This window comes from Lampetra planeri, chromosome 1 (assembly GCF_965212315.1).
Source record: "Lampetra planeri chromosome 1, kcLamPlan1.2.h2, whole genome shotgun sequence".
In the NCBI taxonomy this organism is placed as follows: Eukaryota; Metazoa; Chordata; class Hyperoartia; order Petromyzontiformes; family Petromyzontidae; genus Lampetra; species Lampetra planeri.
Window position 1 is genome coordinate 29,998,222 of NC_136107.1, and position 70,899 is coordinate 30,069,120.

General features: G+C 51.4%; 9 non-coding genes and 3 pseudogenes across 9 annotated transcripts; all 12 read left to right on the top strand.

Moving 5' to 3' along the window:
• The first annotated feature begins 1,739 nt into the window (after nucleotides 1–1,739).
• LOC144723908 (U5 spliceosomal RNA) lies at nucleotides 1,740–1,854 on the top strand. Its single transcript, XR_013586415.1, has one exon. It is a non-coding gene; the product is annotated as a U5 spliceosomal RNA (small nuclear RNA).
• Nucleotides 1,855–8,569: 6,715 nt separating this feature from the next.
• Nucleotides 8,570–8,722, top strand: LOC144723692 (U1 spliceosomal RNA; annotated as a pseudogene).
• Nucleotides 8,723–18,370: 9,648 nt separating this feature from the next.
• On the top strand, nucleotides 18,371–18,484 carry LOC144723899 (U5 spliceosomal RNA). Its single transcript, XR_013586414.1, has one exon. It is a non-coding gene; the product is annotated as a U5 spliceosomal RNA (small nuclear RNA).
• Nucleotides 18,485–19,595: 1,111 nt separating this feature from the next.
• On the top strand, nucleotides 19,596–19,759 carry LOC144723673 (U1 spliceosomal RNA). The gene has a single exon (XR_013586257.1). It is a non-coding gene; the product is annotated as a U1 spliceosomal RNA (small nuclear RNA).
• An 864-nt stretch (nucleotides 19,760–20,623) lies between these two features.
• LOC144723877 (U5 spliceosomal RNA) lies at nucleotides 20,624–20,737 on the top strand. Its single transcript, XR_013586398.1, has one exon. It is a non-coding gene; the product is annotated as a U5 spliceosomal RNA (small nuclear RNA).
• Nucleotides 20,738–24,443: 3,706 nt separating this feature from the next.
• On the top strand, nucleotides 24,444–24,601 carry LOC144723699 (U1 spliceosomal RNA). The gene has a single exon (XR_013586264.1). It is a non-coding gene; the product is annotated as a U1 spliceosomal RNA (small nuclear RNA).
• Nucleotides 24,602–29,766: 5,165 nt separating this feature from the next.
• Nucleotides 29,767–29,880, top strand: LOC144723888 (U5 spliceosomal RNA). The gene has a single exon (XR_013586409.1). It is a non-coding gene; the product is annotated as a U5 spliceosomal RNA (small nuclear RNA).
• A 1,135-nt stretch (nucleotides 29,881–31,015) lies between these two features.
• Nucleotides 31,016–31,179, top strand: LOC144723581 (U1 spliceosomal RNA). Its single transcript, XR_013586228.1, has one exon. It is a non-coding gene; the product is annotated as a U1 spliceosomal RNA (small nuclear RNA).
• An 873-nt stretch (nucleotides 31,180–32,052) lies between these two features.
• Nucleotides 32,053–32,106, top strand: LOC144723916 (U5 spliceosomal RNA; annotated as a pseudogene).
• A 17,811-nt stretch (nucleotides 32,107–49,917) lies between these two features.
• LOC144723923 (U5 spliceosomal RNA) lies at nucleotides 49,918–49,971 on the top strand (annotated as a pseudogene).
• Nucleotides 49,972–58,108: 8,137 nt separating this feature from the next.
• LOC144723681 (U1 spliceosomal RNA) lies at nucleotides 58,109–58,272 on the top strand. Its single transcript, XR_013586260.1, has one exon. It is a non-coding gene; the product is annotated as a U1 spliceosomal RNA (small nuclear RNA).
• A 6,932-nt stretch (nucleotides 58,273–65,204) lies between these two features.
• Nucleotides 65,205–65,368, top strand: LOC144723688 (U1 spliceosomal RNA). Its single transcript, XR_013586261.1, has one exon. It is a non-coding gene; the product is annotated as a U1 spliceosomal RNA (small nuclear RNA).
• Nucleotides 65,369–70,899: the final 5,531 nt, after the last annotated feature.

Consider the following 70,899-nt stretch of genomic DNA (forward strand, 5'->3'; position numbering starts at 1 on the left):
GCCTGAAACAATAGCATTATGTGGGGTTCCCCAGGGCTCTGTACTAGGTCCCCTGCTCTTCACAGCCTACACTTCCCCGATCGGCCGGCTCATCGCAAGCTTCGGTGTTAAGCATCACTCATACACGGATGACACGATTCTATTCACCACCATCGATTCTAGCAATGCATCTGGATTCGAGAGGCTCTCGGAATGTACCACCGTCGTGCAACAATGGTTCACTGCACACAACCTAGCCCTTAATCCGAAAAAGTCAGTGGCCATCATGTTAGGTACCAAGCAACGTCTCAACTCATTAGCACTCCCAACACACATACACATCTTCGGTCACAGCATCAAGTTCACCGACCACTTCAGCTACCTCGGTGTCATCCTAGATTAAACTTTATCTTTCGACCGTCAAACCAACCAAATCATCAGCTCATGTAACTTTCACCTGAAGGCTCTCAGACACATACGTCCACTCATCACTACTGAAATTGCCAACACATTGGCATGTTGCATAGTTGGGTCTCGCCTTGACTATTGCAACTCCGTCCTAGTCCAGACCTCCGCTGGCAACCTAAAGAAACTTCAAAGACTACAAAATAACCTAGCACGCGTCGTCATTGCCCACACTCATCCCTGTCTCAACTCACTAGCTTGTCTCCGTGCTCTCAACTGGCTACCCATCGCCAGTAGGGTCACATACAAGACCGCCTGCCTCTGCCACGATGCATTCATATCTGCCTGCCCGCCGTGCCTTTCTTCATTATTGACAATTTGCAGTTCAGCACACGGCAGATGCCTGCGCAGCGCGACTCACGACCTCCTTTTGTTACCAAGATCCAGGATGGTCATGTCTATGCGCCGCTTCTTGGTGGCAGGCCCAACAGTCTGGAACGATATCTCTCTGCACATTCGCAGGATCACCTCAATCGCCTCCTTCAAGAGAGACTTAAAAACTCACCTCTACAATCATGCTTTCGAGCGACTCTGAGCTTGGCTCCGCGCCTCTGAGTTGCGGCCACTACGTCTGCAAATTTGCGCGCGTTACAAATTGAACTATTATTATTAAGGCGCAGCTTCGGCTGGAGCATGCATACCACACACATGTTGGTGATGTACACGTCTTCTTTGAACGCTGGGGATCCAGAAAAGCCCTCTGTACCGGCGTGGACGGCAACCTCATGTTCACCTTCTGAAGCGCTCGCTCGTTACCAGGGCGTGCACGATGACACCACAACCACCTGACTTTTCTTTGGTATTGTGAGCGGTGCTTTTAGCGCCACAGCGCGTCGATTTGTAGCGTTTATTTTCATTTGTTTGCTGGTGACTGTATTTCATATTGAAATCGCTTCCAGTGCTTTTGCTGCTGGCGGCAATAAAAGTCGTTTAAAGTCTCCATCGCCTTGCATGACCTCCGGCTTTCTCACACATTGTGCGGGCTACACATCCTGGGTGCAGGGTAGCTGGGGGAGGGAGATGTGACATCAGCCCGCACAAACACGGTTCAAGCGCCAGCCAGTCAGACAGGAATCCAGCCAGGAATCCACTTAGAATACAGTTTTAGATATATAATGTTAGTATGATTTAAATTACTAACTAAATACACAAATTCAACTAAATGTCCACCAACTTATGAATACATATTTTCATACATTAATTTATTTTCATTTGTGTGAGAAAATGGAAGGACCCCAGAGCCTAGAGAGAGGTTTCTGTCGGCTAATAGGTTGAGCAGTCAAAGGGGTGAGAGTAATCTCTGGTTTCTCTTCAAAGCGAATAAATATTTCGCCTTTTACTAAAGATTTCCGTGGAGAGGAGCAACGTAATGAGTGTAAACTTTTTTTGTTGTCCTTCACTGCAACGGTTCCCCATTTTAATAAAAACAAAATCTGTAATGTGCAAGTGCCCTGTTGACAATTTCACATTACTCAATTGATCGTATCTTCGTTAATGAACTACAGCATTGGACAATCTCCATGAAGTGTCAGCACTATATAAAGATCATGGGACCTCCTTTGCCAGTACCAACATATTATAGGTTTTCCCCTTTCTATGTAAACATGTTTGATTTTATCCCCAGTGTGAATTATGAAGATCTTTTTATTAGCATTTCAATCTATTTGTTATTTTATTTATTGGAAAAAATAACAACCATACTCTTTGGTTCTTTCGGTAAAGTCACGTAGGTATAAAATAAAATAAATCACGACGTTTCGATGGCAACACAAGCGGTCGTCCTCAGGTGGAAAAAATATAATCCAGCAGTGGACCTGCTGAAATAACGAGAGAGCAGCGACAACAAGGCTAGATATGTGGCAATGGGCAAACAAGCAGGGTCTGAGCTGGAAAGGAATTCCACCCCCGGATGCAAGCACCTCAGTTGTGTAAATGGGGGATTCAGGAGAGAGAGAGATTAGGGAGAGAGGGATTAGGGAGGGTGATTAGCATGAATGAGCTTCCATTGCCGCATAAGAGTATCATGCCCGCATATGCGCACAACAGCAGTGTTCATGAGAGATTAGCCCCATGAGAATGCAATCCAAATAGAGAGACACAGAGAGTCGGAATAACAACCATGTTTGGAGCTCCAGCGATGCTCTGTTCTCACACCGGGGTTAGAGTGTATGCCACTGATGGTGGAAGATCCTGCACAAAAGCAAGTGTTAGATTTTAAAACGAAACCTGCAATCGGGCAACTTTTTCACCAGGTGTCCCGAGCTTCTATTACCCAGAAAACCTTAGTTTTACACGTATTACATCAACACTTCAGCTCAGTGTTGTTGTTACACGTGACAACTTTGCTTATCAAATTGTATTTTGAAACGAGAGTGCCTAATCCAGTATCACTGTCTTGGTGAAAATATGATTCACATCAATCCGATTATGAGCAAAGAGAACAGAGCTCTTGAGACCCCATAGAGTAGAGGAATAGGGATCGGGCAACTATCCAGATAGAGGGGGCACCTCAATTCATACTTACCTGACAGGGGAGGAACCATGATCACTTAGGTGGTCTGTCCCGTCCGTTCTGACCTGAAGCTGCCTTCGACACGTCGATCTCTCGCGAGGCTTAAACACCAGCTCTGAGGTCGGCGTGGGCCCTTGGCCGTGGGGCCGGGGGTGGCCTCGTTACCAAGAGGCTGGGACTACCAGGGTGTCTAAATGGAGGTCGCAGCGGACGAGGAGGGGACATGGCGAGTGCCGAGGGCCACGGGTGCCACCCGAGTTGCCAAGGGAGACCGGAGCGACCGGGTTGGCCAGATGGCGGTTGCAGGATACGGGACGGAGACGTGGCGAGTGCCGAGGGCCACCGACACCACCCGCGGGGCCGAGAGGGACTGGAGTGTCCAGGTTGACCTGCCGGCGGCGGGGGAAGGTGAGGGGTTGAGAGGAGGGTGGCGGAAGCACGGCGAGTAGCAGAAGTGGAGGGGAAAGTGGGAGCTGATGGGGTGGACGAGGGGGACCGAGGAGGAAGAGGTATGGTGCCGGGGGGGCGGGGGGGTGAGCAAACCCGAACAGAGGGTGGGGGACGAGGCCAGGGAGGTGCCAGCGGGACGGGGGTTGCGGGAGGCCCAGGGGGTGAAGACGGCAGTGGACGCTGGACCGGTGGGTGCTGGGAGGCCACCGGAACGAGCAGGGAGGTGGCGCGGTGGGGCAGGGGCGAGCCTAACACCAACTCACGTCAGACGGCATAATTCTGTCAGGGTGGCGTTGAAGGACGATGTGGCGGAGGAGGTGACAATCGACCAGGCGACCTTTGTACGGTCGGTAGTGATGGGGCTGTTAGAAATAGAGCCAACGGACCTGTACTGCTTGATAGCTTTGCGGGGAGGGAGGGCCTTTGATGTTAGTTTCAACTCAAGCCTCCTGCTGCAGAGCTTCTTGACCCGCTTCGAGGAGAAGGCGGAGGAGAAGCCTCTGGCATCGATGAAGTTGCAGCTGCTATCGGAGCTGGATACAAAGGTGGTAACCATCTTCCTATATAATGAGGCTTTACACGACCATGACGTGGAGGTCTGGTTGAGGCAGCATTGCTTGATATTGTCGGGCTGTAAAAAGGTACAGGATTCGGTAGGGATATGGACAGGGGCTAGGCAATGGAGGGTGCGTCTGAAGACAGAGGGGGGGGGGGGGGGGTCCTGAGACACATCCCGACCGCCCTGAATATTGGGGGTAGCCGGGGATACGTAGTATATGCTGGACAACCCAAGCTGTGTAGGAGGCGTGGGGTACGCGGACACCTGGCGGCAGCATGCGAGGCGAGGGTTTGCTATAGGTGTAAGGCACTGGACCACGTGGTGGAGGAGTGCAGTGTTCCGGCCCAATGTAACCTCTGCGGTAGCAGAGAGCATTTATACAGAAGCTGTCCGGAATCATATGCCAACAGGGTTAGGGCTTATAGGGGTGGAGAGGCGAGGGATGAGGAGGGGGGTATGACCAGACAGGGGCCGGACAAGGAATTCGTGAGGGAGGAGTGAGGTGAGGTGACCGAGCAGCGGCCACCGGCGACTGGCGGAGCGGGAGAGGGGTCCGCGGAAAGAAAGGAATCAACATCGAGCAAGCAGGAGGGAGGGCAGGCAGGAGAGGGGAGTGACGGCATGGGCAGCGTCTCCGAGACGACCGTGGCAGACTGGGCGGAGGCGGTGGAGGAGGAGGAGGAGGGAAAAGGGGAACGACAGGAGGAGGAAGGCGGCGGCGAGGCATGGGAGGGACCAACCAGAAGGAAGAGGAAGTTACAGAGAGCCCCAAAGAGAGTCGCCCCTTCATGCGGCACTGAACCCTCGGACTCTTCGCTAGACACGGAGGCCTCGAGGGAGGGGATGGAGGAAGTGGTGGGGAGCCGGCGCAGGGGGAAACCCTTGAGGACAAGGGGCAGGATGAAGCTGCGGGAACTGGCGGACGAAAGCTGCTACAGAGTGCGAGTGGGGAGGTCGGAGTCGGACTGAGACACATTCTGGCATGGACCTTACTGTAGCGTCCGTGAATGTGAGAAGTTTGAAGGGCAAGGGGAGGAGAGGAGCGATAATGCAGCTTTTGCAGGCCACCAAGAGGGATGTGGTCTTCCTCCAGGAATGTCACTTGCCGTACACCCTGGGTCGGGAGAAACTGTTTGAGGACTGGGACGGCTGCTACTTTTGGTCGGGGAGCAATGAAAACCGATGCACGGGGGTGGTTACCCTCCTGGGTTGGAGGGGTATACAGATAGTGGGGTCCCAAGAGGTGATCCCGGGCCGTCTCTATTATGTGGACGTGTCTTATGGGGATGCAGAACTGAGACTGATAAATGTGTACGCCCCCACGACGTGCGCAGAAAGAGTGGACCTGTGGAATAACGTGGTGACCCTGCTGGTGACGAGGCAGCAGGTCATAATGGGGGGTGATTTTAATTGCCCGTTGTGCCTTGTAGACCTGCTATCGGTGGCTGGGAGGAGGAAGCTTGACCCTTCCTCTCGGAAATTGAAGGAGCTGATGGAGGACTTTGAAATGACTGATGCCTTCAGAAAGGTGCACCCGATGAGACCAGGATATACGTGGTCGGATAAGGGCGGTGGAACGCAATCGCGAATAGACTTCCTTTTTGTGTCTGCCAATGTGAGGGTGGATAGGGTAGATTTGGAACCTTTCCCCTTTTCAGACCACAATTTGGTAAAGACAAAGCTCGGTATTCCAGGTGGCCTGAAAATAGGGAAGGGGACCTGGAAGATGAATGTGAGCCTGTTGGCAGACGGAAAGGTGGTGGAGGACTTCGTAAGGTGGTACGAAGACTAGACGACCCTGCAGGAATGCTTCGCCACGAGGGTGGAGTGGTGGAATATGGTGAAGGGACGGATAAAGGCTCTCTTCCAGACATATAGCAGGGAGAGGAGCGTGAAGAGGAAGCTGCAGCTGTGGAATGCCAGGATCGAGAAGAGGTACAGGTTACTTGAGCTGGGATTCCCGGTGGGCGAGGACATAGAGAGGTTGAAGGGGAGGTTATCCTCGGTATTGGAGAGGAGAGCCAAGCAGCTGGTATACAGGGCAAGGGTCAGAGCAACAGAACAGGGGGAGAAGTGTACGAGATTCATATTTAAGAAATGCAGGGCAGGAGATAACACAGTTAGGGAATTGGTGAGTCCGACTAGAGGCAGGCAGGCAGGCAACGACTGAGGGCATGATAGAGATAGCGAGGGATTACTATGGGGAGTTGTATGGGAGGAAGGGAACGGATAAGGGGATGCGGGATGCACTGCTGGGGGAGCTGAGACATGAGGTTAGGAACCCAGAGGTACTGGGAGAGAGGATCCAGTTGGGGGAAGTGGAGGAGGCGGTGAGGAGGCAAAACAGGAATAGGACGCCGGGACTGGATGGAATTCAGGCGGAATTCTACATCACATTCTGGGATTTGTTGAAGGGGGATATGCTGCAGATGTGCAGGGAGACACTGGAGGGCGGCCTGGTGCCAGAAGCAATGTGTGAGGGGCTCATCACACTGATGTATAAGGGGAAGGGGGACCGGAGAGATTTGGGAAACTGGCGTCCAGTTATGCTCCTGAACTCGGACTACGAGATTATGGCGAAGATAGTCGCGACGCATTTGGGGAAGGTGGTGGAGGGGGTGGTCGAGCCCGACCAGACGTGCGCGGTGCCAGCAAGGAGGATTTCGGACTCCCTGATTTTATTAAGGGAGGCGATAGAGGTGGAAGGAGAGAGGGGGTGACCCCTGGGACTCCTTAGCCTGGACCTTGAGAAGGCTTTTGACCACCTCTCGCACGAGTATATGTTCGCGGTGCTGGAAAGAATGGGAGTGAGTGGGCCCTTGGTCCACTGGGTGAGGCGTCTTTACCAAGGGCTCAGGACCAGACTACTGCTAAATGGGGAGCTCTCAGGGACAATCCCAGTAGAGTCAGGGGTGAGGCAGGGGTGCCCGATGTCCGCGGTTCTATTTGTAATGTGTATGGAACCCCTTGCACAGGCAATGAGAAACAGCCAGGGGATTAGGGGAGTGACCATCCCTGGGAATAAGGAACAGGGGAAGGTGGCGTTGTATATGGATGACGTAGTCATGCTCTGTAGGGACGTGGCATCAGTGTGGGGGGCCATGAAGGAGACAAACCGCTTCGGCCTGGCCTCCGGCTTGAAGGTAAACGCGAGGAAGAGCGGACTGATGGTCTTCGGGGACCCGAGATTGTTCGAGGGCCGGCCGCCTGAGTTGGGGATACAGACGGAGGAGGTCAGGGTCTTAGGGGTTGCTTTTTGCCGAGAGAGGTCGGCGGAACAAAACTGGGACGGGAGGATAGGGCAGGTGAGGGGACAGTTAGGTAGGTGGGCCGGGAGACGGCTTACGATGGAAGGGAGGATTCTGGTGGTGAGGGTGGAGGTTTTACCAACACTTATCTACCTCGCATATGTGTACCCGCCAGGTAGGAGGGAGGTAAGGATCTTGGAATCGGTGTTGTTTAGGTTCATTTGGGGGGAGGGATGGATAGAGTGAAGAGGGAGGTGATGTGTAAACGCGTCGAGAACGGGGGGAGGGGTGCCCCAAATGTTGCGCGTGCTCTGTCTTCAATTTTTGTGTGCAACACTCTGAGGTTGTTTTTTTTCCGAAGGGCCCCGGGGGAAGGCCGCTTGTTATTTGAGGTATCGCCTGACATGGCTCTTGAGGGGGCTTGGGATGACCCAATTGGCCTGGCCACAGGGTTGGCTGAACGCGGTGGTGGGTGACTATATCAAAGAGTACGGTTTGAGTCGGAGAGGGGGACCGTGGAACCCCAGGGAGGTGTTGGCCGAAGTAAACGAAGGGGAGGCCTGCGAGGGGGTGATGGGCGCGAAGAGGGCTGTGCACCGTCAAGTGTGGAGGAACACTTCATCAACGGCGCTCACAAAGAAACAGAGGGATCTGTCCTGGTTGGCGGTGTTTTCCCGCCGAATGGCACGTTTTCCCAAATGCCCGAGGGGATGCAGCGCAGATGAGGACGCGGTGCACGTCATGGTGAAGTGTCCCTTCGCACAGGAGGTGTGGAGACGGAGCGGTCCGCTGTTGTCCCGGTTTTACCCGGCGCAGGTGTTAATGCGGGACATTATGTGGGGAGTCTTAAGGGGGGTGAGGGAGGGTGACAAAGAGCGGGCGTGGGCCATAATAGGTGCGGCGAAGGAGGCCTTGTGGGGGGTGCGCAGAAAGGAGCTGGATGGGTCCCCTATGTCACCTTTGGGGGTGTGTTACTGGGCGAGGAGGTTGCTAGAAAGGGTGATGGAAGTGGATCGGGTTGGGCGGTGGGGTAGGGAGGGGTCCGGGGGTATGGGGAAGGGATGGTGAGGGACGGCCATGCGCATTTTGCCGGCCTGCTGAGTTGTGCGGGCGAGGAATGTCCGTGTTCGGTCGGGGGAAGGCGATGTGGTGGAGCGTTGCGCGGGTGAATGGTGGTGGTGACGGTGGTGGTGACGGTGGTTAAGGGGGCGCGGGGCGGTGGGCGTTGCGGTAGCTGGCTTTTGTTGTATTGTATGTGGGTGGTGCCCGCGGATGTGACGGAGATTGGAAGGGGCCTATCGTGGCGCCAGGGATGGAGTGTTGTTTCCAGTGCTTTCTTTGGTTTTCTTTGTGTTCGCTGAGAAGGTAATAAAAACCTTAAAATCGGTCCTCCCAGGGTGAGGCTTATCCATTGCACTGCGGGTGGGTTGACCCCTGCGATTTCCCCAAATGCGGGAAACTCGACTGTATAATTTGTGGTACTGGGGGACTGCGTTCGCGCTATCCCCCATTTTTAAAGAAAAAAGAGGGTGCTTTGTTCAAGCAACTGAAACAGCCGGACCGAGTTCCTGTGATGGATATTATTTCAGGATTGTTGAAAGATAACTGGTAAGCATTTTCATAATTAAAAGCAATCTGCACGTTCTCTCCCTGCCAGCCAGCAAAACTTTGAATCGTATATATAGTGCCCTGTCTTTCTAAGCCATGTTCTTCCTTTCTCTGTTCTGTATATCCCAATTTCTCTCAATTTCTTGCTTTCTCTCTGTGTCTCTATTTCTCTGTTCCAACTTCTACCTATATCTCTATTACACTCCCCCTCCATTGAATTTCACCCACTTCCCTATCTCTCCCTGTTTATCTCTCACCCATGTTCTCCACATTCCCACCTCTCCCATTCCCATCTCATTCTCCCTTGCCTCTCTGTAATCCCCCTTCCTGATGTTTGTAACTTTTAATTGCCTCTCTTATTCCCATTTGGCTCTCTTTTTCCTCTGTTTCACAACCTTCCGCTCTCTCCATCGCCTTGCATGACCTCCTGCTTTCTCACACATTGTGCGGGATACACATCCAGGGTACAGGGTGGCTGGGGGAGGGTGATGTGACATCAGCCCACACAAACACGGCTCAAGAGCCAGCCAGACAGACAGGAATCCAGCCAGGAATCCACTTTGAATACAGTTTTAGATATATAATGTTCATCTTCTTGGTTCTTTCGGTAAAGTCACGTAGAAGGGAAGTAATAAAATAATAAAAATAAAACATAATAAAATTATTCTCACGACGTTTCGGCCACAACGCAAGCAGCCGTCCTCAGGTGAAGAACAGGTCTGTCGAGAAGACAGAGTCTGAATGACAACCCCAGGGTTGGAGCGTCTTTTTAAGCTGGGTTGGAGGGGGGGCAGAGCGCCTTGACAAAACAATTTGCATATCAAGATGATTTTAGCATATATATAACCTGGGTTGGAGGTGGAAGAAGAGCGCCTTGACACAATAATTTGCATATCAAGAGGAATTTAGCATATTTATGGGAAATGCGTAGGAGGTGGGCTGGGGGATTTCAAAGTCATATTATTTCTGCTTCAACTGCATTAATTGATCAGACCAAAGAGTTATCATTGAAACCTTCTGCAGCCAGGCCACCAAGATTATACGGCTTGCCAAAGATATGTAATAACAGCCATAGAGGGTTCACGTGGGGATTGGCTTGCCGGTCCTGCTTGTAGCCAATAAGGGTTGAGATAAGGACCATGGCCCACGCGTGATCACGACAGGTCATCAGGAGTGATTGGCCTAGCCATTCGGGGCCCCAGCTAATGGGGAGCCAGATGAGGGGTGTGGTCCTGGGATTGACAGGGAACCATCGAGAACGGTCGAAGCTGTCCATGAACGATTGGCTGGGGGAACCACGTGACGAAGGCATTAAGAGCGAGTGAGAGAGAACGATCGGGAGCAGACTGAAACTGACAAGAGCAGGGTCACGCGCGCGTGGGGGCTCGGGGTGCCACGTGCGCGGTGGGGACTTAGTGCGTAGTCTGTCCTCTCTCCGTTGTCTGCCAGCAACGGAGAGTGAGTGAGCAAAGTGTATTGTGGAGTGGAAATAAAAGGACTGATTCCGAAGCCGTCTCCCGAAGGATTATTACACTGGTGTCAGAAGTAATTCTGCGACTGTTTGGACGATCGTCAAGATGTCTAAGCACCTCAGAAAAAAGAACCTGCCCGTGCCTCTATCGGAGGAAGAAGTCGAGACGGATAAAGATGAGCTGTTGGGAGCTACAGCCCTGGTGCCGCCGGCTGATGACGCTCGCCTCGACGCCTCTCAGCGTCGACCGGGGGAGGATGCGACCACCGCAGGACTGAGAGACGAATGGTGGCTGATGGCGGAGCAGATTGAGTCATTGTGCGCAATTCTGCTAAGCCTGGTGACCGCGGTGGCGTCCTCACCAGCCGTGGGTCGCCAGATCGCCGATCAGCTGGACGCCGCGGGAAGGAGTCCTGCTATGGAAGCGGGACCCGCCATTGCTCCTGCCACGCGGGAGGACGCCGTCGTCTTGGGTGGGGCGGCTGCGCCGGAGTCGTCGGCCGCCATTTTGGGCGCGCCTACCACCACGCGGCCGCCGGACGCCATTTTGTCTGCACCGAGCAGAGAGCGGGAACGGCAGCCGGAGACGCCCGCGGCACGCGCCTGCCACCGCGGACATCGCCTTCCACAAATAAAAGAATTTATCGCCGGGGGCGATTGGAGTGCTTTTACGTGGCGCTTCGAGTCAGCTTTTAGATCTGTCAACTGGACGGAGGAAGAAGCGCTGGGAGCGCTACCTACGCTGCTCGATGATGTGTCTCTGGGAGTCTTCCGCTCCATCCCGGCGTCCAAGAAGAAGACACTGCGGGATGCGTTCACAGAGATGGCGGAATTTTACGACCCGCCGACATCGGCCACCAGAAAATTTATGTCGCGTCGCCGGGCACCGGAGGAATCGCCGTTGGCCTATCCGGGGGCGTTGATGGCGATGGCCATGGCCGCCTACCCCGACGCAACGGCCGAGCATTTGGATCCACTCATCCTTTCCCGCATGCTGGAGTTGTCTCAGGAGCTCAACATCTCTCTACCAGTGTGCGGCCACGAACCGCTTTCATCGCGGTGGGTGGCGCGCTGCCTGGACGCTAAGTTTAATATCAAGCGGTGGGACCAGATGGCGGCGTGGACGGGGAAACCCGAGATCGACGGGCCGCCTCTGGGGTGGTCTAAGCGACTGGTTGTCCACTGCTCTGATGACTCGGGCGACAACGACATGCTGGCTGCTGCTGTCCCGCATAGGATTCCGGGACGGCGGCTGCGCGACCAGCGGGGCGACTACACGGGCCGACCGCGTGCGAGGGCCGGGTCGTCCGACCACCGGCCGACGTCGGCCGCTTGTTTTAAGTGCGGCAGACGGGGCCACTTCGCCCGTGACTGCCGCTGCCGACCTCTGCTGTCGCCTCCTCCGCCAAGGGGACCTCCATCTCCTCTACCTGCTGTGGAGCTGCAACAACCTTCGGATGTAATTTTTCATTTGTTGTCCATTCCTGTGTCGAGAATACGCAAGGTTAATGATGCGTGTGTTGCCGCCAATGGGGGGAGCATGGGTATCTGCGGACAGGTGGATGTGAGCATCGCTATCGGAAATATTACCGCCGCAGGACCTGTGTTAATTTCTCGCTCGCTAGCTGTTCCATGCTTGTTGGGTACGGATTTCCTGCGCCGGATGCCGTTGCGAATACGGGTCGACCAGGACTGTTTGGAAATGCCGGGGGGTCGTAGGATGGCGTTCCTGCCTTCCCTGCTGGCCAAGGCGCCTACAGGTAACGCAATTACTGCTGTAGTTGCGGCTATGGTGGAGGTTCCATCGGGAGCGCAAATGCTTATTCCGCTACGTTGCCGAAAACCACTTCAAATGGGAAGGGGTGCGAAAGGCGTGCTATTATCCCCATCGAATTCCGTATCGAAATCTTTTTCTTTGGCGGCGGCAGAAACGATCGTGCGCCCAGGTCAGGCACCTTTCATACAGGTCTTGAATGGGGGACCTGATCGCGTTGTTGTTCCGGAGGGATCGGTGCTGGCTCACGCCACTACCGATTTCGCCTCTTGTGAAAAACCGCCGCGCGCTCGGATGCCCGCGGATGGGCCTCCGCATGATCGTTCACAAGAACGCTGGATCGCGGATTTATGCGGAGAGAATTCTTCCTTGTCAAATGAACATAGGAACGCCTTGCGTTCGCTGTTGCTGCAGTACGCTGATGTGTTCAGCAGAAATGATTTGGACCTCGGCCGCACATCGCTTTTGTCGCACCATATTGAAACCGGTGCGGCGCCTCCTGTCTGTATGCACCCTCACCGCATGAGCCCGGAGGAAAGGGAACACGTGCGTGGGGCGGTAGATGAATTGCTGGCGGCGGATATTATCTCGCCATCCAACAGCCCTTGGGGCGCGCCCGTCGTTTTGGTTAAGAAAAAAGATGGTGGTACGAGGTTTTGCGTTGATTTCCGCCGGTTGAACAAAATCTCGGTAGCGGACGCGTACCCCTTACCGAGGATGGATGACTTATTGGATGCTTTATCGGGTGCTAAATTCTTTTCCACCCTTGACCTGTCCTCGGGCTTCTGGCAGCTTCCCCTCGATGACGAGTCAAAAGCCAAAACGGCATTCCGCACGCCGCATGGCCTCTTTGAATTTAATCGGTTGCCGATGGGCCTGAACGCGGCTCCGGCCACGTTTCAGCGGCTCATGGAATTGGTGTTGGCGGGACTGCAGTGGGAAATGTGCCTCATATATCTGGACGATATAATTGTCTTTAGCCGCATGTTCGAGGAACATCTCCAACGCCTTGAGACAGTTTTTCAAAGAATGCGTGCGGCTGACCTTAAGTTTAAACCGAGGAAATGCCACCTCCTGCAACACTCCGTCCGTTACCTGGGTCATATTGTCAGCTCGGACGGTGTATCTACTGACCCTCTGAAAACAAAGTGTGTACGTGAGTGGCCCACACCCACTTCAGTGGGTGATGTTCGGCGGTTTATTGGATTCGCTTCCTATTATCGCCGCTTCGTTAAGAACTTTGCGACGTTGGCAAAACCATTACACGTTCTGACTGGCAAAAATCAAAGGTTTAAATGGGGGGCGGAGGAAGAAAGTTCCTTTGTGGCACTTCGGGACCACCTCGCCACGGCGCCTACGTTAGATTACCCAGATTTTTCACAGCCGTTCATCCTTGATACGGATGCTAGTGATATCGGCATTGGGGCCGTTTTGTCGCAACGTAAGGACGGGGTTGAGAGGGTGGTGGCGTATGGCAGCAGGGTTCTGTCACCTGCGGAAACGCGATATTGCGTGACAAGGCGGGAACTTTTGGCAATTGTCCATTTTGTTCGATTGTACCGACCGTACCTGTATGGACGGAAATTCCTGGTCCGCACTGATCATGCGGCTTTGCAATATTCCCTCAAATTAGATCAGCCGTCAGGCCAATTGGCCCGGTGGTTGGAATCGTTACAGGAATTTTCCTTCGATATAACATACCGAAAGGGGGCCCGTCATGCGAACGCTGATGCGCTCTCAAGGCTGCCGCCCGTTCCTCCGTGCACTTGCCTGACGGGCACGCACCGCTGCGCCGCACCGCCCACGTCGCCCTGCCCGGTTATGGGGGCGATAGCAAATGAGGACGACGCAGGGGCGAAGGAGGAGGACCAGCAGGTGTCGGTGGACACCGATGATACCTTACGGCTGCCGCACGCGGTCTGGTTGCGCGAGCAGGAGGCCGATGCCTCGCTGTCTCCGCTACGTAAATTGGTTGGGAAACAGAAATCGCAATTGGCGGGCTGGAAGTGGCAGATGTTCCGGGGTAAGTCGGGATTGCTAATGTGTACCGACGGGGTGTCTGACCGACCACGCTTGGTGGTGCCTACTTCGCTTCGCTACGACCTGCTCCGTGCTCTGTACGCTGATAAGTTGATGCACCTCGTGCCAAAAGACTGTGGCCGCGATGCAAAAGGATTTTTTCTGGGCCGGTATGACGGCGGACATCAATGATTTTGTCCGCTCGTGCCATGATTGTGCGAAGAGGAAGCCGCCTCGGAACCATTATGTACCACCGTTGCGTTCCATTGAAGTGTCCCGTATCAACGAATTAGTGGCTCTCGACATTCTGGGGCCGTTTCCCCCGTCGGCTAGGGGCAATAAATACCTTCTGGTCGGGGTGGAATATTTTTCTCGATGGCCGATGGCCTGGCCTCTGCCCGACCAAACGGCAGCGTCCATCACCGACGCTTTCTTGAACAGGTATGTCATGGACAAGGGGGCACCTGAAAGGCTGCTCACAGATCAAGGCCGGAATTTATCCTCTAAATTGCTTAGGGAAGTTTGTAACGCGCTAGGTACAAAGAAAGTTCGCACCTCCCCATACCATCCACAAACAGATGGTATGGTGGAACGATTCAACCGTACCCTTTTCGCTATGCTTTGTCACACGGTCAGTGAAAAGCAAACCGATTTGGACTTGCACATACCAGGCGTCTTGGCGGCATACCGCATGGTTCCGCACACGTCCACAGGATACTCACCGTTTTTTTTTATGTATGGCCGTGAAAATGTTCCACCCATCGATGTACAACTGGGTACGCCGAGTAAACAACCGTCCCGCTCCCTGCCTGACCAAGTGCGTGACTCGCTTGAACGAGTAACGGAAGCGCGAGAGGCTGCCCGGTGTGCGACGGCCCGTGCTCAGGCAACGAACGAACGGTACGCGCGTCGATCGCATACTCGCATGCCTTGGTCAGTGGGAGACCTGGCGTGGCTCCACTGCCCCCAGGTACCGGCGGGCACATCCCCTAAACTGCACAGGCCATGGCGGGGGCCTGTGACGCTCGTAGATGTTCGGAACTCGCAAAGTATCCGCGTTCAATACGGCAAACGTCGGTGGTATGTTCATTCTTCGCGACTTAAACCCTATGTTGACGCGCGTGTCGGTCCTTCATCCCCAATAGCTGACCTGCCGGGTTCTGATGGGCCGACTACGCCGCTTGACACGCCCGTTGATCCCAGGAGGGACTGTGTTGTGCCTCCTGCAGATGAACAGGTTCTGAGGGCTGAGGAAGCCCCCGCTGCCCCCCCTCCAACGGGGCCCGCGCTGGTCGTGACCAAGCACCAACAACCGACTTCTTCTTCGAGCCTGCCACCTCCTGTCCATCCGGAAGCAAAGCGACCTTGCGCTGGGAGCGGAGAGGGTCCCGCGTCGCGTACGCGGTCGAAATCTCTTCCGTTTCGTTAACGTTTGATCGTTCGCTGATTCCCTGTCGTTACCGTGCTGCAGGGGCGCCCTAATGTATGTTGTGATTTTTTTTTATTATTATGGGTGACTGTTTTGAATGTTGTTAGGCGCAGGAACGCCGGTTCACCCTCAAATTGTTAAACGCACCTTGGTGCCCGAATAAGATGTTGCGGAATTGGTTCTTCACCCTTTTCCCAGCCGAGACGGCTAAAAAATTTTCACCGGGGGGGGGGGGGGGGGGGTGATGTAATTACAGCCATAGAGGGTTCACGTGGGGATTGGCTTGCCGGTCCTGCTTGTAGCCAATAAGGATTGAGATAGGGACCATGGCCCACGCGTGATCACGACAGGTCATCAGGAGTGATTGGCCTAGCCATTCGGGGCCCAAGCTAATGGGGAGCCGGATGAGGGGCGTGGTCCCAGGATTAACAGGGAACCATCGAGAATGGTCGAAGCTGTCCATGAACGATTGGCTGGGGGAACCACGTGACGAAGGCATTAAGAGCGAGTGAGAGAGAACGATCGGGAGCAGACTGAAACTGACAAGAGCAGGGTCACGCGCGCGCGGGGGCTCGGGGTGCCACGTGCGCGGTGGGGACTTAGTGCGTAGTCTGTCCTCTCTCCGTTGTCTGCCAGCAACGGAGAGTGAGTGAGCAAAGTGTATTGTGGAGTGGAAATAAATGGACTGATTCCGAAGCCGTCTCCCGAAGGATTATTACAGATACATAAAGAAGATACACCTCTTCGTCCCATTGTCTCTACTATCAACTCCCCCACCTATAAACTGGCTCGTTTTTTGTCTGAAATCCTATGGCCTTTCACTGGAAAAACCACCTCTGCGGTACTAAACTCTACTGACCTGGTATCGACAATCAAGGGGATTTCCCTGTCCCCAGACGACCTGCTTGTCAGTTTTGATGTGGTTTCCTTATTCACCAAAGTTACTGTACCTGACACCATCGCAATCATTGAAGACTTGGTTCATCAAGGACTGAATGCTGGGGTACCCCCCCACCCCCCGGTGCTTAACCAATACATACTTCACCTGGAATGGAACTTTCTACAAGCAAACTGAGGGCACCCCAATGGCCCCCCCCCCGCATCTCCGGTTGTAGCCAACATTTTCATGGAGAAATTTGAGACTGACGCCATCCAGACTGCCACTCTATGCTCGACCTTATGGAAGAGGTACGTAGATGACACTTTTGTCATCTGGCCACATGGCCGGCCTGTTCTAGACCAATTCCTCGACCACATCAATTCCATACACCCAGCCATCAGATTCACCATGGAAGTCGAAAAAGATGGCAAGCTACCCTTTTTGGATGTCCTAATTAAAAGGAGACCTGATGGTTCAATGAGTCATTCTGTCTTCAGGAAAGCCACCCACACGGATGCATACCTAAAACCGGATTCCCACCACCATCCATCCCAGAAGAACTCCCTCATCAAGACTCTATACCATAGAGCCCAATGCATCTCCGACCAGGAACACATTGCCAGTGAACTCAAACACGTACGTTAAGTTCTTAAGGCTAATGAATACTCCGACTACACAATCCGCAAGGCCATCACTCCAACCATCAAGAAGGATCCTTTTGAGGAGCCTATCAAAACCATCTCCTTACCCTACATTGCTGGGGTCACAAAAAAGATCTCCAAAATCCTGATTAAACACAAGATCCAGGTCCGATTCAACACAGTACATAAAATCTGTGATCTGGTCCCGTCTGTAAAAGACGTGGATCCAGACATAAAGTACCCTGGCGTCTACAAACTAAGGTGCCTCTGTGGTAGCAGTTACATTGGAGAAACCAAAGGACATGTCTCGGACCGCATCCGTGAACATAAAGCAGACATGAAACACGGTAGGACAAACACCTCAGCCGTGGAAGATCACTGTTACAATTCAGTGGGCTCACATGACATTGACTTCTCCAAGAAGGAGGTTCTCTGCAAGCCATCTGGCTACCATGAGAGATTCGTTCATGAGGCGATCCATATATACAAACACAGAGACAATTTCAACCGAGAAGATGGATTCTGGCTCAGCAATCATTGGAAGGACGTAATAAACCATTTCGGATCTTAACTGATTGTTGTTCACGTTTACGGTAACTTTAAGACCGCAGTCCACTCACTGGCATTGACTGTGTATCTTGTGTTCTCCACATGGAATGCATTATTTACTCCGCTGCGGGTCTCCTGCTTCTACATACTATTAACATTCCTTCCCTTTTTTAATGCTACCCCCTACCCCCTCCCTTTGATGCTGCTAATCCTGCATAATGCATGGGCATAATATGACTTTGAAACTCCCCAGCCCACCTCCTACGCATTTCCCATAAATATGCTAAATTCATCTTGAATGCAAATTCTTTTGTCAAGGCGCTCTTCTTCCACCTCCAACCCAGCTTATATATATGCTAAATTCCTCTTGATATGCAAATTATTTTGTCAAGGCGCTCCAAGCCTGGGGTTGTCATTCAGACTCTGTCTTCTCGACAGACCTGTTCTTCACCTGAGGACGGCTGCTTGCGTTGTGGCCGAAACGTCGTGAGAATTATTTTATTATGTTTTATTTTTATTATTTTATTACTTCCCTTCTACGTGACTTTACCGAAAGAACCAAGAAGATGAATCCCTGCAGTCACGAAAGCTTTAAATCGAAATATAATGTTAGTATGATTTAAATAACTAACTAAATACACAGATTCAACTACATGTCCACCAACTTATAAATACATATTTCCATAAGTTATTTTATTTTCATTTGTGTGAGAAAAAGGAAGGACCCCATAGCCTAGAGAGAGATTTATGTCGGCTAATAGGTTGCGCAGTCAAAGGGGTGAGATTAATCTCTGATTTCTCTTCAAAGCGAATAAATCTTTCGCTTTTTACTAAAGATTTCCGTGGAGAGGAGCAACGTAATGAGTGTAAACTATTTCTGTTGCCCTTCAGTGGAAGGGCTCTTCATTTTAATTAAAACAGAATCTGTAATTGCAAGTGTCCTGTTGACAATTTCACATTCCTCAATTGACCGTATCTTCGTTAATGAACTACTGTATTGGACAATCTACATGAAGTGTCAGCACTAGATAAACATCATGGGACCTCCTTTGCCAGTACCAAAATATTATAGGTTTCCACTATGTAAACATGTTTGATTTTATCCCCAGTGTGAATTATGAAGATCTTTTTATCAGCATTTCAATCCATTCATTATTTTATATATTGGAAAAAATAACAACCATACTCTTTGGTTCTGTCGGCAAAGTCACGTAGGTATAAAATAAAATATATCACGACATTTCGATCGCAACACAAGCGGTCGTCATCAGGCGGAAAAAATATAATCCAGCAGTGGACCTGCTGAAATAACGAGAGAGCAGCGACAACAAGGCTAGATATGTGGCAATGGGCAAGCAAGCAGGGTCTGAGCTGGAAAATAATTCCACCCCCGGATGCAAGCACCTCAGTTGTGTTCACGGGGGATTCGGGAGAGAGGGATTATGGAGGGAGATTAGCATGAATGAACTTCCATTGTCGCATAAAAGTATCATGCCCGCATATGCGCACAACAGCAGTGTCCATGAGAGATTAGCCCCATGCGAATGCCATCCAATGACGTGAACATGCGAGTGCAATCCATAGAGAGAGATACAGAGAGTCGGAATACCAACCATGTTTGGAGCCCCAGCGATGCTCTGTTCTCACACCGGGGTTAGAGTGTATGCCACTGATGGTGGAAGATCCTGCACAAGAGCAAGTGTTAGATTTTAAAACGATACCTGTAATCTGGCAACTTTTCCTCCAGGTATCCCGAGCTTCTATTACCCAGAAAACCTTAGTTTTACACGTATTACATCAACACTTCAGCTCAGTGTTGTTGTAACACGTGACAACTTTGCTTATCAAATTGTCTTCTGAAACGAGAGTGTTTAATCCAGTATAACTGTCTTGGTGAAAATATTATTCACATCAATTCGATTATGAGCAAAGAGAACAGAGTTCTTGAGATCCCATAGAGTAGAGGAATAGGGATCGGGTAACTATCCGGATAGTGGGGGCACCTCAATTCATACTTACCTGACAGGGGAGGCACCATGATCATTTAGGTGGTACTCCCAGGGCGAGGCTTATCCATTGCACTGCGTGTGGGTTGACCCCTGCGATTTCCCCAAATGCGGGAAACTCGACTGTATAATTTGTGGTACTGGGGGACTGCGTTCGCGCTATCCCCCATTTTTAAAGAAAAAAGAGGGTGCTTTGTTCAAGCAACTGAAACAGCCAGACCGAGTTCCTGTGATGGATATTATTTCAGGATTGTTGAAAGATAACTGGTAAGCATTTTCATAATTAAAAGCAATCTGCAAGTTCTCTCCCTGCCAGCCAGCAAAACTTTGAATCGTATATATAGTGCCCTGTCTTTCTCAGCCATGTTCTTCCTTTCTCTGTTCTGTATATCCCAATTTCTCTCAATTTCTTGCTTTCTCTCTGTGTCTCTATTTCTCTGTTCCATCTTCCACCTATATCTCTATTACACTCCGCCCTCCATTGGATCTCACCCACTTCCCTATCTCTCTCCCTGTTTATCTCTCACCCATGTTCTCCACATTCCCACCTCTCCCATTCCCATCTCATTCTCCCTTGCCTCTCTGTAGTCCCCCTTCCTGATGTTTGTAACTTTTCATTGCCTCTCTTATTCCCATTTGGCTCTCTTTTTCCTCAGTTTCACAACCTTCTGCTCTCTCCATCGCCTTGCATGACCTCCTGCTTTCTCACACATTGTGCGGGATACACATCCGGGGTACAGGGTGGCTGGGGGAGGGTGATGTGACATCAGCCCGCACAAACACGGCTCAAGCGCCAGCCAGACAGACAGGAATCCAGCCAGGAATCCACTTTGAATACAGTTTTAGATATATAATGTTATTATGATTTAAATAACTAACTAAATACACAGATTCAACTACATGTCCACCAACTTATAAATACATATTTCCATAAGTTATTTTATTTTCATTTGTGTGAGAAAAAGGAAGGACCCCATAGCCTAGAGAGAGTTTTGTGTCGGCTAATAGGTTGCGCAGTCAAAGGGGTGAGAGTAATCTCTGGTTTCTCTTCAAAGCGAATACATCTTTCGCCTTTTACTAAAGATTTCCGTGGAGAGGAGCAACGTAATGAGTGTAAACTATTTTTGTTGCCCTTCAGTGGAAGGGCTCTTCATTTTAATAAAAACAGAATCTGTAATTTGCAAGTGTCCTGTTGACAATTTCACATTCCTCAATTGACCGTATCTTCGTTAATGAACTACTGTATTGGACTATCTACATGAAGTGTCAGCACTATATAAACATCAAGGGACCTCCTTTGCCAGTACCAAAATATTATAGGTTTTCCCCTTTCTATGTAAACATGTTTGATTTCATCCCCAGTGTGAATTATGAAGATCTTTTTATCAGCATTTCAATCCATTCATTATTTTATATATTGGAAAAAATAACAACCATGTTCTTTGGTTCTTTCGGTAAAGTCACGTAGGTATAAAATAAAAGATATCACGACATTTCGATCGCAACAGCATTGGACCTGCTGAAATAACGAGAGGGCAGCGACAACAAGGCTAGATATGTGGCAATGGGCAAGCAAGCAGGTTCTGAGCTGGAAAGGAATTCCACCCCCGGATGCAAGCACCTCAGTTGTGTTCACGGGGGATTCGGGAGAGAGAGATTAGGGAGAGAGGGATTAGGGAGGGAGATTAGCATGAATGAGCTTCCATTGTCGCATAAGAGTATCATGCCCGCATATGCGCACAACAGCAGTGTTCATGAGAGATTAGCCCCATGAGAATGCAATCCAAGGACGTGAACATGCGAGTACAATCCATAGAGAGAGACACAGAGAGTCGGAATAACAACCATGTTTGGAGCCCCAGCGATTCTATGTTCTCACACCGGGGTTAGAGTGTATGCCACTGATGGTGGAAGATCCTGCACAAGAGCAAGTTTTAGATTTTAAAACGAAACCTGTAATCTGGCAACTTTTTTTCCAGGTATCCCGAGCTTCTATTACCCAGAAAACCTTAGTTTTACACGTATTACATCAACACTTCAGCTCAGTGTTGTTGTAACACGTGACAACTTTGCTTATCAAATTGTCTTCTGAAACGAGAGTGTTTAATTCAGTATAACTATCTTGGTGAAAATATTATTCACATCAATTCGATTATGAGCAAAGAGAACAGAGTTCTTGAGATCCCATAGAGTAGAGGAATAGGGATCGGGTAACTATCCGGATAGAGGGGGCACCTCAATTCATACTTACCTGACAGGGGAGGTACCATGATCATTTAGGTCAGGGGTCCTCAAACTACGGCCCGCCGAGGACATTTATCCGGCCCATGGTCACTAATTGGGCTGCGCTTGTGAGCACTAATTGGTCTGTGCTGGTGAGCACTAATTGGGCTGCGCTGGTGGGCACTGATTGGGCTGCGGTGGCGAGCACTGATTTGGCTGCGCTGGTGAGCACTGATTGAGCTGCGGCGGTGGGCACTCATTGGGCTGCGCTGGTGAATGGTTCAATGGGCCAATTTACTGGACTTGCCACCCAGGCCTAAGGCTGCCAGCCCTCCCCTGGCTGCGCTTGATTGGCTCTCCCTCCCTCAGCTCCTTCACTTGCCCCTCGGCTCCACTCCCAGTGATATTCCTGTGTGCTGGGGATGTACTGCGATCTGTGAACAAAACTGCAGGTGTAATTCACTTTTTAATGGCACCCGCACCAGTGTGAGCCTGGGGTAAAAGCGGAGTTCCCCCAATCAGACTGCATTGATGGGCAGTGCAGTCTGTATGTCTCTGTGTGGGCAAAGTTATTGCTGGTATATTGTTTCTGTAGCGCTGTATATATATTGGTATTTTACTAATAGCAATTTTGACTCCCTAGGAAACAATGATGTCAAGAAAGAGAAAAATTGACTCGGAGTGTAGGATATTCTAAGAACAGTGGACTTATGATTACTTTTTCATGCAGTACAAGGAAAGGCTGTGTGTCTGATATGCCAGAATATAGTGTCTGTGCTCAAAGAATACAATTTACGTCGACACTATAAAACTCAACATAAAGATAAATATGATTGTTTGGTCGGAGAAGTGAGAAAAGATAAAATATTAAAACTGAAAAATACATTAACAACTCAGCAAAATACTTTTGTGAAGCAGAGGCAGCTACATATTTCATCACTGCGAGCAAGTTTTCAAGTTGTCAAGCTAATAGCGTGCACTGGCAGACCATTCGTGGAGGGAGAATTTGTTAAAGAATGCCTTCTTTCTGTTGCCAAAGAGATGTGTCCAGAGAAGGCCGATTTATTTAGTACAGTGAGTCTTTCAGGACCTACAATTACACGGAGGATTGAAGAAATGGGAGACAATTTGCATCAGCATTTGCAAAACTCCACAAAAAAACTTTCCTATTTTTCCTTGGCACTCGACGAAAGCAATGATGTTCGTGATTCTGCACAACTTCTAATTTTTATTCGTGGGACGAATGACTATTTCGAAGTCACAGAAGAGCTTGCTGCACTGCAAAGCATCAAAGGAACAACTACAGGAGAGGATATCTATGAAAAGTTTGCCAAACTGTGAATGGTTTGAAGCTGAACTGGGCTAAACTAGCCAGTGTGACAACTGATGGTGCTCCTAGCATGGTGGGGTCTAAGAAAGGAGTAATTGCTCGCATTAACCAAGAGATGGACAAACATAACCATTCTCATCCAATAGCCATACACTGCCTCATCCACCAACAAGCGCTGTGTAGTAAATCACTGAAGTGGGACTCTGTTATGAAAATTGTGGTATCTTGTGTTAACTTCATTAGAGCTCATGCACTAAACCACAGACAATTTCAGGAATTTCTGTCTGAACTAAATGTTGACTATGAAGATGTTCTGTACCACACAAAAGTCCGTTGGCTGAGTCGAGGGAGAGTTTTGAAACGTTTCTATGACTTACTTCCACAGATTACAGCTTTTCTGCTTTCAAAAAACAAAGAAGTACCAGAGCTCAATGATGCAGAATGGAAATGGCACCTTGCCTTTCTGACAGATGTAACAGAGCTACTCAACAGTTTCAATGTGCAACTTCAAGGAAAGGGGAAGCTCATCTGTGATATGCAATCACATGTCAAAGCATTTTAAGTAAAATTAGGCCTCCTCATCAAACAAGTTAAGGAGGAAAACTTCTGCCATCTCCCCACAACTCAAAATCTGTTAGCGGAAAAACCATTGGTTGCAATTCCCAAACAAAACATGTGTGGATTCACTGGAAAAATTGCAAAAGGAGTTCCAATTTAGATTTAAAGAGCTTCATCTCCATGAACAGGACATACAGCTTTTCCGTAACCCATTTTATATTGACATTGAAAATGTGGATACAATTTACCAAATGGAACTGGCTTAACTGCAGAATTGTGACTCTCTGAAAGACGCATTCAAGTCAAGCAGCCTTCAGAATTTCTATGCATCTCTCCTCTCTGAGACATATCCTCATCTCAGGAACCATGCACTCAAAATGGCAACCATCTTTGGCAGCACTTATGTCTGTGAACAGACTTTTTCCAGATTTAAACATTTGATCTCCAACCAGATCTAGACTAACGGATGCACACTTGCATCACTTGTTACGACTAGCAGTGACAAATATGGAACCGGACATTGACCATCTCATTAGCCAAAAGCAGGCCCATAGTTCCCATTGAAATACTGGCAAGTTTGTTGATTTAACTTTACTTGTTCTTCATTTTAAATATTGTATTTGTTCCAGTTTTGTTTCTTCATTTCAAAATAAGATATATGCAGTGTGCATAGGAATTTGTTCATAGTTTTTTTAACTATAGTCTGGCCCTCCAACGGTCTGAGGGACAGTGAACTGGCCCCCTGTTTAAAAGTTTGAGGACCCCTGATTTAGGTGGTCCTCCCAGGGCGAGGCTTATCCATTGCACTGCGGGTGGGTTGACCCCTGCGATTTCCCCAAATGCGGGAAACTCGACTGTATAATTTGTGGTACTGGGGGACTGCGTTCGCGCTATCCCCCATTTTTAAAGAAAAAAGAGGGTGCTTTGTTCAAGCAACTGAAACAGCCGGACCGAGTTCCTGTGATGGATATTATTTCAGGATTGTTGAAAGATAACTGGTAAGCATTTTCATAATTAAAGCAATCTTCACGTTCTCTCCCTGCCAGCCAGCAAAACTTTGAATCGTATATATAGTGCCCGGTCTTTCTCAGCCATGTTCTTCTTTTCTCTGTTCTGTATATCCCAATTTCTCTCAATTTCTTGCTTTCTCTCTGTGTCTCTATTTCTCTGTTCCATCTTCTACCTATATCTCTATTACACTCCGACCTCCATTGGATCTCACCCACTTCCCTATCTCTCTCCCTGTTTATCTCTCACCCATGTTCTCCACATTCCCACCTCTCCTATTCCCATCTCATTCTCCCTTGCCTCTCTGTAATCCCCCTTCTTGATGTTTGTAACTTTTCATTGCCTCTCTTATTCCCATTTGGCTCTCTTTTTCCTCAGTTTCACAACCTTCCGCTCTCTCCATCGCCTTGCATGACCTCCTGCTTTCTCACACATTGTGCGGGATACACATCCGGGGTACAGGGTGGCTGGGGGAGGGTGATGTGACATCAGCCCGCACAAACACGGCTCAAGCGCCAGCCAGACAGACAGGAATCCAGCCAGGAATCCACTTTGAATACAGTTTTAGATATATAATGTTATTATGATTTAAATAACTAACTAACTAAATACACAGATTCAACTACATGTCCATCAACTTATAAATACACATTTTCATAAGTTATTTTATTTTCATTTGTGTGAGAAAAAGGAAGGACCCCATAGCCTAGAGAGAGGTTTCTGTCGGCTAATAGGTTGCGCAGTCAAAGGGGTGAGAGTAATCTCTGGTTTCTCATTTTCTCAGGTTTTTTCGGTAAAGTCACGTAGGTAAAAACATTAAAATTAATGAAAGTAAAATAAAACAAAACAAAATAAAATTCACGACGTTTCGGAGGCAACACAAGTCTCCGTCATCAGGTGGGACCGTCACAGCCGAATTAGCTGCATCAAGTGAAGCAATGATTCAAGATGTAATCCCTTATAAGCAAGTTGAAGGGAGGTGGAGAGGGGGGGGGAGAGCTTATCAGGCTGTGGTAGCCAATGAATGGAAACGTATCGGGAGGAGGAGCGGTGATCAAAGACTGCACGCAGTGCTCAACACAATGAATGGAGACGTGTCGGGACGGAGGGCGAGCGGCGATCAAACACTGCACGCAGTGCTCAACACAATGAATGGAGACGCGCCGGGACGGAGGGCGAGCGGTGATCAAAGACATCACGTAGTGCTCAACACAATGAATGGAAACGTGGCGAGCGGTGATCAAAGAACAATGAAGAGATTACTGTTAAACACTGTGGATGTTAACACTCGGTGAAGTAAATTAAAATAGTGCCTGTCAGATAAGATGGTCCAAAAAGTGTAATTAAGTCTTTTTTGCGTGGTTAATAACATCTTTCCAGTGATTACTGAGTTTGTACCCATCATCACGGTTGAAATTATGTCTGTGTTTGTATATTTGTATGGCTTCGTGTACAAACCTTTGATGGTAGCCCGGAGGTTTGCAGAGAACCTTGGTCTCGGAAAAGACAATTTCATGAGAGCCCGCCGAGTTGTAGCAATGATCGGCAACGGCCGAAGAATCAGTTCTGCCGTGTTTCAGATCTGACTTGTGCTCGCGGACACGATCAGCAACATGACGTTTTGTTTCTCCAATGTAGCAATCACCACAAATGCAACTCAATTTGTAGACTCCAGGATACTGTAAGTCAGGAACGACATCCTTCACAGATGGAATCAGATCACGGATTTTATGCACTGTACTGAATCGGACTTGGATCTTATGTTTGTTTAGAATTTTGGAGATCGTTTTGGTCACGCCTGCTATGTATGGTAACGTGATAGTTTTGGTCAGAGTTTCATGTGGTTGTTTCTGTGTGGTGGGAGAGACAGCTTGGCGGATAGTGCGGTCAGAGTATCCGTTCATCCTGAGGGCCCGATGTACATGTCTTAATTCATCAGTCAGGTGGTGTTGGTCAGAAATGCCATGGGCTCTGTGGTATAGCGTTTTGATGAGAGAATTCTTTTGAGATGGGTGGTGGTGGGAATCCGGTTTCAAGTAGGAATTTGTGTGGGTGGCTTTCCTGTAGACAGAATGTCCCAAGGATCCGTCAAGCCTCCTCTTAAACAGAATATCCAAGAATGGTAGTTTACCGTCTTTCTCCACTTCCATGGTGAATCTGATAGATGGGTGTCTAGAATTGATGTGGTCCAAGAAGTGGTTCAATGCTGGGAGGCCATGTGGCCAGATGACGAAAGTGTCATCCACATATCTCTTCCACAGGGAAGGACGCAGGGTGGATGTCTGGATGGCGTCTGATTCAAACTTTTCCATGAACATGTTGGCTATAACTGGTGACAAGGGGGAGCCCATAGGGGTACCCTCATTCTGTTTGTAGAAGGTGCCATTCCAGGTAAAATAGGTGTTGGTGAGGCAATGCCTAACCAGCGCAGGTACATCAGAATTCAATCCATGTTGGACTAAGTCCTCAATTATTGTTAGGGTGTCCGGTACTGGGACTTTGGTAAACAAAGATACTACATCAAAGCTGACGAGGATGTCATCAGGAGATAGTACCATGTCCTTAACCATAGAGACTAATTGGGTTGAGTTGAGTACTGCCGAAGAGGTCTTGCCTGTGAAGGGGAGCAGAGTATCTGATAGAAAACGGGCTAGTTTGTACGTCGGAGAGTTTATCGTCGACACGATGGGTCGTAGCGGGGTGCCTTCTTTATGGATTTTGGGAAGACCATAGAGTCTGGGAGGTCTTGCCGCCGATGGTTTTAGAGAGGGACGTTTGCTTGGTTCGATTAGGGAAGTCGAACTCGTGATGATACTGTTGGTTTTTGTCGTTAGGCTTTTAGTGGGATCGTTTTTAATTGTGGAGTAACTCCCATCATTAAGCAGGTCCAGGATTTTGTTGTTGTATGAATCTTTATCCATGATGACCGTGGCATTGCCCTTGTCTGCCGAGAGGATGACTATATCATCTCTCTTTTTTAAATTCGCGAGTTCAGAGCGTTCGTTTTTGCTGATGTTACTAGTGGGTTTCTTAGCATTCTTAAGAATAGTAGCTATTTCAGCTCTTGCTACATCCGCATGGATGTGTCCTATGCCTCTGAGGGCTACATCAATCTGAGAAATCATATCCTCTACTGGTATATATTTAGGGGTGACGGCGAAATTTAGTCCTTTGGCCAGTACCGTTTTTAGATTGTCAGAAATTGGAATGTTACTCTGATTAATCACGGTCTTGTTAACATCCAGCTTTGCGATGTGTGGCTCTGGTTTCTTTTTAGATAGGAGGTTGAATTTAGAAATCAGGTTAGCTTTGCATTTGGCTGACATTGAGTCAGCAGAAGCAGAAGTCATGTTATCAACGTGGTTCCAATCAGAAGGTGACATTTTTTGTGTTAACATTAGATGTGTTTGTAAGAGAGAAATTATCGAGTTCAGATCGGAGTAACCTTATTCTCTCCGAGATTAGTGATAGGCTAGCTTTAAATAAGATCTGTTTGGAGTTCGGTGAGGACACAGCAGCGGATGTGAGTGTGAAAGCGATGGGTATTACCTTGTTATCGCGGCATCTCTTGAGGAAGGCCAGCGTCTCGAGAAGCTGTGACTTCTTGTCTCGTTGTCTGTTAAAAACTCTAACAGATAGGTGGAATTCCTCCCCGTAGAGGGCATTAATTCTAGATTTGAAGCTTTCGTGACTGCAATGATTCATATTCTCAGGTTTTTTCAATAAAGTCACGTAGGTAAAAACATTAAAATTAATGAAAGTAAAATAAAACAAAACAAAATAAAATTCACGACGTTTCGGAGGCAACACAAGTCTCCGTCATCAGGTGGGACCGTCACAGCCGAATTAGCTGCATCAAGTGAAGCAATGATTCAAGATGTAATCCCTTATAAGCAAGTTGAAGGGAGGTGGAGAGGGGGGGGGAGAGCTGTCTCTCCCACCACACAGAAACAACCACATGAAACTCTGACCAAAACTATCACGTTACCATACATAGCAGGCGTGACCAAAAAGATCTCCAAAATTCTAAACAAACATAAGATCCAAGTCCGATTCAGTACAGTGCATAAAATCCGTGATCTGATTCCATCTGTGAAGGATGTCGTTCCTGACTTACAGTATCCTGGAGTCTACAAATTGAGTTGCATTTGTGGTGATTGCTACATTGGAGAAACAAAACGTCATGTTGCTGATCGTGTCCGCGAGCACAAGTCAGATCTGAAACACGGCAGAACTGATTCTTCGGCCGTTGCCGATCATTGCTACAACTCGGCGGGCTCTCATGAAATTGTCTTTTCCGAGACCAAGGTTCTCTGCAAACCTCCGGGCTACCATCAAAGGTTTGTACACGAAGCCATACAAATATACAAACACAGACATAATTTCAACCGTGATGATGGGTACAAACTCAGTAATCACTGGAAAGATGTTATTAACCACGCAAAAAAGACTTAATTACACTTTTTGGACCATCTTATCTGACAGGCACTATTTTAATTTACTTCACCGAGTGTTAACATCCACAGTGTTTAACAGTAATCTCTTCATTGTTCTTTGATCACCGCTCGCCACGTTTCCATTCATTGTGTTGAGCACTACGTGATGTCTTTGATCACCGCTCGCCCTCCGTCCCGGCGCGTCTCCATTCATTGTGTTGAGCACTGCGTGCAGTCTTTGATCGCCGCTCGCCCTCCGTCCCGACACGTCTCCATTCATTGTGTTGAGCACTGCGTGCAGTCTTTGATCACCGCTCCTCCTCCCGATACGTTTCCATTCATTGGCTACCACAGCCTGATAAGCTCTCCCCCCCCCTCTCCACCTCCCTTCAACTTGCTTATAAGGGATTACATCTTGAATCATTGCTTCACTTGATGCAGCTAATTCGGCTGTGACGGTCCCACCTGATGACGGAGACTTGTGTTGCCTCCGAAACGTCGTGAATTTTATTTTGTTTTGTTTTATTTTACTTTCATTAATTTTAATGTTTTTACCTACGTGACTTTACCGAAAAAACCTGAGAATATGAATCATTGCAGTCACGAAAGCTTCAAATCTAGAATCTCTGGTTTCTCTTCAAAGCGAATACATCTTTCGCCTTTTACTAAAGATTTCCGTGGAGAGGAGCAACGTAATGAGTGTAAACTATTTTTGTTGCCCTTCAGTGGAAGGGCTCTTCATTTTAATAAAAACAGAATCTGTAATTTGCAAGTGTCCTGTTGACAATTTCACATTCCTCAATTGACCGTATCTTCGTTAATGAACTACTGTATTGGACTATCTATTTGAAGTGTCAGCACTATATAAACATCATGGGACCTCCTTTGCCAGTACCAAAATACTATAGGTTTTCCCCTTTCTATGTAAACATGTTTGATTTTATCCCCAGTGTGAATTATGAAGATCTTTTTATCAGCATTTCGATCCATTCATTATTTTATATATAGGAAAAAAATAACAACCATACTCTTTGGTTTTTTCGGTAAAGTCACGTAGATATAAAATAAAATATATCACGACGTTTCGATCGCAACACAAGCGGTCGTCCTCAGGCGGAAAAAAAATATAATCCAGCAGTGGACCTGCTGAAATAACGAGAGGGCAGCGACAACAAGGCTAGATATGTGGCAATGGGCAAGCAAGCAGGTTCTGAGCTGGAAAAGAATTCCACCCCCGGATGCAAGCACCTCAGTTGTGTTCACGGGGGATTCGGGAGAGAGAGATTAGGGAGAGAGGGATTAGGGAGGGAGATTAGCATGAATGAGCTTCCATTGTCGCATAAGAGTATCATGCCCGCATATGCGCACAACAGCAGTGTTCATGAGAGATTAGCCCCATGAGAATGCAATCCAAGGACGTGAACATGCGAGTACAATCCATAGACAGAGACACAGAGAGTCGGAATAACAACCATGTTTGGAGCCCCAGCGATGCTATGTTCTCACACCGGGGTTAGAGTGTATGCCACTGATGGTGGAAGATCCTGCACAAGAGCAAGTTTTAGATTTTAAAACGAAACCTGTAATCTGGCAACTTTTTCTCCAGGTATCCCGAGCTTCTATTACCCAGAAAACATTCGTTTTACACGTATTACATCAACACTTCAGCTCAGTGTTGTTGTAACACTTGACAACTTTGCTTATCAAATTGTCTTCTGAAACGAGAGTGTTTAATCCAGTATAACTATCTTGGTGAAAATATTATTCACATCAATTCGATTATGAGCAAAGAGAACAGAGCTCTTGAGACCCCATAGAGTAGAGGAATAGGGATCGGGTAACTATCCGGATAGAGGGGGCACCTCAATTCATACTTACCTGACAGGGGAGGTACCATGATCATTTAGGTGGTCCTCCCAGGGCGAGGCTTATCCATTGCACTGCGGGTGGGTTGACCCCTGCGATTTCCCCAAATGCGGGAAACTCGACTGTATAATTTGTGGTACTGGGGGACTGCGTTCGCGCTATCCCCCATTTTTAAAGAAAAAAGAGGGTGCTTTGTTCAAGCAACTGAAACAGCCGGACCGAGTTCCTGTGATGGATATTATTTCAGGATTGTTGAAAGATAACTGGTAAGCATTTTCATAATTAAAGCAATTTGCACGTTCTCTCCCTGCCAGCCAGCAAAACTTTGAATCGTATATATAGTGCCCTGTCTTTCTCAGCCATATTCTTCCTTTCTCTGTTCTGTACATCCCAATTTCTCTCAATTTCTTGCTTTCTCTCTGTGTCTCTATTTCTCTGTTCCATCTTCTACCTATATCTCTATTACACTCCGACCTCCATTGGATCGCACCCACTTCCCTATCTCTCTCCCTGTTTATCTCTCACCCATGTTCTCCACATTCCCACCTCTCCCATTCCCATCTCATTCTCCCTTGCCTCTCTGTAGTCCCCCTTCCTGATGTTTGTAACTTTCATTGTCTCTCTTATTCCCATTTGGCTCTCTTTTTCCTCAGTTTCACAACCTTCTGCTCTCTCCATCGCCTTGCATGACCTCCTGCTTTCTCACACATTGTGCGGGATACACATCCGGGGTACAGGGTGGCTGGGGGAGGGTGATGTGACATCAGCCCGCACAAACACGGCTCAAGCGCCAGCCAGACAGACAGGAATCCAGCCAGGAATCCACTTTGAATACAGTTTTAGATATATAATGTTATTATGATTTAAATAACTAACTAAATACACAGATTCAACTACATGTCCATCAACTTATAAATACACATTTCCATAAGTTATTTTATTTTCATTTGTGTGAGAAAAAGGAAGGACCCCATAGCCTAGAGAGAGGTTTCTGTCGGCTAATAGGTTGCGCAGTCAAAGGGGTGAGAGTAATTTCTGGTTTCTCTTCAAAGCGAATAAATCTTTCGCCTTTTACTAAAGATTTCCGTGGAGAGGCGGGTAACCCTGGCCGTGAGGCCAGTGGGTGCTCTGCCAATAGATATGGAGACCTGCCAAGCTGTGGAGATGATCCGGGATGAGCAAGCCACGTCGACTGCTGCGGAGGTGGAAGCTGCCACAGCTCAACGGCCTGGAGCGCGGAAGGAGAGTGCCTTGGCTCAGTCGTCAGTCTCGACTGAGGGGAGCCAGCTGCTGGGGAGGCTGGACGTGCTTGCTGGCCTTGACAGGAGTGCTACGGACATCGGGGAGCCTGCAGGCCAGCGGGCACAGACTGCTAAGGTGAATGCAGAACCTGCATCGGCGGAACAGCACCAGGAACGTGCAGGCCGTAGGCGCGGTGGGCCGGGAGCAGGCTTCACACCGGATCGTGCCAGACGCCACAACTGTGTCCGAGTTGCCTTCAAGGAGGACGTGCCAGAAGAGGTAACTATGGACTGCTCGAAATTTGTGCGAACTGTGGTTATGGGTATGCTGAAATTTCAGCCCATGGACCTATTTTGCTTGATAGCTTTGCCGGGCGGCAGAGCCTTTGATGTTAGTTTTAAGACAAGCAATTTACTACAACGCTTTCTGACACGTTTTGAGGAAAAAGCAGGCGAGAGGCCCCTGTCTCTGCTCAAGCTGCATTTGCTGTCAGAATTGGACACGAAAATGGTGACGGTCTTTTTGTATAATGAATCGCTTCCGGATCATGATGTGGAGGTGTGGCTGCGACAGCATTGCCATCTGTTGTCAAACTGCAAACGCGTCCAGGACTCACTGGGCATCTGGACTGGTGCTAGACAGTGGCGGGTGAGGCTGAGAGCTGCAGTTGGTGCCCTGCAACACATTCCGAGCGCCCTCAACATTGGTGGGAATAAAGGCGTCGTTGTCTACGAAGGCCAACCCAAGCTCTGCAGAAGGTGCGGTAGACGGAGTCATCTAGCAGTGGCATGTGAAGCACGAGTGTGCTACCGCTGCAAGTCTCTGGATCATACAGTGGATAATTGCCAAGCCCCAGCGCAATGCAACCTCTGTGGAAGCAAGGACCATTTTTACCGGAACTGCCCTGAATCATATGCAAATATGGTCCGGGCACGTAAAAACCAGGCTGCTGATGAGAAAGCCGAACCTTTGTTGGAGCACACTCCACATAATTTGGTTTCTGACGATGTCGATGGAGCGACAGTCGTCCAGAGAGCGCCACTATTGGAGCAGGAGGATGAAAGAGAGGAGCTGGAAGCGCTGCCTGTGGATGGGGGAGAAACTACGAGTCAGCAGGAAGACAGCTCCAGGGCCAATGTGATGGAGGAGGCAGTCTCTGAGCCAACTGTGGCTGACTGGGCAGTGGAAGCTGAGACGACAGAGGACGATTGAGAACGGCAGAAGAAAGTGGACAAGAGAGTGTCATTCGAGAGGACAGGCTGGCAGAAAGCAAAGAGGAAGAGGAGAGCACCGAGTGCCTCATCATGGTCTGTTCCACGGAAATGCCCCCAATTGTCTGACTCTTCAACAGAAAACTTGGCTTCATCTGAAGAAGAGATAACAGCCAAGCTGAGCCAAGAGATTGGGTCTTACCCTAAATCTGTGCAAGCCGAGAGTTTGTTGGATCTTGTTGATGAAAATTGCTACTCATTGTTGGAGGACTTTTCTGCTGAGCCGGACTAAACACCCTTGGTCATGGCGCTCTCTGTTGCATCGGTCAACGTGCGGGGAATCTGGGGAGCAGCTAAAGGTAAAGCAACTGTTCATTATTTGCGGACTCTAAAGAGAGACATTTATTTTTTGCAGGAATGCCACCTGCCGTATTCCCTCGACCAGGCAAAACTGACTGAATCCTGGGATGGACAATGTTTTTGGTCTGGGAGCAATGCTAACAGATGCTCTGGGGTTGCCATCCTCATAGGAAGCCGAAGTGTGGAGGTACAGGAGGCCCAGGAAGTTGTTCCTGGCCGACTGCATTATGTCGATGCCATATATAGAGGAACTGCAGTCCGTCTAATTAATGTATATGCTCCTACGCAGTGTTCGGAGCGAGTGGAGCTGTGGGGTAATATATCTGCCCTGCTGGTCACACAGAGACATGTTGTCCTGGGTGGAGATTTTAACTGCCCACTCAGCTTATCAGACGTTCTGCCTGCCACTGGGAGTCGGAGGATAGATCCTTCTTCTAGAGGGCTCAGTGCTTTAGTTAAAGATTTTGATTTGACTGATACCTTTAGGTTCTTGCACCCAGCACTTCCTGGCTTCACCTGGGTCAGTAGCTCTGGATCTTTGCATTCGAGAATTGATTTTATTTTTGTTTCTGCTAAGGTTACAGTGGAGCATGTAGAGACTATGCCAGTCTCTTTCTCGGATCACAAATTGATTATGGCGAAGATTCAAATCCCAGGGGGAGTAATGTTAGGGAAGGGGATCTGGAAAATGAACACGAGTTTCCTGGAAGATGAGAAGCTGGTGAGGGCCTTCATTCAACATTATGAAAAATGGAGGAGCCTACAGTGTTGCTTCGGCACCATGGCTGAATGGGGGGAGATGGTTAAAAGTCGGACTAGGAGTTTCTATCATGCACACAGCAAAAGGATGAGTGTTAGGAATGAGATGAAGGGCTTGAACGACATGTTTGAGAAGGCATACCGGTTGCTGGAATTAGGTTTTCCTATGGTGGACGAAATAAGGCATTTAAAAGACAAGATTTCATTGTCACTTGAAAATCAGGCAGCGCAGTTCGTTTTTGGGTCACGGGTTAGGGCAGTTTCACCTTTCTTTTTTAGAAAGTGCAGGTGTAGGGGTGTTACGGAGGGGCTGTTATAGAATGGGATCAGATGGGAAATAAACACAGTGGGCGTGGCTATGTCGGTGCACGGGAAAGTGCTCCCAGCGACGTCCGCATCGGGCAGCCTGGGGGGCTGACTCGGAGCTGGGATCCCCCGGGGCCCCACCCCTCAGCGGGGGTTTTGGTATAAAAGGGGATGAGCCGGAGGGCTCAGGGAGAGATGTTGAAGCTAACCAGTGAAGGCTGAAGATCGTCGTAGATAGAGCCCTGGACTCCCCTGAATCGCCGCCCTTATCAGGGCCGAACAGGATCGAGCCAGCGGCATGGTCCCGAGAGCCAGAGCCGGTGCTCTTGTAAGAGCTGGTCTGGGACTCCGGGTACCCTGAGCCCGACTCACCAGTGTCGGGCTAGCTAGCCTCCCCTAGCCTGTTAGTGGAGGACCCAGAGGTAGGCTAGGCGTAGCTAGAGAGTTTATCCCCAGTTAGACGGGTGAGGGGGCCGATACCCCCTCCAGTGTTGTATGTCAGTGTTGTGCTGTACCGACACGGAATAAATACGTGTGCCTCCAAACCCCGGCATCCAGTCTCCTGGAACATTATTACATCTGGTGTTAGAAGTGATCGACCACGAACATGGACACGCGACGGACAGCTCGTGCCAGGGTACCGGGGGCGCAGGACACCGCTGCAGAAGTTGAGCCCGAGATGGCTGAAGGCGACGCCGAGCAGCCGGGGCCAGATCCATCCACACCGCAGCGTCTGGATGGAGGGGAGCCGTCAGCAGATGGACTGCGGCAGGGTCACGCGAGACTGGCGGAGCTGCTTTACGCTGCTGCCACCACGCTTGAACAAATTACGCGGCTGGGGGCTGGTGGACCGCCACGGAGCGACGACAGCCGACGAGCAGCACGGGTTCCCGCCATTTCGACGGAGCCGGATTTTGAATCCCCCGCCATCGCCGCAGCAGCTGCTGAGGGCGTTGCCGGGCTGAGCCTCGCGTCCGACGTCGGGCGTACAGTGGCTGCTATGTTATCAACAGCGGCCAGCGCGTCACCAGTGGTGCGACCAGTGATGCCACTCGTCGTTCGCGCCGAAGCCGAGCTGAGTGACGGGAGCGACGGGGGGCGACCTTCCACTACGGCCGCTGCGTTGCACCAACGTCTACCTCCCCTCAAGGAGTTTGTGGGTGAGGATGGTGACTGGGGCGGCTTTCAGCGGCGCTTCCTCGCACACCAGGAGATGGCGCAGTGGACCGATGCCGAGGCTCTCCGCGCGCTGCCGGCGCTGCTCGACAGCGATGCCCTCGCCACTCTCACCTTGGCGCTGAAAGCCAAGCGTGCCACGCTGCAGATGGCGCTTCAGCTGCTGGCTGCAGTCTACGGACCACCGTCTGACTGCAGGCAGCTATTCTACGATCGTCAGCGGGGTGCCAAGGAGTCGCCCCTGGCGTATCGCACGGCTCTCTTGGCACTGGCAAGAACGGCTTTCCCGCGAATGGATGACGAAGGAGTGGACGCCATGGTGACAGAGAAGATCCTCTTGCTGGCTGACCAATTGGACATCGTCGTCGTGGCGCAGCACGACGCTGAGATGTCCTCCCTCCGGGCCGCACGACACCTCCACGCCAACTTACTCTCGCAGCGACGAAAGGCCTGCAAGGCGGCGACCGGCCGTGCTGTGGCTGCAGCCACCCTCCCGGCCGAGGAAATTTGCGCCGTCGACCGTCAGCTGGAGTGGAGAGCGGGAGTATGGCCGGCTCGGGACGGACCGGGCCGCCTCGACCAGCCAACGTCATCGGCAGCGCTCCCGCGCTGCTACAATTGCGGCCTCCGGGGTCATGTCGCCTCGGGATGCCGCTCTCCTCGGCAGCGCGGGGCGACGCCTCGACAGGACGCCGCACCTCCTCCCAAGCTCCAACAACATAACCCGGCGAGTCGCGGCACCCCTCATATTTGGCCCACACACACACCCGTCACACACTCATGCACCGCAACGAACGGGGGGCCGAAATTGCACACCGTCGCGCCAACACGTACCACTGTGGGGACTAATATCCAACCCAGCTAGTGGTCCGTGTTGGCCCATCGCGTTGTGGCCGCGTCGTCGGGGTCGTCAGCCGTTGTGGGGCACATTGACGGGGTTGAGGTGCGCATCCTGGTCGATACGGGAGCATCGGCGACCATTATTTCGGAATTGATTTACAACATTCTTCCTGTTCAGAGCCGTCCTTTGCTGCCCGTTGATGTACCGTTCTATGCTGCTAACGGGGGCTCACTGGGCATCATTGGACAAATTCGAGCGCAAATTTGTATCGGAGATATAAAATTATCTGGCCCAATTTTTGTCTCCTCTTCGCTGGCGGTTCCGTGCCTGCTGGGGACTGACTTCCTGGGCAAAATGCCGATCCGTATCTTAATCGACTAGGGCTGTATTGAGCTCCCGTCGGGCCGACGTATGGCATTTCTGCCGTCTCCCTCTGCGGGTCGGACGGCGTTCGCGACGGAACCGGCGCTCGTTGAGAGAACGGTACGCGTACCGCCGGGGGCCCAGATGCTGGTGCCTTTTAAACTACGTCGGCCTTTCGCTAAAGAGATTGGGGACCAGGGGGTTCTACTGGGCCCTTCTAGGGTCGGGGTTATCGGACCTCATTTAATTCCGGCCCAGACCATCGTTAAGGGGGACGGGGACCCTTTCATCGCGGTCCTCAATGTGGGGTCGCGGACGGTGGTGCTTCCACAGGGGACCGTGCTTGCTCACGCAACGCCGGTGCCCTGTGAGGAACCCGTCGTAAATCACGTGAGCGCTGTCCCTCTGCCGCGACCACATACGGACAGTGATGAGGGGTGGCTCGAGGCGCTTTGTGCGGGATCAACGAACCTGTCGGACTAAGAGCGTAAAAAGCTTAAAACACTGCTGCGTGAATTTTCCGACGTTTTCAGTCGGAACAAATACGATCTGGGCTGTACTCATCTGCTGCGTCACCATATTGATATGGGTGACAGCGCACCAATACGCCAGAATCCTTTTCGGTTAAGTCCCGCCGAAAAGGACCATGTCAAATCGGCCTTTGTTGACATGTTAGCCGCCGACATCATTTCTCCTTCTACCAGCCCTTGGGGAGCGCCGATTGTCTTAGTTAAAAAAACATGACGGCTCGTTGCGGTTTTGCGTCGATTTTCGTCGCCTCAACAAAATTTCTGTTGCCGACGCATACCCGCTCCCACGGATAGACGAATCGCTTGACGCCTTGGCGGGGGCGCGATTCTTCTCCACATTGGATTTGCTTTCGGGATTCTGGCAGCTTCCTCTGGACGATGATTCTAAACCCAAAACTGCATTCCGTACACCGCACGGCCTGTTCCAATTCAACCGGTTGCCGATGGGACTCCACTCAGCGCCGGCAACTTTTCAGCGATTGATGGAATTGGTTTTGGCTGGGTTACAATGGGACTCGTGCTTGATTTATTTGGATGACGTTATCGTCTTTAGCAAAACATTCGATGAACATCTACAGAGGTTGCGGGCGGTTTTCCTCAAAATGCGGGCTGCTAATTTGAAATTTAAACCCCAAAAATGTCATTTGTTACGTGAATCCGTGCGTTATTTGGGACATATCGTCGGACGCTCAGGTATTGCTACCGATCCCGCCAAAACGCAGTGTGTCAGCTCCTGGCCGACTCCCACCTCTGTGGGAGAGGTCAGGAGTTTCGTTGGATTCGCGTCGTATTACCGACGGTTTGTCGCGGATTTTGCAACGATTGCAAAGCCCCTACACGCTTTGACATTGAAGGGGGTCCGGTTCCACTGGGGACAGGAGGAGGAGGCTGCCTTCCGATCCCTCCGGGACGCGCTGGTAAAGGCTCCTCCCTTGGGTTACCCTGATTTTTCAAAACCTTTTTGCTCGACACGGACGCGAGCAACATGGGTATTGGGGGCGTGCTTTCACAGGTGGTTGACGGCGTGGAATGGGTAGTCGCGTACGGTAGTCGGGTGTTGTCTCCAGCGGAGCAAAGATATTGTGTCACCCGTCGGGAACTGTTGGCAATTGTTAACTTCATTCAACAGTATCGCCCATATCTGTACGGTCGGCATTTCACCGTCCGCACAGATCATGCAGCACTACAGTACGCCCTGCGAGTTCAACAACCATCGGGACAATTGTCTCGATGGTTGGAGATTCTCCAGGACTTCGATTTCGAAACTACGTACCGTAAGGGCGTTCGCCACACCAATGCAGACGCTCTGTCACGGATGCCAACCACCTCCGAATGCGCATGCCTCCTGGGGTCGGGACGTTGCAGGCCTCCGAGTGAGATATCCGTTCCGGTCCTGGCGGCCGCCGCTGACGCAACGTCGATGACGGATTTGATTGCACAACAGTGAAAAGATTCCCTGTTGGGGTTGCCTGTTGCTGAATGGGGGCGCCTCCAGATGGAGGATACCTCCCTCCTCGCGTTGCGTCGTTGCGTCGTTGCGTCGGAAGTGCTGGGTGGGGGAGGGGTGATGTCGACTCATGGGAGATGGTCCAGGGTCTGTTAATGCATTGGGACGGGAGATCCCATCGACACCGGCTGGTGGTCCCTTCTGTTTTGCGGGGTAAGGTGGTGTGGGCCGCTCATGAGCGCCTCCTCCACCTGGGGACTCAAAAGACCCTCGCCATGCTCCAGCTAGATTTTGTTTGGCCGGGCATGACAAGGGATGTCGGGGATCTGTTGGGGTCATGTCCTCGGTGTGCGCAACGTAAACCACCAGCACGGGAGTCTAACCCACCTTTGCAATCCATCAAAGTTTCCAGGGTCAACGAGCTTGTCGCGCTTGATATCCTGGGCCCATTCCCCGCTACCCCCAGGGGCAACAGATACCTGTTGACCGGGGTGGAATATTTTACACGCTGGCCTATGGCCTGGCCCCTTGCCAACCAGTCGGCAGCAGCCATCGCGGAGGCCTTTGTCCAGGGATACGTCCTGGACAAAGGTGCTCCGGAGCGGCTGCTGACCGACCAGGGCAAAAATTTTTATGGTAAACTTCTCCAAGAGGTCTGTGAGCTTCTGGGCACGAAAAAAATTCGTACCTCCCCATATCATCCGCAAACTGACGGGATGGTGGAGCGTCTGCATCGAACCATCACGTCAATGCTGTCCCAACAGGTCTCGGACTCACAGACCGATTGGGACCTTCAAATTCAAGGGGTGTTGGCAGCATATAGAATGGCTCCCCATGTGGCAACGGGATTTTCCCCCTTCTTCTTGATGTACGACCGCGAACCTGACCCGCCTGTTCAGACCCAGCTGCAGATCTCCGCGCCGCGGGGTAAAACTAAATTGGCCGACCATGTTAAATTCAATATTGCTAAATTAACAGAGGCACAGGAAGCTGCTATGCAAAATTCCGACCTCCGCCAGAAGGCTAACGAGAGGCTCAGGCTGGGTCGGGCGCACGTGCTGCAGTTGAAACAGGGTGACAAGGCATGGTTACACTGTCCACAGGTACCACTTGCAACCTCCTCTAAACTGGTGCGGCCGTGGCGGGACCCTGTGGAGGTGGTTCAGGTTTTGCGGCCTCAGTGTGTACGCATCAAATGGGGGAAGCGGCGGTGGTTTGTGCACCCCTCCAGATTGAAACCGTTCGTTGCGGCCCGAGTTCCCACTTCACACACGCGTGGCCAGACGTGGGGGGTCCGCCGACTCACAGGGTCCGTCTCCGCTGCTCTCACCTAACGTGCTGCCGGCTGTCCCGCCCCCAGATGCACCGGGAGTGATGGGCTCACGCCCGACAACCCCTCCTAGGGATGCCGAGGGTCACGCGGCAACGGAAAGTGACTCACTCGGACACGGACGGTTGCCACCCAACAGTCCGCTATCTGGGGTTGCCCCGTGTGACGGGCCTGCTGCAAGAACGCGCGCGAAAGCGCGCAGACTTTTGTGATGCCCGGAGGATTGTACATATGTTGTGTTCACTGTGTGTTGTGTGTGTGGTGTGTTTTCCTGCAAATTGGATTGTATATATGTTGGGTTCATTGTGTGTTGTGTGTGTGGTGTGCAGATTGTATACAGGGTGCTCTTACGGAATTCGTATTTATTCGGGGGGGGGGGTGCGTCGGGTTATTTCTCTTCTTGCTGTTGTGGTTCTTGTTGGTGTTCTTGTTGTTGTTATTGTTGAAAAAAATTGTGAGGCACACGCGGGTTCAAGGGGTAAATACACTTTTATTGTTGGTTGTTGCAGCCGGGACGGCTGCGAGCTGTACAGGGGGGTTGATGTAGGGGTGTTACGGAGGGGCTGTTATAGAATGGGATCAGATGGGAAAGAAACACAGTGGGCGTGGCTATGTCGGTGCACGGGAAGGTGCTCCCAGCGACGTCCGCATCGGGCAGCCTGGGGGGCTGACTCGAAGCTGGAATCCCCCGGGGCCCCACCCCTCAGCGGGGGTTTTGGTATAAAAGGGGATGAGCTGGAGGGCTCAGGGAGAGATGTTGAAGCTAACCAGTGAAGGCTGAAGATCGTCGTAGATAGAGCCCTGGACTCCCCTGGATCGCCGCCCTTATCAGGGCCGAACAGGATCGAGCCAGCGGCGTGGTCCCGAGAGCCAGAGCCGGTGCTCTTGTAAGAGCTGGTCTGGAACTCCGGGTACCGTGAGCCCGACTTACCAGTGTCGGGCTAGCTAGCCTCCCCTAGCCCGTTAGTGGAGGACCCAGAGGTAGGCTAGGCGTAGCTAGAGAGTGTATCCCCAGTTAGATGGGTGAGGGGGCCGATACCCCCTCCAGTGTTGTATGTCAGTGTTGTGTTGTACCGACACGGAATAAATACGTGTGCCTCCAAACCCCGGCGTCCAGTCTCCTGGAACATTATTACACAGGAAACCCAACAGTGTCATCCATGAGCTCGTTAGCCCTAGCTTTGGTAGGCAGACACAGACGGAAGGTGTTGTTGAGGTTGCACGAGAATATTATGCAGACCTCTATAGCCATAAAATATTGGAGGCGGGGACGCCCGGGATTTTTTTCTTGGGGAAGTTACAAAACAGGTCGAGGCCCCGGACGAGGTGAATGGGCAAATACAAATGGAGGAACTGAATAAGGCCGTGAGAGGTTTGCGGCTGCAAAAAAGACTCCTGGTAGCGACGGGATACCAGCCGAATTCTACGTCAAGTTCTGGGACACTATTAAACAGGACTTGTTGCAATTATACAGGGAAATCTTGGCTGATGGGCCAGTGCCGGAGTCCATGAGGGGAGGGGTTATATCTCTTATATATAAGGGGAAGGGGGCCCGCAGCGACATCGGGAACTGGCGCCCAATTACTCTGTTGAATACAGATTACAAGATATTGGCCAAAACCATTGAGGCACGATTGGGAAGTGTGGTGGCTGAAGTTACACAAGCAGACCAAACGTGTGCTGTCCCAGGCAGACATATCTCAGACAGCCTCATCTTATTAAGGGAAGTCATAGAGTCCACAATAGAAGGGGGAGGGCCACTGGGGCTCCTTAGTTTAGATCAAGAGAAAGCTTTTGACCGCATATCACATGACTACTTGTTTTCAGTGTTGACTCATATGGGGATAGGAGAACAACTGGTTAGTTGGGTACAAAAGTTATATAGTAATCTTTCTAGTAGACTTTTGATAAATGGGGTCCTGTCTGAAGCTGTTCCAGTTCGATCGGGTGTGAGGCAAGGGTGCCCCATGTCACCAGTCTTGTTTGTTATTTGCATGGATCCTTTTGCCAAGGCTGTCAGAGCCAGTCAGAGGATTCGAGGGGTGTCCATCCTGGGGAGTGGAGAGCAGGTAAAAATAATTCTGTATATATATGATATCGTGGTGTTCTGTAGGGATGTCTCCTCGGTATGGGGGGTTTTGGAGTTGGCGAGACTTTTTCACTTAGCCTCGGGATCTAGGATTAACCTGAGTAAGAGTGAGATTATGTTTTTTGGAAACCCTAAGCTCTTCGAAGGTTGCCCGACAGAGCTGAAAGTACAGGTGGAAGGGATTAGGATATTGGGGGTCACATTTTATATAAAGGATTCTGGAAAAAGGAACTGGAGGGAAAAGATTAAGGTTGTGAAGGGCAGGCTAGTCAGATGGATGACCAGAAGCCTTAATATGGAAGGGAAGATTTTGGTTTTGAAAGCAGAAATGTTACCTGTGCTCAATTACCTGGCATACATCTTTCCGCCAGGTGCACAAACGTTGCATTATATTGAGATGCTGTTTTTCAGGTTCATCTGGGGGGGTGGGATGGACCGGGTGAAGAGGGAGACCATGTGTAATGCGGGCGTAAGCGACCTTCCAGATGTGACGTCACGGGGAGGCGGAGCCAGGTGACGTGGGTGAAAGGTTGGGGTCCTTAAGTGGGTAAACCGGAAAGAGAAGTCAGTCGGGGTGTGAATGGAAAAGAGTGGGGCCGCGCGGGCGAACGTGAGGAGGGGGCACCGTTGGCCAGCGGGAGCCAACCCCGGAGAATCGCAGGGAGCTAAAGGGTGGTGAGAAGCTGCGGAGAGTACAGCCAGGAAGGCTGTGTGTTAGAGGCAGCGGTGTGGCTGCAGAGAGTCGCAGGAGCGACGAAGGGAGAGAGAGAGAGACAGCACGAGGCTGTCAGCGCTGCGGAGTAAGCAAGAGGGAGAAGAGCAGCAGCGATTACAGCCAGGGGGGGCTGAGAGTGAGTAACAGCAGCGGAGCTGCTGTGGGGGCTACAGGAGCGACAGAGGCCAACAGAGGGGCTGCTGGTGGAGAAGAGAGAGACATCGGAGTCAGCACTGTGGGGACTGAGCAAAGAGGAGACAGCCGTGTGGGTAATACAGTACGGACCAAATAAAGGACACTGAGCCAGAGATCGTGGTCAAGTCTTTTATTACACTGGTGCCAGAAGTGAAACGGCATGTCGAAGCAAGTGAGGAAGAAGATTACTCCGCCGCCAGCATCAGCTTCATCGTCCGACGACGACGAATTCCCTCCAACCATGGATCCTGCTGGGGTGGTGGAGGAGAGCTCTGCTGAAGCGAGCATGGGGACGGGTGTGGAAGATGTCGGCGCGATGGCGGGGCCGTCAACATCATCGGACGCTGATCAGAGATGGCAACAGATGGCGGTGCAACTGGAGGCACTCAAGGACGTCCTGGCGCAGCTATGTCAACTCGTCACGCCGAGGACGACGGAGGAACCTGAAGGTGCTCCACGTGCCGCCACGTTGCCTGCCCTGCCGCCGCCATTAGCCACGCGGCAAGAAGCCGCCATCTTGCGCGTCCCGCGGCGCCAAACCGCCATCTTGGACACGCCGCGGGCCGATGCCTTTTTGAATTTGCCTCCAGAACAACCAACAATTGAAGAGAACGTGAAGAGGAGTCGGAGTCGCCACCTCACCACAGTTAAGGAATTCTCCATCGGGGGCGATTGGAGCGCTTTCGCCTGCCGATTCTTGGCGGTGGTACGTTCCGCAAGATGGACCGATGCTGAGGCCTTGGAAGTGTTGCCGACTCTACTGGACGATGAATCTGTTCGATTTTTCCGTTCCATAACGGCCGACAAAAAGAAGACCTTATGCGGAGTTTTTGAAGAAATGGCCGACGCTTATGAGCCACCTGACGATGCGCATCGGCGATTCGCTCAACGACAGCGAGCACCCGAGGAATCGCCCGTGGCGTTCAGAGGTGCGGTGCTGGAGCTGGCCATGGCAGCTTATCCGGAGACGCCACAGGACCTGCTCGAGCCTCTCATATTAGGCAAAATGCTGGAGCTGTCTCGGGATCTGGGGATCCCCATGCCTGTGTGTGGGCATGAGAAGCTCACTTCCCGAGCGGCAGCAAAGTGTCTGGATGCGCAGTTTAATCTCCGTCGCTGGAAGCAAGTGGCGGCATGGACGGGTGGGCCCGTCAAGGAAGGAGGCGCGATGGGGTGGGACCCCACAAAGGCGGTCTATGTGCCGGATGAGCGGGGTCCTCGGGAGCTGACGGCCGCCTCCTCTCCATGGTCGGGACGCGGAGGCCCTGGTCTGCGCGCTACGCCATCGGAACGGGGCCGCCGGGATGCAAGACCTGCGCTTCGGCGCAACGATGCCGACTGCTTCCGCTGCGGCCGTAGGGGCCATTACGCCAAGGATTGCTGGGCCCGCTTCCCGGGTCCGCCGCAGCAGGAGGTTTCTGTACCGGACAAGACGCCCAAAGACCCTCCGAAACAGGCATGTCGGCACACACCAGACGCCCGGCAAGGCTTTGCACCTCACCCATCACCTTCGTTGCGCGACCCTATTGTTGTTATTCATGATAGGCCATCGACGGGACCTTGTCGCTCGGTGACGCAGTGGCGCAAATTGGCGCGGAGAGTCGTCGCGGCCGCTACGGGTTCGTCCACTGTACCGGGGTCTATACAAGGGGTGGACGTGCGCATTTTGGTCGACTCTGGAGCGTCTGCGACTATTATATCGGATGTCATTTTCCATCTGTTGGGCATCCCGCCGGGGCTGTGCGCCCGGTTTATGGGTCGTGCGTCGCTGCGAACGGGGGTAGTATGGGTATCGTGGGCCAGGTGGATGCTAAGATATCTATTGGGGATGTGTCGGCTTCGGGTGTTGTGTTAATATCAAGATCTTTGGCGGTTCCTTGCTTATTAGGCACCGATTTTTTGGCTAGAATGCCCATTTTGATCAAAATCAATGAGAATTGTATTGAATTGCCGGGTGGCCGTCAAATATCGTTTCTGCCGTCGCCCTGGGGGCGACCTGCTTCGGCCGTACAGGTGCAGGCGCTGTCCGTCGCATCTGTGGACATCCCACCTGGTTCACAGATGCTTATACCCTTGCGGTATCGGAAGCCCCTGCCTAATCGTCTGGGAGCAGTAGGGGTCTTGTTGTCGCCATCCGCCACGATAACAACAGGATTGGCGTTAGTTGGGGCACAGACCATTGTCCGGCCGGATCAATTGCCGTTTTTACAGGTGCTTAACGCGGGGGTGGAAAACATCCGTGTTCCGGCCGGTACGGTTGTGGCACATGCCACTACGGCGTTTGCGACGCACGATTGTCCGCATAGCCGGGGAGTGGTCGCTGGTGTTTCCGAGCCGAGGGGTTCGGATAATCGTTGGATTGCTAACTTATGTGACGAAAATTCTTCCCTGTCCGTGGAGCAACGTGATGCGCTGCGTACATTGTTGTTGACGTATTCGGATGTGTTCAGCTCCGATGATTTGGATCTGGGCCGCACATCGTTGCTTTCCCATCACATTGAGACGGGCGACGCTGCCCCTATTCGATTAAATTCGCATCGGATGAGTCCTGCGGAGCGAGAACACATTCGGGGGGCAGTAGAAGGCATGTTGGCTGCGGACATCATATCGCCATCTAACAGCCCATGGGGCGCTCCTGTGGTCTTGGTTAAGAAAAAGGATGGCAACTTGCGATTTTGTGTTGATTTCCGGAAATTGAATAAGATATCGGTGGCAGATGCGTACCCCCTGCCGCGTATGGACGACTCCCTTGACGCATTGTCGGGGGCTAAGTTCTTTTCCACACTGGACCTCTCTTCGGGATTTTGGCAGCTCCCCCTTGACGAGTCCTCACGGGAGAAAACCGCTTTCCGTACGCCGCAGGGGTTATTTCAATTTAACTGCCTCCCGATGGGATTGAATGCGGCCCCTGCCACATTTCAAAGATTGATGGAGCTCGTTTTGACGGGGTTGCAGTGGGAGACGTGTCTTATATATTTGGACGATATCATTGTCTTCAGCCGCACATTTGAGGAACATTTAACACGGCTGGAGACAGTGTTCACGAGGATGCGCTCTGCGAATTTAAAATTTAAACCAAAGAAATGCCACCTACTGCAACGGTCCGTCCGTTATCTGGGGCACATTGTGAGTGCTGAGGGGGTGTCCACGGATCCGGAAAAGACGGCGTGCGTCTGGGATTGGCCGACTCCGGCCACCGTGGGGGATGTTCGGCGGTTTTTGGGATTTGCCTCGTATTATCGAAGATTTGTGCCGGGGTTTGCGACGATTGCGAGGCCCTTGCATCTCCTTACGGGTAAAGGACGGAAGTTTGTTTGGGGACAGCCGGAAGAGGCGGCCTTTCGGAGTCTGCGTGATCTATTGGCAACGGCCCCAACATTGGATTATCCCGATTTTGATCGCCCATTCATTCTTGATACGGACGGGAGTGACACAGGTATTGGGGCGGTGTTATCACAGTCTAAAGGGGGTGTAGAGCGCGTCGTGGCGTATGGTAGCCGAGTCTTGTCTCCTGCGGAAACTCGCTACTGTGTCACTCGTAGAGAACTTTTGGCGGTTGTTTTTTTCCTACGGCAATTTCGACCGTACCTTTACGGTCGTTCCTTTGTTGTGCGAACGGATCATGCGGCCTTGCAATATGCACTTAAAATGGACCAGCCATCCGGACAGTGGGCACGTTGGTTGGACACGCTACAGGAATTTTCCTTCCAAATTCAACATCGGAAGGGGGTGCGCCATGCGAACGCTGACGCACTTTCCAGATTACCGCGGCGAGCCCCTTGCAAATGTGAGTCGGGGACGCATAGGTGTTCGCCGATTCTGAACCCCCCTCAGCCGCTTACGTTGGCCGTCGAGAAGTCGGATACTCCGATTGGAACCGGGACCGACTGACGGGGTTTTGAATCTGCCGCGGTCTGTCTGGATTTGGGAACAGATGATGGATGAGTCGTTGTTGTCCATGCGGAAGCGGTCTACGAGGGACAATGGGAGTCCGAGTTCGGCTGTGGGGCCGCGAACCGCTCTCCGAGATGGTCTGCTTATGTGGCGAGAAGGGGTCCAGGAAAGCTGGCGTGTGGTGGTACCGACGTCCTTGCGATTCGAGTTGATTAGGACTCTCCATTGTGAGACACTCTTACATTTAGGGGTGCAGAAGACTTTGTTGACGTTGCAACGTCATTATTTTTGGCACGGCATGGCGACAGATGTCGTAGGGCACGTGCGCGCGTGCCCTGAGTGCGCCCGACGTAAGCCACCTAAACATCCTTACGTGCCGCCTCTCCAGTCGATTCAGGTGTCTCGAGTCAATGAATTGGTGGCACTGGACATATTGGGACCCTTCCCACCATCGGCGAGGGGAAATAAATATTTGCTGGTAGGGGTTGAGTATCTCTCCCATTGGCCGATGGCCTGGCCATTGCCTGATCAGTCGGCCGCAGCCATCACCGACGCCTTTTTGTTTGGGTACATTATGGATAAGGGGGCGCCTGAGAGACTCCTCACGGACCAGGGCCGAAATTTCTCTTCTAAATTATTGGCGGAAGTGTGCGCGGGCCTTGGGACTAAGAAAATACGGACATCCCCATACCATCCGCAGATGGATGGTATGGTCGAGCGGCTGAACAGGACATTGTCTGCCATGCTTTGCCATACTGTGAGTGAACAGCAATCAGATTGGGATCTGCACATCCCCGGAGTGCTTTCGGCGTACAGGATGACGCCTCATGCGGCTACAGGGTATTCGCCGTTTTACCTTATGTATGGTCGGGAAAACGTGCCTCCGGTGGATGTGCAATTGGGGACTGGGGTGAAGGGACCTCGTAAACCACTTCCTGAATACATTCAGGACACGGTTCGCCGGGTCACGGAGGCGCGGGAAAATGCCCGCGTAGCTACGGCCAAAGCCCAGGCCCGGAACGAGCGGTATGCTCGGCGGTCCGAGGGGGAGTGCCCCTGGAAGGTTGGAGACCTGGCCTGGCTCCATTGCCCGCAGGTGCGGCCAGGGACCTCTCCTAAATTGCACAAACCTTGGCATGGTCCTGTGCGCCTCATTGAGGTTCCCAATCCACAGTCGGCGCGCGTTCAGATTGGTTCTCGCCGATGGTTTGTTCATACGTCGCGGTTGAAACCATATGTTGCTCCCCTACGTGATGCGTCATCTCCCAATGTTGCCTTGCCGGGGTCTGTTGCCGCCGACTCTCCCCTGCCTGCGTCCACTGATCTTGCTAGAGCGCCTGTCGTACCTGTTCCAGACAGGTCGGCCGTGACACCGAGGGGGACGAGGTGCCCTGCTCGGAGGGCGCCTGCCAGCTCTGCGAGACCTTCGAGCCCTGCAGCCCTTCTGACCCCGCCGCAGGCACATTCGAAGGACACGGCCAAGACTGATTTTTCAGGAACACGGGACGTTGGTGGACTTCCAACCGCAACAGGAGAATTACCCCGTCATTCATCGAGTTCCATCGCGTTCCCGTTCTGCGAGTGGGCCGCCGACCGTCCGGGACGGTTTAAAGAAAAAAGAGGGTGATTTGTTCAAGCAACTGATATTATTTCAGGATTGTTGAAAGATAACTGGTAAGCATTTTCATAATTAAAAGCAATCTGCACGTTCTCTCCCTGCCAGCCAGCAAAACTTTGAATCGTATATATAGTGCCCTGTCTTTCTCAGCCATGTTCTTCCTTTCTCTGTTCTGTATATCCCAATTTCTCTCAATTTCTTGCTTTCTCTCTGTGTCTCTAATTCTCTGTTCCATCTTCTACCTATATCTCTATTACACTCCGCCCTCCATTGGATCTCACCCACTTCCCTATCTCTCTCCCTGTTTATCTCTCACCCATGTTCTCCACATTCCCACCTCTCCCATTCCCATCTCATTCTCCCTTGCCTCTCTGTAATCCCCCTTCCTGATGTTTGTAACTTTTCATTGCCTCTCTTATTCTCATTTGCCTCTCTTTTTCATCTGTTTCACAACCTTTCGCTCTCTCCATCGCCTTGCACGACTTCCTGCTTTCTCACACATTGTGCGGGATAAACATCCGGGGTAGGGTGGCTGGGGGAGGGAGATGTGACATCAGCCCGCACAAACACGGCTCAAGCGCCAGCTAGACAGATAGGAATCCAGCCAGGAATCCACTTTGAATACAGTTTTAGATATATAATGTTATTATGATTTAAATAACTAACAAAATACACAGATTCAACTACATGTCCACCAACTTATAAATACATATTTCCATAAGTTATTTTATTTTCATTTGTGTGAGAAAAAGGAAGGACCCCATAGCCTAGAGAGAGGTTTCTGTCGGCTCATAGGTTGCGCAGTCAAAAACTGAGAGTAATCTCTGGTTTCTCTTCAAAGCGAATAAATCTTTCGCCTTTTACTAAAGATTCCCGTGGAGAGGCGGGTACCCTGGCCGTGAAGCCAGTGGGTGCTCTGCCAATAGATATGGAGACCTGCCAAGATGTGGAGATGATCCGGGATGAACTAGCCACGTCGACTGCTGTGGAGGTGGAAGCTGCCACAGCTCAACGGTCTGGAGCGCGGAAGGAGAGTGCCTTGGCTCAGTCGTCAGTCTCGACTGAGGGGAGCCAGCTGCTGGGAAGGCTGGACGTGCCTAGTGGCCTTGACAGGAGTGCTAAGGACATCGGGGAACCTGCTGGCTAGCGGGCACAGACTGCTAAGGTGAATGCAGTATCTGCATCGGCGGAACAGCACCAGGAACGTGCAGGCCGTAGGCGCGGTGGGCCGGGAGCAGGCTTCACACCGGATCGTGCCAGACGCCACAACTGTGTCCGAGTTGCCTTCAAGGAGGACGTGCCAGAAGAGGTGTGGGGCCCGTTGGCCCCCGGGGTCTCCACCACCTGCATACCCTGTTCCCGGTTGCGTTGCCACACCGCCCTAATACCCGCTAGGGTTTCGCCGGTATTCAAACGCGACACCCCTACTCATACAGCCTCGTGCAGCGCTCCCACGCTGCGAGCGTACGTACGCACCGCATCGCCAATCAAACACCATATTCCCCCTCACGCAGCTTCGCGCAGCACTCACTTGCTGGGAGTATACGTATGCCCGTCTACAGCCCTGTGCAGCACTCGCCTCCACGCCGAATAACCACGTTAGCAATGCGCACCTGTATCAGATACGTAGTGAACGTACGCGCACACACGCAGCTCCGCTCGCACTCACTACGGGGATAGTTATAAACAGTGCCGCGCACTCCAAACGCAGCCCCTTCCCTCGGGCCGCTCTGCACAGCGCTCCCACGAGGCGAGCCGCTGTATACACAGCACCACACGCGTTCACACTTCTCAGCGAGATCACACGAGGCCACGATCAGCTATTAATGATTTATTCTCGGCTACCTGGGACTCGTTAAGTCAGTATGAATCGACGAGGCTGGCCTACGCTGATACCTCTATGCCTATTCCCGATTCATCTGCTTATGATGCTATTTCACCTTCTTACTCACGGTTCGAAGTATTCAGCGTCCCGTGGGCTTTCCTCGCTGCTCGTCTCGACACGTCGCATGGACGTCCGGAGGGCAGAGCTGGGAGCCGTCTTGGCCGCTGGTTTCTTGGAGTGAGAGAGCTCTCTGCCTCGCTTTTTATCCTATCTCCCCGTCCCCAGGGCCCCGCCTCCCCAGCCCTCCTCACTCCCGCGGCCCTTACGCGCGGCGCGCATTCTAAATTAGTCCTATGCTCATGCTCCTCCATAACAATGCTTATGCGCGGCGCTTATTCTAATTATGCTCCTCCATAACAATGCTTGTGCGCGGCGCTTATTCTAATTATGCTCCTCCATAACAATGCTTATGCTCGGCGCTTATTCTAATTATGCTCCTCTATGACAATGCTTATGTGCGGCGCGTATTCAAATTAGTCCTATTCTTATGCCCCTCCATAATAATGGGTGGTCGGCCTGACCGCACCGGTGCACGTCGCCTTTGTCATGCCAATTAGCCGTCTCGCTCCTCCTCTGCCTGCCCCGTCGATACCTGCGTGCGTGGGGTGCGTTTCAACCGCGGTGGCCGAGTGGCCCCTCGCTGCGACCATGCAATCTTAATGCCGGTCACAGCGCCGCGGTGTGAGTCAGTATCGGGGGAGGTCGTCCAATTCCCTGGCCGCAGGAAACCGTGAAGATTATCCCGGTAAGGGCTTCTCGGGTGAAAACCGGTCAGCCAGGTGACCTCCCCTTGGAGCTCTATGGGGGGGGGGGGGGGAATGCGTGAGGGTGTGTTTGTGAGGTGAGGTGAGGGGAAAGCGGGGTTGGCTCCGTCGCTTGGTGGTGGCGAGGTCGTAGATGGGGCGCCCACCGAGCGGCTTAGTGGCGGCAGCATCACAGAGGTGACTATGGACCGCTCGATTTTTGTGCGAACTGTGGTTATGGGTATGCTGCAATTTGAGCCCATGGACCTATTTTGCTTGATAGCTTTGCCGGGTGGCAGAGCCTTTGATGTTAGTTTTAAGAAAAGCAATTTACTACAACGCGGTAGATGGGGTCATATAGCAGTGGCATGTGAAGCACGAGTGTGTTACCGCTGCAAGTCTCTGGATCATACAGTGGAAAATTGCCGAGCCTCAGCGCAATGCAACCTCTGTGAAAGCAAGGACCATTTTTACCGGAACTGCCCTGAATCATATGCAAACATGGTCCGGGCACGTAAAAACCAGGCTGCTGATGAGAAAGCCGAACCTTTGTTGGAGCATACTCCACATAATTTGATTGCTGACGATGTCGATGGAGCGACAGTCGTCCAGAGAGCGCCACTATTGGAGCAGGAGGATGAAAGAGAGGAGCTGGAAGCGCTGCCTGTGGATGGGGGAGAATCTACGAGTCAGCAGGAAGACAGCTCCAGGGTCAATGTGATGGAGGAGGCAGTCTCTGAGCCAACTGTAGCTGACTGGGCAGTGGAAGCTGAGACGACAGTGGACGATGGAGAACGGCAGAAGAAAGTGGACAAGAGAGTGTCATTCGAGAGGACAGGCTGGCAGAAAGCAAAGAGGAAGAGGAGAGCACCAAGTGCCTCATCATGGTCTGTTCCAGGGAAATGCCCCCAATTGTCTGACTCTTCAACAGAAAACTTGGCTTCATCTGAAGAAGAGATAACAGCCAAGCTGAGCCAAGAGATTGGGTCTTACCCGAAATCTGTGCAAGCCGAGAGTTTGTTGGACCTTGTTGATGAAAATTGCTACTCATTGTTGGAGGACTTTTCTGTTGAGCCGGACTAAACACCATTGATCATGGCGCTCTCTGTTGCATCGGTCAACGTGCGAGGAATCTGGGGAGCAGCTAAACGTAAAGCAACGGTTCATTATTTTCGGACTCTAAAGAGAGACATTTCTTTTTTGCAGGAATGCCACCTGCCTTATTCCCTCGTCCAGTCAAAACTGACTGAATCCTGGGATGGACAATGTTTTTGGTCTGAGGGCAATGCTAACAGATGCTCTGGGGTTGCCATCCTCATAGGAAGCCGAAGTGTGGAGGTACAGTAGGCCCAGGAAGTTGTTCCTGGCCGACTGCATTATGTCGATGCCATATATAGAGGATATGCAGTCCGTCTAATTATTAGATATGCTCCTACGCAGTGTTCGGAGCGAGTGGAGCTGTGGGGTAATATATCTGCCCTGCTGGTTACACAGAGACATGTTGTCCTGGGTGGAGATTTTAACTGCCCACTCAGCTTATCAGACGTTCTGCCTGCCACTGGGAGTCGGAGGATAGATCCTTCTTCTAGACAGCTCAGTGCTTTAGTTAAATATTTTGATTTGACTGATACCTTTAGGATCTTGCACCCAGCACTTCATGTCTTCACCTGGGTCAGTAGCTCTGGATCTTTGCATTCGATAATTTATTTTATTTTTGTTTATGCTAAGGTTGCAGCGGAGCATGTAGACACTGTGCCAGTCTCTTTCTCGGATCACAAATTGATTATGGCGAAGATTCAAATCCCGGGGGGAGTAATGTTAGGGAAAGGGATCTGGAAAATTCATTCAACATTATGAAGAATGGGGGAGCCTACAGTGTTGCTTCGGCACCATGGCTGAATGGTGGGAGATGGTTAAAAGTCGGACTAGGGGTTTCTATCAGGCACATAGCAAAAGGATGAGTGTTAGGAATAAGATGAAGGGCTTAAACGACAAGCTGGAGAAGGCATACCGGTTGCTGGTATTAGGTTTTCCTATGGTGGACGAAGTAAGGCATTTAAAAGATAAGATTTCCTTGTCACTTGAAAATCAGGCAGCACAGTTCGTTTTTAGGGCACGGGTTAGGGCAGTGGAAGAGGGAGAAAAGTGTACGCGTTTCTTTTTTAGAAAGTGCAGGAAACCCAACAGTGTCATCCATGAGCTCGTTAGCCCTAGCCTTGGTAGTCAGACACAGACGGAAGGTGTTGTTGAGGTTGCACGAGAGTATTATGCAGACCTCTATAGCCATAAAATATTGGAGGTGGACGACTGGGATTTTTTTCTCGGGGAAGTTAAACAACAGGTTGAGGCCCTGGACGAGGTCAATGGGTAAATACAAATGGAGGAACTGAATAAGGCCGTGAGAGGTTTGCGGCTGCAAAAGACTCCTGGTAGCGACGGGATACCAGTCGAATTCTACGTCAAGTTCTGGGACACTATTAAACAGGACTTGTTGCAATTATACAGGGGAATCTTGGCTGATGGACCAGTGCCGGAGTCCATGAGGGGAGGGACTATATCCCTTATATATAAGGGGAAGGGGGCCCGCAGCGACATCGGGAACTGGCGCCCAATTACTCTGTTGAATACAAGATATTGGCCAAAGCCATTGCGGCACGATTGGGAAGTGTGGTGGCTGAAGTTACACAAGCAGACCAAACGTGTGCTGTCCCAGGCAGACATATCTCAGACAGCCTCATCTTATCTTAAGGGAAGTCATAGAGTCCACAATAGAAGGGGGAGGGCCACTGGGGCTGCTTAGTTTAGATCAAGAGAAAGCTTTTGACCGCATATCACATGACTACTTGTTTTCAGTGTTGACTCGTATGGGGATAGGAGAACAACTGATTAGTTGGGTACAAAAGTTATATTGTAATCTTTCTAGTAGACTTTTGATAAATGGGGTCCTGTCTGAAGCTGTTCCAGTTAGATCGGGTGTGACGCAAGGGTGCCCCATGTCACCAGTCTTGTTTGTTATTTGCATGGATCCTTTTGCCCAGGCTGTCAGAGCCAGTCAGATGATTCGAGGGGTGTCCATCCCGGGGAGTGGAGAGCAGGTAAAAATAATTCTGTATATGGATGATATCGTGGTGTTCTGTAGGGATGTCTCCTCTGTATGGGGGGTTTTGGAATTGGCGAAAGTTTTTCACTTAGCCTCGGGATCTAGGATTAACCTGAGTAAGAGTGAGATTATGTTTTTTGGAAACCCTAAGCTCTTCGAAGGTTGCCCGACAGAGCTGAGAGTACAGGTGGAAGAGATTAGGATATTGGGGGTCACATTTTATCTAAAGGATTCAGGGAAAAGGAACTGGAGGGAAAAGATTAAGGTTGTGAAGGGCAGGCTGGTCAGATGGATGACAAGAAGCCTTACTATGGAATGGAAGATTTTGGTTTTGAAAGCAGAAATGTTACCTGTGCTCAATTACCTGGCATACATTTTTCCGCCAGGTGCACAAACGTTGCATTATATTGAGATGCTGTTTTTCAGGTTCATCTTGGGGGGTGGGATGGACCGGGTGAAGAGGGAGCCCCTAACGTAGCACGTACTCTGAGTACAATCTTTGTTTGTAATACATTTCGCTTGTTTTTTGCAGATGGGCTCCACGCAAAAGCCTCATATTTTGTGCGATATAGACTGGCATGGCTCCTACGTTGATTAGCGATGGCTTCACTGCCTCTTTGTACGCCCCTCGCTTGGACGCAGGGGTGGCTGTGTGCTGCGGTTATCAAGTACATTGCAGAAAATGAGCCGGCCCTTTTAAGAGATTCGTGGCTCCCACGAAATGTTATTGCTGAGATGGTAAAAAAGGAGACCTGCGAAGAGGTACCAGGTGCACAGAGTGTCCTTCACCAGCAAATATGGGAAAACATGTCTTCTGAGGCACTAACTAAGGTGCAAAGGGATATATCTTGGCTGGCGGTATGGGATAGGCTGACGTGCAGAGCGTTTATGCATTCACGCCAATTGGCCCGCAACCCTAATTGCCCAAGGGGCTGTAGTGCGGATGAGTACGCGGGTCATGTGTTTGTGCAATGTCCTTTTGCGAAGGAAGTGTGGGAGCTGTGCCAGCCTTTGTTAGCACCTTTCTATCCTGTCATGGTTAATGTGCCAAGCATTATTTGGAGAGTCTTTCGGCGGAGGGCGGGAATGGCCTGGGCTCAGGCATGGGCCATTGTTGGGGCTGTAAAAGAAGCCTTGTGGAAGGCGCGAGGTTTGATGACCAGGGGCACCGATATGACACCTGCAGATGTTTACCGCCTGACCTGCAGGCTGCTTTGGTGGGTGGTGGAGGTGGATAAGGCAAGAATGGGCAGTGAGGCAGCAAAAAAGAAATGGCAGTGGCCTCCGCCTCCATGCCGCGCATGTTGATACAGGCAGCACTTATGAAACTAAATTTAGCAATAGTACTGGGAATTGAGGAGTGCGACTCGGGTCGGCAAATGCGGATTCTTGTTTGCTATATATCTGATAGACCAGGAAATAGTGTTGTGGTTGTCAGTACTTTCCATGTGTTGCGAAACTGTGGGGGATTCTGTTTCGGAGGCAATGTCCCTCTCGTCGTTTGTTGTTGTGATTTTGAAACTGTTGACTGTATATAATTGAAATAAAAGCTTTTAAATACCTTTACTAAAGATTTCCGTGGAGAGGTGCAACGTAATGAGTGTAAACTATTTTTGTTGCCCTTCAGTTGAAGGGCTCCCCATTTTAATAAAAACAGAATCTGTAATTTGCAAGTGAACTCTTGACAATTTTACATTCCTCAAATGATCGCATCTTCTGCGTTAATGAACTATAATATTGGACAATCTCCATGAAGTGTCAGCAATATGTAAACATCATGGGACCTCCTTTGCCAGTACCAAAATATGATAGGTTTTCCCTTTTTTATGTAAACATATTTGATTTTATTCCCAGTGTGAATTATGAAAATCTTTTTATTATCATTTCAATCTGTTCTTTATTTTATATATTGGAAAAAATAACAACCATACTCTTTGGTTCTTTCGGTAAAGTCACGTAGTTATAAAATAAAATAGATCACGATGTTTCGATTGCAACACAAGTGGTCGTCCTCAGGCGATAAAAATATAATCCAGCAGTGGAACTGTTGAAATAACGAGAGAGCAGCGACAACAAGGCTAGATATGTGGCAATGGGCAAACAAGCAGGGTCTGAGCTGGAAAGGAATTCCACCCCTGGATGCAAGCACCTCAGTTGAGTTAATGGGGGATTAGGGAGAGAGATTTGGGAGAGAGGGATTAGGGAGGGAGATTAGCATGAATGAGCTTCCGTTGCCGCATAAGAGTATCATGCCCGCATATGCGCACAACAGCAGTGTTAATGATAGATTAGCCCCATAAGAATGCAATCCAAGGACGTGAAAATGCGAGTGGAATCCAAAGAGAGAGACACAGAGAGTCGGAAACACGTTCCTTCGGAGTGGACAGGTAGGAACTTGGTTGGACAGCGCATTCGTGCACGACAGACAAATATGCATGACAGACAGACAAATAATCCCTGGTGGGCAGTGTGGAACCTGTTGTTCATACCTGTATAAAAGACGACTTGAGGTAGCTAGGCAGCCAGCCAGGTAGCCAGCCCCCTTAACTGTCGGCCCCTCCTCCTTGCTTAGGCACCTCCCCTTACACCCCCTCCCTTAGGCCCCTCCCCTGACCCCTCCTCTCTCAGGCCCCTCCGCTGACCCCCCCCCTCCCTTAGGCCCCTCCCCTGACCACCCCCCAATATCTTTAGGCCCCTCCCTTGACCACCCGCCCATATCCGTAGGCCCCTCCCCTGACCCCCCTTCCCTTAGGCACCTCCCCTCTCCGTACCCGGCAGTAGGTCTCCACCAATCAAAGAGCTGTTTATATTATATATATATTTATGCACGACAGACAGACAAAAAAATCTCCGGTGGACAGTGTGGAACATATTGTTCCTACCTGTATAACAACCATGTTTGGAGCCCCATGCGATGCTCTGTTCTCACACCGGGGATAGAGTGTATGCCACTGATGGTGGAAGATCCTGCACAAAAGCGAGTGTTAGATTTTAAAACGAAACCTGTAATCTGGCAACTTTTTCTCCAGGTGTCCCGGGCTTCTATTACCCAGAAAACCTTAGTTTTACACGTATTACATCAACACTACAGCTCAGTGTTGTTGTAACACGTGACAACTTTGCTTATTAAATTGTCCTTTGAAGCGAGAGTGTTTAATCCAGTATCACTGTCTTGGTGAAATTATTATTTACATTAATTCGATGATGAGTAGAGAGAGCAGAGGTCTTGAGACCCCATAGAGTAGAGGAATAGGGATCGGGTAACTATCCGGATAGAGGGGGCACCTCAACTCATACTTACCTGACAGGGGAGGCACCATGATCATTTAGGTGGTCCTCCCAGGGCGAGGCTTATCCATTGCACTGCGGGTGGGTTGACCCCTGCAATTTCCCCAAATGCGGGAAACTCGACTGTATATTTTGTGGTACTGGGGGACTGCGTGCGCGCTATTCCCCATTTTTAAAGAAAAAAGAGGGTGCTTTGTTCAAGCAACTGAAACAGCCGGACCGAGTTCCTGTGATGAATATAATTTCAGGATTGTTGAAAGATAACAGCTAAGTATTTTCATAATTAAAAGCAATCTGCACGTTCTCTCCCTGCCAGCCAGCAAAACTTTGAATCGTAAATGTCTTTCTCAACCATGTTCTTCCCTTCTCTGTTTTGTATATCCCAATTTCTCTCAATTTCTTGCTTTCTCTCTGTGTCTCTATTTCTCTGTTCCATCTTCTACATATATCTCTATTACACTGCCCTCCATTGGATCTCACCCACTTCCCTATCTCTCTCCCTGTTTATCTCTTACCCATGTTCTCCACATTTCCACCTCTCCCATTCCCATCTCATTCTCCCTTGCCTCTCTGTAATCCCCCTTCCTGATGTTTGTAACTTTTCATTGCCTCTCCTATTCCCATTTGGCTCTCTTTTTCCTCTGTTTCACAACCTTCCGCTCTCTCCATCACCTTGCATGACCTCCCGCTTTCTCACACATTGTGCTGGCTACACATCCGGGGTGCAGGGTGGCTGGGGGAGGGAGATGTGACATCAGCCCGCACTAACACGGCTCAAGCGCCAGCCAGAGACAGGAATCCAGCCAGGAATCCACTTATAATACAGTTTTAGATATATAATGTTAGTGTAATAAAGGACTTCGCCGACACATTGCTGGGTCTCCGTCTCTCTCTCTTTATTTTCGTTGACGCTCGCACTCTGCTGGTCCCGACAGCGGACCGGCTGCTCCTCGCGCGCACCCCTTCCGTCAGTCGCACCGCTCCCCACTCCCGCACACCGTTGGCTGACGGTGTGCTCGAAGCGTCTCCAGCCACGTGGCTGATGGCGCAGGTACCCTTCGGCCACCCAACGTGGTCCTGCTCCGTGACTCCACCAACTGACCCGGAGCCCCTTCCGGATCCGACCTATATTCCCTTCACCATGTGATCCTGTCTCCACCCTCTCGGCACGCCCTTCACCGAACCTTCCAGATCCTGACCTCCGCATAGCGCCCCGCTTGCTCCGCCCTTAGGCTTCCCCCCTGCTCTCCTCGCATCCGATTGGACCGGAGGTGAGCGGCGGACCTTCACATACGCCCCCATACTGGGCCCCGCCCCCAATGTCCCGTGCCGTATGATTGGCCCAGAGCCGAGCAGCAAAACCCCGCTTACGCTCGGATTACATGACCCCCTCCCATGATGTAAAAGACCAGCCATCCCGGCTGAATCAGGACCAGACATAATGCGAGCGACGGCGTCACCCCCAACAACCACAACAGACATAACGGAGAAGACAATAATAACAACCAATACAATCAACGAAAGGGAAGGGATTTGGATTGAGTGCGGAACGCCGGCCCGTCCTTCACGAGAACCGGCGCCCTCGGAGACCGCAGTCTGGACGGGGTTGGAGGAGCGGCGGAACTGGAATCATCCGCCGCTGGTGGAGGCCCGTCCGTTGCAGGAACCCGCGCATCAGAGAGGCCCGAAATTGGGCCTTCCAGCCGCAACCTCGGCGGGAGTTGAAGAGCAACGGGAGAAGGTACTCCCGTCGCTGTTGTAGGCCCACCCGGTGCAGAATTCCCTGTGTCTGATTGGATCACCGTCGGCCCGTCTACAGGAGGCACGACAGGTGCGCTTGCAGGTTGAACAAGCAAGGGCGGTGGCACGTCGGACGCGACAGACACCGGCAAGGCAACGTTAGGAGATGATGCATCGACAGGAGGGGCAACGTAGGGCTTCAATCGGGACGCGTGGACATACCAACGGCGCGACCCGACACGAACGCGTGCGGACTGGGGACTAGGAACATCAATCAGCACCACTGGGCCTTGCCAGGGTTTGTGCAATTTAGGGGAGGTCCCCACCGGCACCTGTGGGCAGTGGAGCCAGGCCAGGTCCCCCACACGCCAAGGCGACGCACGATGGGAGCGCCGGGTGCACCGTTCGTTCCGGGCCTGGGTCTTGGCCGTAGCCAATTGGGCCGCATTCCGCGCTTCCGCAACGCGCCGAATGGACTCGCGAATATAATCGGGGAGGGTTTTCACAGGACCTTTCACACGCGTGTCAAACTGCACCTCCACAGGCGGCACATTCTCGCGGCCATACATTAAAAAGAAAGGCGAATACCCCGTCGACGCATGCGTTGCCATCCGGAAAGCGAGAGCACTCCAGGGATATGCAAATCCCAATCGGCCTGCTTCTCGCTAACCGTATGGCAAAGCATGGCCGATAGGGTCCGGTTCAACCGCTCAACCATCCCATCAGTTGTGGATGGTAGGGAGAAGTCCGAACTTTCTTAGTGCCCAACGCTTCGCACACATCCCGCAGTAGGTTCGAAGAAAAGTTGCGCCCTTGGTCCGTAAGTAATCGTTCCGGCGCCCCCTTGTCCATCACGTACCCGAATAGGAATGCCTCCGTGATAGACGACGTCGACTGGTCGGGCCAAGCCATTGGCCACCGCGAAAAATATTCGACCGCGACCAACAAAAATGTGTTCCCCCGAGCGGACAGGGAAAAGGGCCCAAGAATGTCCAATGCCACCAATTCGTTAACCCTTCTTCTTCTTTAGTGCTGCCTAACGGCGTGTGCGACTTCACGATGATATTGGTCCCGGTCTAGCACGGCGTGTAGAGTTTGTGCTGTTGTTAATTGTAGCCATGTTTTGATGTTACTGAGCCATGTCGTTTTTGGCCGTCCTGGTCGTTTTTTCCCTTTGATTTTTCCTTCCAGGATTTGCTTTAATAGCTGGTATTTGTGGTCGTTTCGGGCAATGTGGCCTAGGTAGTAACACTTCCTGCTAATGATGGTCTTCAGCAGTTGCCTGTCAGTGCCCATATCTTGCAGAACTTGTGTATTGGTGGTTTTGGCTGTCCATGGGATTTTCTGCATTCTTTGATACAGCCACATCTCGAAAGCTTCGAGCCTTTTTGTTGCTGTTGTTGTCAGTGTCCACGTCTCTACTCCGTACAGCAAAATTGACCAGTTAACCCGCATCACTTTAATCGATTGCAATGGGGGAACATACGGCTGTTTTGGAGGTTTCCGCCGGGTGCAGTCGGAGCAAGCACGAATGTGCCCGATAACGTCAGTCATCATGCCGTGCCAAAAATAATCACGTTATAACATCAACAAGGTTTTCTGCAGAACCCGAATCAACTCATATCGCAACGGCAACGGAACGACAAGGCGCCAGCGGCCCCACAAGTCGTCTATCCACATCAGCAATCCGTCCCGGAGAGCTGCACCAGACATCCCATCTGACGACGGATATCCCTTTGACTTGGCAGCCTGACCCCACAAGGCCGCAAACGAGTAATCGAGCAATTGTTCATGAACCCACATTGAACGCGGCAAATTCAAAACCCAATCTGCCGGCTCCGGGCAGGTGGAGTCCGCGGGCTTATCCACCACGGACATGACAGGCCGAGGGGGCTGTGGGGCCCGCGTGCACCTATTTGTGCCCGAGGCACATGCGCAGGTAGACCCATGTGGCAGTCGAGAGAGCGCGTCCGCATTAGCGTGACGAGAACCCTTACGGTACTGAATGTCAAACGAGAACTCTTGTAAAGTTTCCAGCCATCGTGACAGTTGGCCCGAGGGCTGGTCAACTTTTAAGGAGTATTGCAAAGCCGCATGGTCTGTGCGCACAGTGAACTTTCTGCCATACAGATAAGGGCGGTATTGGTGGACAAAATGCACGATACGATAGCTAACAATTCCCGCCAGGTGACACAATAGCGGGTCTCAGCCGGAGAGAGAACGTGACTCCCGTAAGCCACAACGTGTTCGACACTGCCCTTACACTGTGATAGGACGGCGCCAATGCCCGTGTCACTGGCGTCTGTATCCAAAATGAAAGGCAAAGAGAAATCAGGGTAATCCAGTGTCGATGCTGACGCCAATCGATCGCGTAGGCCGCGAAATGCCTTTTCCTCCGCCGGCCCCCATTTGAACCTCTGATTCTTCGCCGTAAGGAGGTGCAGCGGCTTAGCGACATCGGAATATTTTGCACAGCAGCACGCGAAGCGCGGACCGCTGGTACGCAGTCCGGGATGTGTTTTCCTGACGCAACTCGGCGATCCATCAACTCAATGCAACCCTGATCGACCCTAATTTTAATTGGCATCTTTGCAAGGAAATCGGTCCCCAATAAGCAAGGTACAGCGAGGGACCTGGAGATCAACACCGTCCCCGAAGCCGACACATCCGCAATGGAAATGTGTGCTTCCACCTGGCCCATGATGCCCATACTACCCCCGTTAGCAGCAACACACGCATCGAAAGCCGGACGTACCCGTGACGCCGGAATGGAAAGAAGATGGAAAATGACATCCGAGACGATAGTGGCCGACGCGCCCGAATCAACTAAAATCCGCACATCAACCTGTGGCGGCCGCAACGACTCTGCGAGCCAGTTTCCGCCACTGCGTTACTGTCCGATGCGAATCAGCTAGGGTCCCCCCAGGTAGGACAGGCCCCCGGATTGCACGCAGACAACAATAAATGAGGTGACAGGCCTTGTCTGATGCGTACCGACTTGCCTGACACGGGTCACCGTCCGACTTCGACGGCGCGTCCTTAAGCCGGGACTCCGAATGAAGAGGTGGACGAGGGCGACCCCGGCAGTCGCGCGCGAAGTGGCCGAGTCGGCCGCATCAATAGCACGCCATGTCGGCCCGCTGGCCGGCCCCCGCACCGTCCCGGCGAGGCGCCGACGAGGGCACCGAGCGTGGCACCATTCTCCTCTGTGGGACCCACTGGCCCGCCGCTGCAGTGAGGTCGCCAGGCCCCGCATCGTCCGGGGCGAAGACGACCTTCGATGGTGTCCACCCTATGGGTTTTCCATCAATGGCCGGATCGCCCGTCCAAGCGACCATCTGCGCCCAATGGCGCAAGTTGAACTGCGCATCGAGGCACTTGGCCACCAACCGAGAGGTTAACGGCTCGTGGCTGCACACGGGCAGTGGGATGGCGAGGTCCTTGGAAAACTCCAACATCTTCCCCAGTATCAACGGCTCCAGCAAATCGGGCTCGGTCTCGGGGTACGCGGCCATGGCCAGCACAATCCTGAGTGCCACAGAAGGCCACGGGTGATTCCTCCGGTGCCCGTTGTCTTTGGACGAATCTGTGGTGAGCGTCGTCTGGAGGCTCGTATGCTTCTGCCATCTTGTCGAAAGCCCCTTTTGGTGTCGCCTTCTCAGTCGGGATAGAGCGTAAAAACTTTAAAGATGCGTCATCGAGGAGCATTGGCAGGACCTCCAACGCCTCCTCATCTGTCCACTTGGCGGAGCGGACGGTCGATTCAAACCGCCAAGCGAATGAGCTCCAATCCCCGCAAACGCCGGATTATTTTATGGATGTCAGACGGTGGTTGCGAGCCCCCCCGCCGCTCCCACCCGAAGCGGCAACCCCATGCGGCGGCGACAAAATGGCGGCTTCAGTCGCGACCGACGCTGACAGCTGCGGTCGGTGCCCTGCAACACATTTCGAGCGCCCTCAACATTGTTGGTAGTAAAGGCTTCGTTGTCTACGAAGGCCAACCCAAGCTCTGCAGAAGGTGTGGTAGACGGGGTCATCTAGCAGTGGCATGTGAAGCACGAGTGTGCTACCGCTGCAAGTCTCTGGATCATACTGTGGAAAATTGCCGAGCCCCTGCACAATGCAACCTCTGTGGAAGCAAGGACCATTTATACTGGAACTGCCCTGAATCATATGCAAATATGATCCGGGCACGTAAAAACCAGGCTGCTGATGAGAAAGCCGAACCTTTGTTGGAGCACACTCCACATAATTTGGCTGCTGACGATGTTGATGGAGCGGCAATCGTCCAGAGAGCACCACTATTGGAGCAGGAAGAGGAAAGAGAGGAGCTGGAAGCACTGCCTGTGGATGGGGGAGAATCTATGAGTCAGCAGGAAGACAGCTCCAGGGCCAATGTGATGGAGGAAGGAGTCTCTGAGCCAACTGTGGCTGACTGGGCAGTGGAAGCTGAGACGACAGAGGACGATGGAGAACGGCAGAAGAAAGTGGACAAGAGAGTGTCATTCGAGAGGACAGGCTGGCAGAAAGCAAAGAGGAAGAGGAGAGCACCGAGTGCCTCATCATGGTCTGTTCCAGGGAAATTACCCCAATTGTTTGACGACGTTTAGATCGCAACACATGTGGTCTTCCTCAGGCGGAAAAAATATAATCCAGCAGTGGACCTGCTGAAATAACGAGAGAGCAGCGACAACAAGGCTAGATATGTGGCAATGGGCAAGCAAGCAGGGTCTGAGCTGGAAAGGAATTCCACCCCCGGATGCAAGCACCTCAGTTGTGTTAATGGGGGATTCGGGAGAGAGAGAGATTAGCATGAATGAGCTTCCATTGCCGCATAAGAGTATCATGCCCGCATATGCGCACAACAGCAGTGTTCATGAGAGATTAGCCCCATGAGAATACAATCCAAGGACGCGAACATGCGAGTGCAATCCATAGAGAGACACACAGTCGGAATAACAACCATGTTTGGAGCCCCAGCGATGCTCTGTTCTCACACCGGGGTTAGAGTGTATGCCACTGATGGTGGAAGATCCTGCACAAGAGCAAGTGCTAGATTTTAAAACGAAACCTGTAATCTGGCAACTTTTTCTCCAGGTATCCCGAGCTTTTATTACCCAGAAAACCTTAGTTTTACTCGTATTACATCAACACTTCAGCTCAGTGTTGTTGTAACACGTGACAACTTTGCTTATCAAATTGTCTTCTGAAACGAGAGTGTTTAATCCAGTATAACTGTCTTGGTGAAAATATTATTCACATCAATTCGATTATGAGCAAAGAGAACAGAGCTCTTGAGACCCCATAGAGTAGAGGAATAGGGATTGGGTAACTATCCGGATAGAGGGGGCACCTCAACTCATACTTACCTGACAGGGGAGGCACCATGATCATTTAGGTGGTCCTCCCAGGGCGAGGCTTATCCATTGCACTGCGGGTGGTTTGACCCCTGGAAATTCCCCAAATGCGGGAAACTCGACTGTATAATTTCTGGTACTGGGGGACTGCGTTCGCGCTAATCCCCAATTTTAAAGTAAAAAAGGGTGCCTTGTTCAAGCAACTGAAATAGCTGGACCGTGTTCCTGTGATTAATATAATTTCAGGATTAAATTTCGATTTAAAGCTTTCATGACTGCAGGGATTCATCTTCTTGGTTCTTTCGGTAAAGTCACATAGAAGGGAATAATAAAATAATAAAAATAAATAAAATAATGCTCACGACGTTTCGGCCACAACGCAAGCAGACGTCCTCAGGTGAAGAACAGGTCTGTCGGAAAGACAGCGTCTGAATGGACACCACCAGGCTTGGCAGCGTATATTTAAGCTGGGTTGGAGGGGGAAAGGGCGCCTTGACAAAGGAATTTGCATATCAAGAGGAATTTAGCATATTTATGGGAAATGCAGATATGGGATTAGTCACTACTTGTGGAATGCGTAGGAGGTGGGGGGGGGTTTCAAAGTCATATTATGCCCGTGCATTATGCAGTATGCAGGATTAGCAGCATCAAAGTGTAATGCGGGCGTAAACGACCTCCTGGAAGTGACGTCATGGGGGGAGGAGTTACGTCACGTGGGGGAGAGGGTAGAGGTCTATAAGGGGGGTAACCGGAAGCAGTCGGGAGTGATCGGAGACTGGGGAAGTGTGAGGCCACGCAGGGCGAAGGGTGAGAGAGAGAGTGGCGAGATCGCCACACACCCGGGCCACGAGGATCGGCACCGTCGGCCAACGGTGACCGACCCCCGGGCAGCAGGAGCAGCGAGGAGGCTGCAGAGAGCAGCGGGTCTGCGAGGGAGGAGTTGGGCAGCAGGGGTCTGCACGACGAGACAGCAGCGGGGCTGCTAGGAGGGAGTTGGGCTACGTGAGCGACAGCAGCCTGGGGCTGCAGAGCAGAGAGTATATAGGGGAGTGCCGTGAGGGAAAAGAGATCGAACCCAAATAAAGGACACAGGACAGAGAGAAGCGTCCGAGTCTTTTATTACACTGGTGTCAAAAATGTAACGGCATGGCTAAACAACTGAGAAAAAAGAATATTCCGTCTCCGGCATCGGCTTCATCTTCCGACGACGATGACCTTCCTCCTGCGGTGGACCCGACTCCGGCAGAGGAGGAGATCCGTGCTGGGACGAGTGCGGGTCCGGGGGTCCAAGATGTCGCCGCGTCGGTGGACCAGTCTGCACCAAAGGACGCGGATTTAAGATGGAGTCAGATGGCGGAGCAACTTGAAACTCTCAAGAACGTACTTGCACAGTTGTGTGAGCTCGTTACGCCGAGGACGGCGTGGGAAGGAGATGTTGGTGGTCCGCAGGAGCCCGGGTTGTCTTCGATGTCGACGCCATCAGCCACGCGGCACGAAAATGCCATCTTGGGCGTGGCGCACGACGAAAGGCGGGAAGCCGCCATTTTGAGCCCTCCGCAATGGAAGGCCGCCATCTTGTCGACACCACGCTGCGACGCCATGTTGAACATGCCACCGGATGAGTCAGCGGCTGGAGGGAACGCGCCAAGGCGTCGCAGTCGTCACCTAACGACTGTCAAGGAATTCTCCATCGGAGGCGATTGGAGTGCGTTCGCCTGCAGATTTTTGGCAGCGGTACGCTCGGCGAGGTGGACTGACGCCGAGGCATTAGAAGTTCTTCCGACTCTCCTTGATGACGAGTCCGTTAGATTCTTTCGCTCTATAAAAGCCGCGAAGAAGAAAACATTGCGTGGTGTGTTCGACGAAATGGCAGACGCTTACGAGCCGCCGGATGATGCTCATCGCCGGTTTGTGCAACGACAACGCGCACCCGAGGAGTCTCCGGTGGCGTATAGGGGCGCGGTACTGGAGCTGGCAATGGCCGCATACCCGGAGATGGAGCCTGACCTGTTGGAACCTCTCATCCTGGGGAAGATGCTGGAGTTGTCCCGGGATCTCGGCATTCCCATGCCGGTGTGCGGTCATGAGAAGCTCACATCCCGGGCTGCGGCTAAGTGTCTGGACGCCCAGTTCAACCTGCGCCGGTGGAAGCAAGTTACGGCGTGGACGGGTGGGCCCATCGTCGAAGGGGGAGCCGTGGGTTGGGACCCCAAGAAGGCAGTTTATGTGCCGGACGACAGGAGCCCGCAGGAGCTGTCGGCTGCCGCTGCTCCGTGGCCGGGGCCGCGGGCTGCGCCGCCGACATGGCCGCGTCGGGACGGGGCGCCCACAGCAAGGCGCAACAACATCGACTGTTTCCGCTGCGGGCGTAAGGGCCATTATGCCAGGGACTGCTGGGCCCGCGTCCCGGGTCCGCCCTAGCAGGAGGCCTCGACAGCGGCCGCTCCAAGAAAGGATTCGCCAGCACAGGCAAGTCGGTGCGCACCAGACACCCGGCAAGGCTTGACACCTCACTCATCACCATTGTCATGCGATCCGGGTGTTGTTAATAACGGGAGGCCATTGACTGCGCCTTGTCGTTCGGTAACGCAGTGGCGTAAGTTGGCTCGGCGGGTCGTCGCGGCCGCTACCGGTTCGTCCACCGTACCTGGGTCGATACAAGGGGTGGACGTACGGATTTTGGTAGATTCCGGAGCGTCCGCGACCATTATTTCGGATGTAATATTCCATCTCTTGAACATCCCACCAGAGGCCGTGAGTCCGGCTTACGCTTCCTGCGTCGCCGCGAACGGGGGTAGCATGGGCATTGTGGGCCAGGTGTACGCTACAATCGCTATTGGGGGAGTGTCGGCCTCGGGAATTGTGTTAATTTCGAGGTCTCTTGCGGTTCCTTGTTTATTAGGGACCGATTTTCTGGCCAAAATGCCCATTCTAATTAGAATTAATGAGAACTGCATTCAATTACCGGAAGGCCGTAAAATTGCGTTTTTGCCGTCGCCCTGGGGGCGACCTGCTCCTGTCGCCCAGGTGCAGGCGTTGTCCGAAGTGTCTGTTGATATTCCACCTGCCTCACAGATTCTCATTCCTTTGCGTTATCGGAAGCCTGTACCTGGTCGTCAAGGAGCGATTGGGGTTTTGTTGTCGCCGTTAGGGGTCGGCACGGTTTGAACCGACTCAAACTGGTTTCAAATTGAGCAATCCAAACCAAACCAGCGACGACTGAACCAAACCAAACCAAAACCAAACCAAACTAAGCTAAACCAAACCTCTTAAGTTGGCTTGAACCAAACTAGTTTGAGCCGGTTCCACCCTGTCCGAGCCAAACTGAGTCGGTTTTCGTAGCCCCAAACCAAACCGAACCAGTTCAAACAGAGCCAAACCAAACCGATTTGGTTCGGTTCAAACCGCGGTTTGGTGGTTTGAGCCAAACCGTGCCGACCCCTAGTCGCCGTCCGCCACCATCACGGGTGGATCGGCGCTGGTTGGGGCACAAACTATTGTTCGGCCAGACCAGCAGCCGTTTTTGCAGGTGCTTAACGCGAGTGCCTAAAGCGTGTGTGTGCCGGCGGGTACCGTTGTGGCACATGCCACTACTGCATTTACAGCTCATGATGATCTGTCCAGCCGGGGGTTTGTTGGAGGTGTTTCGGGCCCCGGAGCTGTAGATGACCGCTGGATTGCTGAATTGTGTGGGGAGAATTCAGCTCTTTCCGGGGAACAACGTTGTGCGATTCGTAAATTATTATCGAGCTATTCTGATGTGTTTAGCTCCGATGATTTGGACTTAGGACGCACCTCGTTGCTTTACCATCATATTGACACAGGGGACGCTGCCCCTATTCGGTTGAACTCGCATCGGATGAGTCCGGCTGAGCGAGAGCATGTTCGAGGGGCAGTGGATGACATGTTGGCTGCGGACATAATATCTCCGTCTAACAGCCCATGGGGCGCACCTGTTGTTTTGGTCAAGAAGAAAGATGGCAAATTGCGATTTTGTGTAGACTTTCGTAAATTAAATAAAGTGTCGGTGGCAGATGCGTATCCCCTGCCGCGTATGGACGACTCTCTTGATGCCTTGTCGGGGGCGAAGTTCTTTTCAACGCTAGATCTCTCTTCGGGCTTCTGGCAGCTTCCCCTTGACGAGTCCTCGCGAGAAAAGACTGCTTTCCGTACGCCGCAGGGGTTATTCCAATTTAACTGTCTTCCGATGGGGCTGAATGCGGCCCCTGCCACTTTTCAGAGGTTGATGGAGTTGGTATTAACGGGGTTGCAGTGGGAGACATGTCTTATATATTTGGACGATATTATCGTTTTCAGCCGCACTTTTGACGAGCATTTATCGTGGTTGGAGGCCGTGTTCATCAGGATGCGTTCTGCTAATTTGAAATTTAAGCCTAAGAAATGTCACCTAAATTTCGATTTAAAGCTTTCGTGACTGCAGGGATTCATCTTCTTGGTTCTTTCGGTAAAGTCACGTAGAAGGGAAGTAATAAAATAATAAAAATAAAACATAATAAAATGAAATAATTATCACGACGTTTCGGCTACAACGCAAGCAGCCGTCTTCAGGTGAAGAATGAGACACTACCAAGCTAGGAGCTTATATATAAACTGGGTTGGAGGTGGAAGAGCGTCTTAACAAAAAAGAATGTGCATATGAAGAGGAATTTAGCATATTCATGAAACCCCCCCCGCCCACCTCCTACGCATTTTCCATGAATATGCTAAATTCCTCTTCATATGCACATTCTTTTTTGTTAAGGCACTCTTCCACCTCCAACCCAGTTTATATATAAGCTCCTAGCTTGGTAGTGTCTCATTCTTCACCTGAAGACGGCTGCTTGCGTTGTAGCCGAAACGTCGTGAGATTTATTTAATTTTATTATGTTTTATTTTTATTATTTTATTACTTCCCTTCTACGTGACTTTACCGAAAGAACCAAGAAGAAATGTCACCTACTGCAACACTCCGTGCGTTATTTGGGGCACATCGTCAGTGCGGATGGGGTGGCCACAGATCCGGACAAAACTGCGTGCGTCCGTGACTGGCCAACCCCTGCCACGGTGGGGGATGTGCGTCGGTTTTTGGGGTTCGCCTCATATTATCGGAGGTTTGTTCCAAATTTTGCTACGATCGCGAGGCCTTTGCATCTCCTGACGGGTAAAGGACACAAATTTGCTTGGGGACCGCCAGAGGAGGCGGCGTTTCGAGGCCTACGCGATCTATTGGTTACGGCACCGACATTGGATTATCCGGATTTTGCACATCCCTTCATTCTGGATACGGACGCGAGTGACACGGGCATTGGGGCGGTGTTATCTCAGTCCAAAGGTGGTGTGGAACGCGTGGTGGCGTATGGTAGCCGGGTTTTGTCTCCCGCTGAAACCCGCTACTGCGTCACTCGCAGGGAACTTTTGGCTATTGTTTTTTTTCTCCGCCAATTTCGACCGTATCTGTACGTTGTTTGTTTATTGTTCGCAAGGATCATGCGGCCTTGCAGTATGCTCTTAAAATGGACCAACCATCCGGCCAGCTGGCGCGGTGGTTGGACACGCTGCAAAAATTTTCCTTACAAATTCACCATCGGAAGGGAGTGCGTCACGCTAATGCGGACGCACTTTCCAGGCTGCCGCAGTGATCCCCTTGCGCGTGTGCGTCGGGGACGCATAGGTGTGGCCCGATTCAGCACCCCCCTCCG